The sequence below is a fragment of the Leptosomus discolor genome, unplaced genomic scaffold, assembly GCF_034619465.1.
Source record: "Leptosomus discolor isolate bLepDis1 unplaced genomic scaffold, bLepDis1.hap2 HAP2_SCAFFOLD_27, whole genome shotgun sequence".
NCBI classification, from domain to species: Eukaryota; Metazoa; Chordata; class Aves; order Leptosomiformes; family Leptosomidae; genus Leptosomus; species Leptosomus discolor.
In genome coordinates this window covers 2974876-3046964 of record NW_028237782.1, presented here as the reverse complement: position 1 = coordinate 3046964, position 72089 = coordinate 2974876, and positions in this window count along the sequence as shown.

Sequence of the window (72089 nt, the reverse complement as noted above, 5' to 3'; positions counted from 1 at the left end):
GCCCAAAATCTAGATGTAAAGCCCAACTTCTAGATCTAAAGCCCAAATTCTAGATCTAAAGCCCAACATATAGAGGTAAAGACCAATATCTAGAGGTAAAACCCAACATCTAGAGATAAAGCCAGATATCTAGAGGTAAAGCCCAACATCTAGAGGAAAAGCAAAATATATGGATTTCAAACCCAAATTCTAGAGTTCAATCCCAACATCTAGAGGTAAAGCCCAACTTCCAGAGTTAAAGTCCAAAATCTAGAGGTAAACACCAATACCTAGAGGTAGAGCCCAAAATCTAGAGATAAAGCCCAAAATCTAGAGATAAAGCCAGATATATAGAGTTAAAATCCACAATCTGGAGGTAAAGCCCAACATCTAGAGCTAAAGCCCCAAATCTAGATGTAAAGCCCAATTGCTAGATCTAAAACCAAATACTCTAGAGGTAAAGCCCAACATGTAGAGGTAAAGACTAAGATCTAGAGGTGAATTCCAATATCTAGTGTTAAAGCCCGACACCTACAGTTAAAGCCAAACATCTAGATGTACAACCCAACTTCTAGAGGTAAAGCCGAATATGTAGAGTTAAATCGCATCCTTTAGAGTAAAGCCCAAAATCTAGAGTTAAAGACCAACAGCTAGAGTTAAAGCCGAACGTCTTGAGGTAAAGCCCAAAGTCTAGAGTTAAAGCCCAACTTCTAGAGGTAAAGCCCAACTTCCAGAGTTAAAGTCCAAAATCTAGAGGTAAACACCAATACCTAGAGTTAGAGCCCAACATCTAGAGATATGCCAAATATATAGATTTAAAACCCAAAATCTAGAGATAAAGCCGAACACCTAAATGTAAAGCAAAACATCTAGATGTAATCCAAACATCTAGAGGTAAAGCCTAACATCTAGAGGTGAAGCACAACATATAGAGGTATAACCCAACATCTAGAGATAAAGACCAACATCTAAATGTAAAGCAAAATATCTAGATGTAAAACCCTACATCTAGAGGTAAAGTCCAATATCTAGACCTAAAGACCAACATCTAGAGGTAAAACCCAACATCTAGTGGTAAAGCCCAACGTCTGGAGGTAAAGCCCAGATTCTAGAGAGAAGCCAAAAATCCAGATGGAAAACCCAAAATCTAGAGGTAAAGCCCAACATCTACAGGTAAATCCAGATATCTAGGGGTAAAGCCCAACATCTAGAGGAAAAGCCAAATATATAGATATAAAACCCAAAATCTAGAGGTAAAGCCCAATATCTAGACGTAAAGCCCAAAATCTAGATGAAAAGCACAACTTCTAGATCTAAAGCCCAACATCCAGAGGTAAAGACCAACATCTAGAGGTAAATCCCAACATCTAGAGGTAAAGCCAGATATCTAGATGTAAAGCCCAACGTCTGGAGGTAAAGCCCATCATCTAGTCCTATAGCCCAATGTCTGCAGGTAAAGCCCAACTTACAGAGGTGAAGGCAAACATCTAGATGTAAAACCCCAAATCTAGAGGTAAAGCCCAACATCTAGAGGAAAAGCCAAATATATATATATTTAAAACCCAAAATCTAGAGGTAAAGACCATCATCTAGAGGTAAAGCCAGATATCTAGGGGTAAAGCCCAACATCTAGAGGAAAAGCCAAATATATAGATTTAAAACCCAAAATCTAGAGGTAAAGCCCAATATCTAGACGTAAAGGCCAAAATCTAGATGTAAAGACCAGCTTCTAGATCTAAAGCCCAAAATCTAGATGTAAAGCCCAAATTCTAGATCTAACACCCAAAATCTCGAGGTAAAGACCAATATCTAGAGGTAAAACCCAACATCTAGAGGTAAAGCCAGATATCTAGAGGTAAAGCCCAACATCTAGAGGAAAAGCAAAATATATAGATTTCAAACCCAAATTCTAGAGTTCAATCCCAACATCTAGAGGTAAATCCCAAAGTCTAGATGTAAAGCTCAACTTCCAGATTTAAAGTCAAAAATCTAAATGTAAATACCAATACCTAGAGGTAGAGCCCAAAATGTAGAGGTAAAGCCCAACATCTAGAGATAAAGCCAGATATATAGATTTAAAACCCAGAATCTAGAGGTAAAGCCCAATATCTAGACCTAAAGCCCAAAATCTAGATGTAAAGCCGAACTTCTAGATCTAAAGCCCAAAATCTAGATGTAAAGCCCAAATTCTAGATCTAACACCCAAAATCTAGAGGTAAAGACCAATATCTAGAGGTAAAACCCAACATCTAGAGGTAAAGCCAGATATCTAGAGGTAAAGCCCAACATCTAGAGGAAAAGCAAAATATATAGATTTCAAACCCAAATTCTAGAGTTCAATCCCAACATCTAGAGGTAAAGCCCAACTTCCAGAGTTAAAGTCCAAAATCTAGAGGTAAACACCAATACCTAAAGTTAGAGCCCAAAATCTAGAGATAAAGCCCAACATCTAGAGATAAAGCCAGATATATAGATTTAAAATCCAAAATCTGGAGGTAAAGCCCAACATCTAGAGCTAAAGCCCCAAATCTAGATGTAAAGCCCAATTGGTAGATCTAAAGCCAAATACTCTAGAGGTAAAGCCCAACATGTAGAGGTAAAGACTAAGATCTAGAGGTGAATTCCAATATCTAGTGTTAAAGGCCGACACCTACAGTTAAAGCCAAACATCTAGATGTAAAACCCAACTTCTAGAGGTAAAGCCGAATATCTAGAGTTAAAGCGCATCCTTTCGAGTAAAGCCCAAAATCTAGAGTTAAAGCCCAACATCTAGAGGGAAAGCCCAGAATCTAGATGTAAAGCCTAACATCTAGAGGTGAATTCCAAAATCAAGTGTTAAGGCCTGACATCTACAGTTAAATCCAACCATATAGATATAACCCCCAACTTCTAGAGGTAAGGCCCAAAATCTAGAGGTAAAGCCCAACAGCTAGAGTTAAAGACGAACGTCTTGAGGTAAAGCCCAAAGTCTAGAGTTAAAGCCCAACTTCTAGAGGTAAAGCCCAACATCTAGACGTAAAGCCAGATATCTGACGGTAAACCCAACATCTAGAGGAAAAGCCAAATATATAGATTTAAAACCCAAAATCTAGAGATAAAGCCGAACATCTAAATGTAAAGCAAAACATCTAGATGTAATCCAAACATCTAGAGGGAAAGCCTAACATCTAGAGGTGAAGCACAACATATAGAGGTATAACCCAACATCTAGAGATAAAGACCAACATCTAAATGTAAAGCAAAACATCTAGATGTAAACCCCTACATCTAGAGGTAAAGTCCAATATCTAGACCTAAAGACCAACATCTAGAGGTAAAACCCAACATCTAGTGGTAAAGCCCAAGGTCTGGAGGTAAAGCCCAGATTCTAGAGAGAAGCCAAAAATCCAGATGGAAAACCCAAAATCTAGAGGTAAAGCCCAACATCTACAGGTAAATCCAGATATCTAGGGGTAAAGCCCAACATCTAGAGGAAAAGCCAAATATATCGATATAAAACACAAAATCTAGAGGTAAAGCCCAATATCTAGACGTAAAGCCCAAAATCTAGATGAAAAGCCCAACTTCTAGATCTAAAGATCAACATCTAGAGGTAAAGACCAATAGCTAGAGGTAAATCCCAACATCTAGAGGTAAAGCCAGATATCTAGAGGTAAAGCCCAACGTCTGGAGGTAAAGCCCATCATCTAGTCCTACAGCCCAATGTCTGCAGGTAAAGCCCAACTTACAGAGGTGAAGGCAAACATCTAGATGTAAAACCCCAAATCTAGAGGTAAAGCCCAACATCTAGAGGAAAAGCCAAATATGTATATATTTAAAACCCAAAATCTAGAGGTAAAGCCCAACATCTAGAGGTAAAGCCAGATATCTAGGGTTAAAGGCCAACATCTAGAGGAAAAGCCAAATATATAGATTTAAAACCCAAAATCTAGAGGTAAAGCCCAATATCAAGACGTAAAGGCCAAAATCTAGATGTAAAGCCCAGCTTCTTGATCTAAAGCCCAAAATCTAGATGTAAAGCCCAAATTCTAGATCTAACGCCCAAAATCTAGAGATAAAGACCAATATCTAGAGGTAAAACCCAACATCTAGAGGTAAAGCCAGATATCTAGGGTTAAAGGCCAACATCTAGAGGAAAAGCCAAATATATAGATTTAAAACCCAAAATCTAGAGGTAAAGCCCAATATCAAGACGTAAAGGGCAAAATCTAGATGTAAAGCCCAGCTTCTTGATCTAAAGCCCAAAATCTAGATGTAAAGCCCAAATTCTAGATCTAACGCCCAAAATCTAGAGATAAAGACCAATATCTAGAGGTAAAACCCAACATCTAGAGGTAAAGCCAGATATCTAGAGGTAAAGCCCAACATCTAGAGGAAAAGCAAAATATATAGATTTCAAACCCAAATTCTAGAGTTCAATCCCAACATCTAGAGGTAAATCCCAAAGTCTAGATGTAAAGCTCAACTTCCAGATTTAAAGTCAAAAATCTAAATGTAAATACCAATACCTAGAGGTAGAGCCCAAAATGTAGAGGTAAAGCCCAAAATCTAGAGATAAAGCCAGATATATAGATCTAAACCCCAAAATCTAGAGGTGAAGCCCAATATCTAGACGTAAAGCCCAAAATCTAGATGTAAAGCCCAACTTCTAGATCTAAAGCCCAAAATATAGCTGTAAAGCCCAACTTCTAAATCTAAAGCCCAACATCTAGAGGTAAAGCCCAATATTTAGAGTTTAAGCGCATCATTTAGAGGTAAAGCCCAAAATCTAGATGTAAAGCCCAACTTCTAGAGGTAAAGCCCATCATCTAGTCCTACAGCCCAATGTCTGCAGGTAAAGCACATCTTACAGAGGTGAAGGCAAACATCTAGATGTAAAACCCAAAATCTAGAGGTAAAGCCCAACATCTAGAGGAAAAGCCAAATATATAGATTTAAAAAACAAAATCTAGAGGTAAAGCCCAATATCTAGACCTAAAGCCCAAAATCTAGATGTAAAGCCCAACTTCTAGATCTAAAGCCCAAAATCTAGGTGTAAAGCCCAAATTCTAGATCTAACACCCAAAATCTAGAGGTAAATACCAATATCTAGTGGTAAAACCCAACATCTAGAGGTAAAGCCAGATATCTAGAGGTAAAGCCCAACATCTAGAGGAAAAGCAAAATATATAGATTTCAAACCCAAATTCTAGAGTTCAATCCCAACATCTAGAGGTAAAGCCCAACTTCCAGAGTTAAAGTCCAAAAGCTAGAGGTAAACACCAATACCTAGAGTTAGAGCCCAAAATCTAGAGATAAAGCCCACATCTAGAGATAAAGCCAGATATATAGATTTAAAATCCAAAATCTGGAGGTAAAGCCCAACATCTAGAGCTAAAGCCCCAAATCTAGATGTAAAGCCCAATTGGTAGATCTAAAGCCAAATACTCTAGAGGTAAAGCCCAACATCTAGAGGAAAAGCCAAATATATAGATTTAAAACTCAAAATCTAGAGATAAAGCCGAACACCTAAATGTAAAGCAAAACATCTAGATGTAATCCAAACATCTAGAGGTAAAGCCTAACATCTAGAGGTGAAGCACAACATATAGAGGTATAACCCAACATCTAGAGATAAAGACCAACATCTAAATGTAAAGCAAAATATCTAGATGTAAAACCCTACATCTAGAGGTAAAGTCCAATATCTAGACCTAAAGACCAACATCTAGAGGTAAAACCCAACATCTAGTGGTAAAGCCCAACGTCTGGAGGTAAAGCCCAGATTCTAGAGAGAAGCCAAAAATCCAGATGGAAAACCCAAAATCTAGAGGTAAAGCCCAACATCTACAGGTAAATCCAGATATCTAGGGGTAAAGCCCAACATCTAGAGGAAAAGCCAAATATATAGATATAAAACCCAAAATCTAGAGGTAAAGCCCAATATCTAGACGTAAAGCCCAAAATCTAGATGAAAAGCACAACTTCTAGATCTAAAGCCCAACATCTAGAGGTAAAGACCAACATCTAGAGGTAAAACCCAACATCTAGAGGTAAAGCCAGATATCTAGAGGTAAAGCCCAATGTCTGGAGGTAAAGCCCATCATCTAGTCCTACAGCCCAATGCCTGCAGGTATAGCCCAACTTACAGAGGTGAAGGCAAACATCTAGATGTAAAACCCCAAATCTAGAGGTAAAGCCCAACATCTAGAGGAAAAGCCAAATATATATATATTTAAAACCCAAAATCTAAAGCTATAGCCCAACATCTAGAGGTAAAGCCAGATATCTAGGGGTAAAGGCCAACATCTAGAGGAAAAGCCAAATATATAGATTTAAAACCCAAAATCTAGAGGTAAAGCCCAATATCAAGACGTAAAGGCCAAAATCTAGATGTAAAGCCCAGCTTCTTGATCTAAAGCCCAAAATCTAGATGTAAAGCCCAAATTCTAGATCTAAAGCACAACATCTAGAGATAAAGACCAATATCTAGAGGTAAAACCCAACATCTAGAGGTAAAGCCAGATATCTAGAGGTAAAGCCCAACATCTAGAGGAAAAGCAAAATATATAGATTTCAAACCCAAATTCTAGAGTTCAATCCCAACATCTAGAGGTAAATCCCAAAGTCTAGATGTAAAGCTCAACTTCCAGATTTAAAGTCAAAAATCTAAATGTAAATACCAATACCTAGAGGTAGAGCCCAAAATGTAGAGGTAAAGCCCAACATCTAGAGATAAAGCCAGATATATAGATCTAAACCCCAAAATCTAGAGGTGAAGCCCAATATCTAGACGTAAAACCCAAAATCTAGATGTAAAGCCCAAATTCTAGATCTAAAGCCCAACATCTAGAGGTAAGGCCCAATATTTAGAGTTTAAGCTCATCATTTAGAGGTAAAGCCCAAAATCTAGAGTTAAAGCCCAACTTCTAGAGGTAAAGCCCATCATCTAGTCCTACAGCCAAATGTCTGCAGGTAAAGCCCAACTTACAGAGGTGAAGGCAAACATCTAGATGTAAAACCCAAAAACTAGAGGTAAAGACCAATATCTAGACGTAAAGCCCAAAATCTAGATGTAAAGACAGATATCTACAGGTAAAGCCCAACATCTAGAGGAAAAGCCAAATATATAGATTTAAAACCCAAAATCTAGAGGTGAAGCCCAATATCTAGACATAAAGCCCAAAATCTAGATGTAAAGCCCAAATTCTAGATCTAAAGCCCAAAATATAGATGTAAAGCCCAACTTCTAAATCTAAAGCCCAACATCTAGAGGTAAAGCCCAATATTTAGAGTTTAAGCTCATCATTTAGAGGTAAAGCCCAAAATCTAGATGTAAAGCCCAACTTCTAGAGGTAAAGCCCATCATCTAGTCCTAGAGCCCAATGTCTGCAGGTAAAGCCCAACTTACAGAGGTGAAGGCAAACATCTAGATGTAAAACCCAAAATCTAGAGGTAAAGCCCAATATCTAGACGTAAAGCCCAAAATCTAGATGTAAAGCCCAACTTCCAGATCTAAAGCCCAACTTCAAGATCTAAAGCCCAAATTCTAGATCTAACACCCAAAATCTAGAGGTAAAGACCAATATCTAGTGGTAAAACCCAACATCTAGAGGTAAAGCCAGATATCTAGAGGTAAAGCCCAACATCTAGAGGAAAAGCAAAATATATAGATTTCAAACCCAAATTCTAGAGTTCAATCCCAACATCTAGAGGTAAAGCCCAACTTCCAGAGTTAAAGTCCAAAATCTAGAGGTAAACACCAATACCTAGAGTTAGAGCCCAAAATCTAGAGATAAAGCCCACATCTAGAGATAAAGCCAGATATATAGATTTAAAATCCAAAATCTGGAGGTAAAGCCCAACATCTAGAGCTAAAGCCCCAAATCTAGATGTAAAGCCCAATTGGTAGATCTAAAGCCAAATACTCTAGAGGTAAAGCCCAACATCTAGACGTAAAGCCAGATATCTGACGGTAAAGCCCAACATCTAGAGGAAAAGCCAAATATATAGATTTAAAACTCAAAATCTAGAGATAAAGCCGAACACCTAAATGTAAAGCAAAACATCTAGATGTAATCCAAACATCTAGAGGTAAAGCCTAACATCTAGAGGTGAAGCACAACATATAGAGGTATAACCCAACATCTAGAGATAAAGACCAACATCTAAATGTAAAGCAAAATATCTAGATGTAAAACCCTACATCTAGAGGTTAAGTCCAATATCTAGACCTAAAGACCAACATCTAGAGGTAAAACCCAACATCTAGTGGTAAAGCCCAACGTCTGGAGGTAAAGCCCAGATTCTAGAGAGAAGCCAAAAATCCAGATGGAAAACCCAAAATCTAGAGGTAAAGCCCAACATCTACAGGTAAATCCAGATATCTAGGGGTAAAGCCCAACATCTAGAGGAAAAGCCAAAAATATAGATATAAAACCCAAAATCTAGAGGTAAAGCCCAATATCTAGACGTAAAGCCCAAAATCTAGATGAAAAGCACAACTTCTAGATCTAAAGCCCAACATCTAGAGGTAAAGACCAACATCTAGAGGTAAAACCCAACATCTAGAGGTAAAGCCAGATATCTAGAGGTAAAGCCCAATGTCTGGAGGTAAAGCCCATCATCTAGTCCTACAGCCCAATGCCTGCAGGTATAGCCCAACTTACAGAGGTGAAGGCAAACATCTAGATGTAAAACCCCAAATCTAGAGGTAAAGCCCAACATCTAGAGGAAAAGCCAAATATATATATATTTAAAACCCAAAATCTAAAGCTATAGCCCAACATCTAGAGGTAAAGCCAGATATCTAGGGGTAAAGGCCAACATCTAGAGGAAAAGCCAAATATATAGATTTAAAACCCAAAATCTAGAGGTAAAGCCCAATATCAAGACGTAAAGGCCAAAATCTAGATGTAAAGCCCAGCTTCTTGATCTAAAGCCCAAAATCTAGATGTAAAGCCCAAATTCTAGATCTAAAGCACAACATCTAGAGATAAAGACCAATATCTAGAGGTAAAACCCAACATCTAGAGGTAAAGCCAGATTTCTAGAGGTAAAGCCCAACATCTAGAGGAAAAGCAAAATATATAGATTTCAAACCCAAATTCTAGAGTTCAATCCCAACATCTAGAGGTAAATCCCAAAGTCTAGATGTAAAGCTCAACTTCCAGATTTAAAGTCAAAAATCTAAATGTAAATACCAATACCTAGAGGTAGAGCCCAAAATGTAGAGGTAAAGCCCAACATCTAGAGATAAAGCCAGATATATAGATCTAAACCCCAAAATCTAGAGGTGAAGCCCAATATCTAGACGTAAAGCCCAAAATCTAGATGTAAAGCCCAACTTCTAGATCTAAAGCCCAAAATATAGCTGTAAAGCCCAACTTCTAAATCTAAAGCCCAACATCTAGAGGTAAAGCCCAATATTTAGAGTTTAAGCGCATCATTTAGAGGTAAAGCCCAAAATCTAGATGTAAAGCCCAACTTCTAGAGGTAAAGCCCATCATCTAGTCCTACAGCCCAATGTCTGCAGGTAAAGCACATCTTACAGAGGTGAAGGCAAACATCTAGATGTAAAACCCAAAATCTAGAGGTAAAGCCCAACATCTAGAGGAAAAGCCAAATATATAGATTTAAAAAACAAAATCTAGAGGTAAAGCCCAATATCTAGACCTAAAGCCCAAAATCTAGATGTAAAGCCCAACTTCTAGATCTAAAGCCCAAAATCTAGGTGTAAAGCCCAAATTCTAGATCTAACACCCAAAATCTAGAGGTAAATACCAATATCTAGTGGTAAAACCCAACATCTAGAGGTAAAGCCAGATATCTAGAGGTAAAGCCCAACATCTAGAGGAAAAGCAAAATATATAGATTTCAAACCCAAATTCTAGAGTTCAATCCCAACATCTAGAGGTAAAGCCCAACTTCCAGAGTTAAAGTCCAAAAGCTAGAGGTAAACACCAATACCTAGAGTTAGAGCCCAAAATCTAGAGATAAAGCCCACATCTAGAGATAAAGCCAGATATATAGATTTAAAATCCAAAATCTGGAGGTAAAGCCCAACATCTAGAGGAAAAGCCAAATATATAGATTTAAAACTCAAAATCTAGAGATAAAGCCGAACACCTAAATGTAAAGCAAAACATCTAGATGTAATCCAAACATCTAGAGGTAAAGCCTAACATCTAGAGGTGAAGCACAACATATAGAGGTATAACCCAACATCTAGAGATAAAGACCAACATCTAAATGTAAAGCAAAATATCTAGATGTAAAACCCTACATCTAGAGGTAAAGTCCAATATCTAGACCTAAAGACCAACATCTAGAGGTAAAACCCAACATCTAGTGGTAAAGCCCAACGTCTGGAGGTAAAGCCCAGATTCTAGAGAGAAGCCAAAAATCCAGATGGAAAACCCAAAATCTAGAGGTAAAGCCCAACATCTACAGGTAAATCCAGATATCTAGGGGTAAAGCCCAACATCTAGAGGAAAAGCCAAATATATAGATATAAAACCCAAAATCTAGAGGTAAAGCCCAATATCTAGACGTAAAGCCCAAAATCTAGATGAAAAGCACAACTTCTAGATCTAAAGCCCAACATCTAGAGGTAAAGACCAACATCTAGAGGTAAAACCCAACATCTAGAGGTAAAGCCAGATATCTAGAGGTAAAGCCCAATGTCTGGAGGTAAAGCCCATCATCTAGTCCTACAGCCCAATGCCTGCAGGTATAGCCCAACTTACAGAGGTGAAGGCAAACATCTAGATGTAAAACCCCAAATCTAGAGGTAAAGCCCAACATCTAGAGGAAAAGCCAAATATATATATATTTAAAACCCAAAATCTAAAGCTATAGCCCAACATCTAGAGGTAAAGCCAGATATCTAGGGGTAAAGGCCAACATCTAGAGGAAAAGCCAAATATATAGATTTAAAACCCAAAATCTAGAGGTAAAGCCCAATATCAAGACGTAAAGGCCAAAATCTAGATGTAAAGCCCAGCTTCTTGATCTAAAGCCCAAAATCTAGATGTAAAGCCCAAATTCTAGATCTAAAGCACAACATCTAGAGATAAAGACCAATATCTAGAGGTAAAACCCAACATCTAGAGGTAAAGCCAGATATCTAGAGGTAAAGCCCAACATCTAGAGGAAAAGCAAAATATATAGATTTCAAACCCAAATTCTAGAGTTCAATCCCAACATCTAGAGGTAAATCCCAAAGTCTAGATGTAAAGCTCAACTTCCAGATTTAAAGTCAAAAATCTAAATGTAAATACCAATACCTAGAGGTAGAGCCCAAAATGTAGAGGTAAAGCCCAACATCTAGAGATAAAGCCAGATATATAGATCTAAACCCCAAAATCTAGAGGTGAAGCCCAATATCTAGACGTAAAACCCAAAATCTAGATGTAAAGCCCAAATTCTAGATCTAAAGCCCAACATCTAGAGGTAAGGCCCAATATTTAGAGTTTAAGCTCATCATTTAGAGGTAAAGCCCAAAATCTAGAGTTAAAGCCCAACTTCTAGAGGTAAAGCCCATCATCTAGTCCTACAGCCAAATGTCTGCAGGTAAAGCCCAACTTACAGAGGTGAAGGCAAACATCTAGATGTAAAACCCAAAAACTAGAGGTAAAGACCAATATCTAGACGTAAAGCCCAAAATCTAGATGTAAAGACAGATATCTACAGGTAAAGCCCAACATCTAGAGGAAAAGCCAAATATATAGATTTAAAACCCAAAATCTAGAGGTGAAGCCCAATATCTAGACATAAAGCCCAAAATCTAGATGTAAAGCCCAAATTCTAGATCTAAAGCCCAAAATATAGATGTAAAGCCCAACTTCTAAATCTAAAGCCCAACATCTAGAGGTAAAGCCCAATATTTAGAGTTTAAGCTCATCATTTAGAGGTAAAGCCCAAAATCTAGATGTAAAGCCCAACTTCTAGAGGTAAAGCCCATCATCTAGTCCTAGAGCCCAATGTCTGCAGGTAAAGCCCAACTTACAGAGGTGAAGGCAAACATCTAGATGTAAAACCCAAAATCTAGAGGTAAAGCCCAATATCTAGACGTAAAGCCCAAAATCTAGATGTAAAGCCCAACTTCCAGATCTAAAGCCCAACTTCAAGATCTAAAGCCCAAATTCTAGATCTAACACCCAAAATCTAGAGGTAAAGACCAATATCTAGTGGTAAAACCCAACATCTAGAGGTAAAGCCAGATATCTAGAGGTAAAGCCCAACATCTAGAGGAAAAGCAAAATATATAGATTTCAAACCCAAATTCTAGAGTTCAATCCCAACATCTAGAGGTAAAGCCCAACTTCCAGAGTTAAAGTCCAAAATCTAGAGGTAAACACCAATACCTAGAGTTAGAGCCCAAAATCTAGAGATAAAGCCCACATCTAGAGATAAAGCCAGATATATAGATTTAAAATCCAAAATCTGGAGGTAAAGCCCAACATCTAGAGCTAAAGCCCCAAATCTAGATGTAAAGCCCAATTGGTAGATCTAAAGCCAAATACTCTAGAGGTAAAGCCCAACATCTAGACGTAAAGCCAGATATCTGACGGTAAAGCCCAACATCTAGAGGAAAAGCCAAATATATAGATTTAAAACTCAAAATCTAGAGATAAAGCCGAACACCTAAATGTAAAGCAAAACATCTAGATGTAATCCAAACATCTAGAGGTAAAGCCTAACATCTAGAGGTGAAGCACAACATATAGAGGTATAACCCAACATCTAGAGATAAAGACCAACATCTAAATGTAAAGCAAAATATCTAGATGTAAAACCCTACATCTAGAGGTTAAGTCCAATATCTAGACCTAAAGACCAACATCTAGAGGTAAAACCCAACATCTAGTGGTAAAGCCCAACGTCTGGAGGTAAAGCCCAGATTCTAGAGAGAAGCCAAAAATCCAGATGGAAAACCCAAAATCTAGAGGTAAAGCCCAACATCTACAGGTAAATCCAGATATCTAGGGGTAAAGCCCAACATCTAGAGGAAAAGCCAAATATATAGATATAAAACCCAAAATCTAGAGGTAAAGCCCAATATCTAGACGTAAAGCCCAAAATCTAGATGAAAAGCACAACTTCTAGATCTAAAGCCCAACATCTAGAGGTAAAGACCAACATCTAGAGGTAAAACCCAACATCTAGAGGTAAAGCCAGATATCTAGAGGTAAAGCCCAATGTCTGGAGGTAAAGCCCATCATCTAGTCCTACAGCCCAATGCCTGCAGGTATAGCCCAACTTACAGAGGTGAAGGCAAACATCTAGATGTAAAACCCCAAATCTAGAGGTAAAGCCCAACATCTAGAGGAAAAGCCAAATATATATATATTTAAAACCCAAAATCTAAAGCTATAGCCCAACATCTAGAGGTAAAGCCAGATATCTAGGGGTAAAGGCCAACATCTAGAGGAAAAGCCAAATATATAGATTTAAAACCCAAAATCTAGAGGTAAAGCCCAATATCAAGACGTAAAGGCCAAAATCTAGATGTAAAGCCCAGCTTCTTGATCTAAAGCCCAAAATCTAGATGTAAAGCCCAAATTCTAGATCTAAAGCACAACATCTAGAGATAAAGACCAATATCTAGAGGTAAAACCCAACATCTAGAGGTAAAGCCAGATTTCTAGAGGTAAAGCCCAACATCTAGAGGAAAAGCAAAATATATAGATTTCAAACCCAAATTCTAGAGTTCAATCCCAACATCTAGAGGTAAATCCCAAAGTCTAGATGTAAAGCTCAACTTCCAGATTTAAAGTCAAAAATCTAAATGTAAATACCAATACCTAGAGGTAGAGCCCAAAATGTAGAGGTAAAGCCCAACATCTAGAGATAAAGCCAGATATATAGATCTAAACCCCAAAATCTAGAGGTGAAGCCCAATATCTAGACGTAAAGCCCAAAATCTAGATGTAAAGCCCAACTTCTAGATCTAAAGCCCAAAATATAGCTGTAAAGCCCAACTTCTAAATCTAAAGCCCAACATCTAGAGGTAAAGCCCAATATTTAGAGTTTAAGCGCATCATTTAGAGGTAAAGCCCAAAATCTAGATGTAAAGCCCAACTTCTAGAGGTAAAGCCCATCATCTAGTCCTACAGCCCAATGTCTGCAGGTAAAGCACATCTTACAGAGGTGAAGGCAAACATCTAGATGTAAAACCCAAAATCTAGAGGTAAAGCCCAACTTACAGAGGTGAAGGCAAACATCTAGATGTAAAACCCAAAATCTAGAGGTAAAGCCCAATATCTAGACGTAAAGCCCAAAATCTAGATGTAAAGCCCAACTTCCAGATCTAAAGCCCAACTTCAAGATCTAAAGCCCAAATTCTAGATCTAACACCCAAAATCTAGAGGTAAAGACCAATATCTAGTGGTAAAACCCAACATCTAGAGGTAAAGCCAGATATCTAGAGGTAAAGCCCAACATCTAGAGGAAAAGCAAAATATATAGATTTCAAACCCAAATTCTAGAGTTAAATCCCAACATCTAGAGGTAAAGCCCAACTTCCAGAGTTAAAGTCCAAAGTCTAGAGGTAAACACCAATACCTAGAGTTAGAGCCCAAAATCTAGAGATAAAGCCCAACATCTAGAGATAAAGCCAGATATATAGATTTAAAATCCACAATCTGGAGGTAAAGCCCAACATCTAGAGCTAAAGCCCCAAATCTAGATGTAAAGCCCAATTGCTAGATCTAAAGCCAAATACTCTAGAGGTAAAGCCTAACATGTAGAGGTAAAGACTAAGATCTAGAGGTGAATTCCAATATCTAGTGTTAAAGCCCGACACCTACAGTTAAAGCCAAACATCTAGATGTAAATCCCAACTTCTAGAGGTAAAGCCGAATATCTAGAGTTAAAGCGCATCCTTTAGAGTAAAGCCCAAAATCTAGAGTTAAAGCCCAACATCTAGAGGGAAAGCCCAGAATCTAGAGGTAAAGCCTAACATCTAGAGGTGAATTCCAAAATCAAGTGTTAAGGTCCGACATCTACAGTTAAAGCCAACCATATAGATGTAACCCCCAACTTCTAGAGGTAAGGCCCAAAATCTAGAGGTAAAGCCCAACATCTAGAGTTAAAGCCGAACGTCTTGAGGTAAAGCCCAAAGTCTAGAGGTAAAGCCCAACTTCTAGAGGTAAAGTCCAAAATCTAGAGGTAAAGCCCAAGACCTAGTGGTAGAGCCCAAAATCTAGAGGTAAAGCCCAATATCTAGACGTAAAGCCAGATATCTAGATGTAAATCCCAACTTCTAGATCTAAAGCCCAAAATATAGCTGTAAAGCCCAACTTCTAAATCTAAAGCCCAACATCTAGAGGTAAAGCCCAATATTTAGAGTTTAAGCGCATCATTTAGAGGTAAAGCCCAAAATCTAGATGTAAAGCCCAACTTCTAGAGGTAAAGCCCATCATCTAGTCCTACAGCCCAATGTCTGCAGGTAAAGCACATCTTACAGAGGTGAAGGCAAACATCTAGATGTAAAACCCAAAATCTAGAGGTAAAGCCCAACATCTAGAGGAAAAGCCAAATATATAGATTTAAAAAACAAAATCTAGAGGTAAAGCCCAATATCTAGACCTAAAGCCCAAAATCTAGATGTAAAGCCCAACTTCTAGATCTAAAGCCCAAAATCTAGGTGTAAAGCCCAAATTCTAGATCTAACACCCAAAATCTAGAGGTAAATACCAATATCTAGTGGTAAAACCCAACATCTAGAGGTAAAGCCAGATATCTAGAGGTAAAGCCCAACATCTAGAGGAAAAGCAAAATATATAGATTTCAAACCCAAATTCTAGAGTTCAATCCCAACATCTAGAGGTAAAGCCCAACTTCCAGAGTTAAAGTCCAAAAGCTAGAGGTAAACACCAATACCTAGAGTTAGAGCCCAAAATCTAGAGATAAAGCCCACATCTAGAGATAAAGCCAGATATATAGATTTAAAATCCAAAATCTGGAGGTAAAGCCCAACATCTAGAGCTAAAGCCCCAAATCTAGATGTAAAGCCCAATTGGTAGATCTAAAGCCAAATACTCTAGAGGTAAAGCCCAACATCTAGAGGAAAAGCCAAATATATAGATTTAAAACTCAAAATCTAGAGATAAAGCCGAACACCTAAATGTAAAGCAAAACATCTAGATGTAATCCAAACATCTAGAGGTAAAGCCTAACATCTAGAGGTGAAGCACAACATATAGAGGTATAACCCAACATCTAGAGATAAAGACCAACATCTAAATGTAAAGCAAAATATCTAGATGTAAAACCCTACATCTAGAGGTAAAGTCCAATATCTAGACCTAAAGACCAACATCTAGAGGTAAAACCCAACATCTAGTGGTAAAGCCCAACGTCTGGAGGTAAAGCCCAGATTCTAGAGAGAAGCCAAAAATCCAGATGGAAAACCCAAAATCTAGAGGTAAAGCCCAACATCTACAGGTAAATCCAGATATCTAGGGGTAAAGCCCAACATCTAGAGGAAAAGCCAAATATATAGATATAAAACCCAAAATCTAGAGGTAAAGCCCAATATCTAGACGTAAAGCCCAAAATCTAGATGAAAAGCACAACTTCTAGATCTAAAGCCCAACATCTAGAGGTAAAGACCAACATCTAGAGGTAAAACCCAACATCTAGAGGTAAAGCCAGATATCTAGAGGTAAAGCCCAATGTCTGGAGGTAAAGCCCATCATCTAGTCCTACAGCCCAATGCCTGCAGGTATAGCCCAACTTACAGAGGTGAAGGCAAACATCTAGATGTAAAACCCCAAATCTAGAGGTAAAGCCCAACATCTAGAGGAAAAGCCAAATATATATATATTTAAAACCCAAAATCTAAAGCTATAGCCCAACATCTAGAGGTAAAGCCAGATATCTAGGGGTAAAGGCCAACATCTAGAGGAAAAGCCAAATATATAGATTTAAAACCCAAAATCTAGAGGTAAAGCCCAATATCAAGACGTAAAGGCCAAAATCTAGATGTAAAGCCCAGCTTCTTGATCTAAAGCCCAAAATCTAGATGTAAAGCCCAAATTCTAGATCTAAAGCACAACATCTAGAGATAAAGACCAATATCTAGAGGTAAAACCCAACATCTAGAGGTAAAGCCAGATATCTAGAGGTAAAGCCCAACATCTAGAGGAAAAGCAAAATATATAGATTTCAAACCCAAATTCTAGAGTTCAATCCCAACATCTAGAGGTAAATCCCAAAGTCTAGATGTAAAGCTCAACTTCCAGATTTAAAGTCAAAAATCTAAATGTAAATACCAATACCTAGAGGTAGAGCCCAAAATGTAGAGGTAAAGCCCAACATCTAGAGATAAAGCCAGATATATAGATCTAAACCCCAAAATCTAGAGGTGAAGCCCAATATCTAGACGTAAAACCCAAAATCTAGATGTAAAGCCCAAATTCTAGATCTAAAGCCCAACATCTAGAGGTAAGGCCCAATATTTAGAGTTTAAGCTCATCATTTAGAGGTAAAGCCCAAAATCTAGAGTTAAAGCCCAACTTCTAGAGGTAAAGCCCATCATCTAGTCCTACAGCCAAATGTCTGCAGGTAAAGCCCAACTTACAGAGGTGAAGGCAAACATCTAGATGTAAAACCCAAAAACTAGAGGTAAAGACCAATATCTAGACGTAAAGCCCAAAATCTAGATGTAAAGACAGATATCTACAGGTAAAGCCCAACATCTAGAGGAAAAGCCAAATATATAGATTTAAAACCCAAAATCTAGAGGTGAAGCCCAATATCTAGACATAAAGCCCAAAATCTAGATGTAAAGCCCAAATTCTAGATCTAAAGCCCAAAATATAGATGTAAAGCCCAACTTCTAAATCTAAAGCCCAACATCTAGAGGTAAAGCCCAATATTTAGAGTTTAAGCTCATCATTTAGAGGTAAAGCCCAAAATCTAGATGTAAAGCCCAACTTCTAGAGGTAAAGCCCATCATCTAGTCCTAGAGCCCAATGTCTGCAGGTAAAGCCCAACTTACAGAGGTGAAGGCAAACATCTAGATGTAAAACCCAAAATCTAGAGGTAAAGCCCAATATCTAGACGTAAAGCCCAAAATCTAGATGTAAAGCCCAACTTCCAGATCTAAAGCCCAACTTCAAGATCTAAAGCCCAAATTCTAGATCTAACACCCAAAATCTAGAGGTAAAGACCAATATCTAGTGGTAAAACCCAACATCTAGAGGTAAAGCCAGATATCTAGAGGTAAAGCCCAACATCTAGAGGAAAAGCAAAATATATAGATTTCAAACCCAAATTCTAGAGTTCAATCCCAACATCTAGAGGTAAAGCCCAACTTCCAGAGTTAAAGTCCAAAATCTAGAGGTAAACACCAATACCTAGAGTTAGAGCCCAAAATCTAGAGATAAAGCCCACATCTAGAGATAAAGCCAGATATATAGATTTAAAATCCAAAATCTGGAGGTAAAGCCCAACATCTAGAGCTAAAGCCCCAAATCTAGATGTAAAGCCCAATTGCTAGATCTAAAGCCAAATACTCTAGAGGTAAAGCCCAACATCTAGACGTAAAGCCAGATATCTGACGGTAAAGCCCAACATCTAGAGGAAAAGCCAAATATATAGATTTAAAACTCAAAATCTAGAGATAAAGCCGAACACCTAAATGTAAAGCAAAACATCTAGATGTAATCCAAACATCTAGAGGTAAAGCCTAACATCTAGAGGTGAAGCACAACATATAGAGGTATAACCCAACATCTAGAGATAAAGACCAACATCTAAATGTAAAGCAAAATATCTAGATGTAAAACCCTACATCTAGAGGTTAAGTCCAATATCTAGACCTAAAGACCAACATCTAGAGGTAAAACCCAACATCTAGTGGTAAAGCCCAACGTCTGGAGGTAAAGCCCAGATTCTAGAGAGAAGCCAAAAATCCAGATGGAAAACCCAAAATCTAGAGGTAAAGCCCAACATCTACAGGTAAATCCAGATATCTAGGGGTAAAGCCCAACATCTAGAGGAAAAGCCAAAAATATAGATATAAAACCCAAAATCTAGAGGTAAAGCCCAATATCTAGACGTAAAGCCCAAAATCTAGATGAAAAGCACAACTTCTAGATCTAAAGCCCAACATCTAGAGGTAAAGACCAACATCTAGAGGTAAAACCCAACATCTAGAGGTAAAGCCAGATATCTAGAGGTAAAGCCCAATGTCTGGAGGTAAAGCCCATCATCTAGTCCTACAGCCCAATGCCTGCAGGTATAGCCCAACTTACAGAGGTGAAGGCAAACATCTAGATGTAAAACCCCAAATCTAGAGGTAAAGCCCAACATCTAGAGGAAAAGCCAAATATATATATATTTAAAACCCAAAATCTAAAGCTATAGCCCAACATCTAGAGGTAAAGCCAGATATCTAGGGGTAAAGGCCAACATCTAGAGGAAAAGCCAAATATATAGATTTAAAACCCAAAATCTAGAGGTAAAGCCCAATATCAAGACGTAAAGGCCAAAATCTAGATGTAAAGCCCAGCTTCTTGATCTAAAGCCCAAAATCTAGATGTAAAGCCCAAATTCTAGATCTAAAGCACAACATCTAGAGATAAAGACCAATATCTAGAGGTAAAACCCAACATCTAGAGGTAAAGCCAGATATCTAGAGGTAAAGCCCAACATCTAGAGGAAAAGCAAAATATATAGATTTCAAACCCAAATTCTAGAGTTCAATCCCAACATCTAGAGGTAAATCCCAAAGTCTAGATGTAAAGCTCAACTTCCAGATTTAAAGTCAAAAATCTAAATGTAAATACCAATACCTAGAGGTAGAGCCCAAAATGTAGAGGTAAAGCCCAACATCTAGAGATAAAGCCAGATATATAGATCTAAACCCCAAAATCTAGAGGTGAAGCCCAATATCTAGACGTAAAACCCAAAATCTAGATGTAAAGCCCAAATTCTAGATCTAAAGCCCAACATCTAGAGGTAAGGCCCAATATTTAGAGTTTAAGCTCATCATTTAGAGGTAAAGCCCAAAATCTAGAGTTAAAGCCCAACTTCTAGAGGTAAAGCCCATCATCTAGTCCTACAGCCAAATGTCTGCAGGTAAAGCCCAACTTACAGAGGTGAAGGCAAACATCTAGATGTAAAACCCAAAAACTAGAGGTAAAGACCAATATCTAGACGTAAAGCCCAAAATCTAGATGTAAAGACAGATATCTACAGGTAAAGCCCAACATCTAGAGGAAAAGCCAAATATATAGATTTAAAACCCAAAATCTAGAGGTGAAGCCCAATATCTAGACATAAAGCCCAAAATCTAGATGTAAAGCCCAAATTCTAGATCTAAAGCCCAAAATATAGATGTAAAGCCCAACTTCTAAATCTAAAGCCCAACATCTAGAGGTAAAGCCCAATATTTAGAGTTTAAGCTCATCATTTAGAGGTAAAGCCCAAAATCTAGATGTAAAGCCCAACTTCTAGAGGTAAAGCCCATCATCTAGTCCTAGAGCCCAATGTCTGCAGGTAAAGCCCAACTTACAGAGGTGAAGGCAAACATCTAGATGTAAAACCCAAAATCTAGAGGTAAAGCCCAATATCTAGACGTAAAGCCCAAAATCTAGATGTAAAGCCCAACTTCCAGATCTAAAGCCCAACTTCAAGATCTAAAGCCCAAATTCTAGATCTAACACCCAAAATCTAGAGGTAAAGACCAATATCTAGTGGTAAAACCCAACATCTAGAGGTAAAGCCAGATATCTAGAGGTAAAGCCCAACATCTAGAGGAAAAGCAAAATATATAGATTTCAAACCCAAATTCTAGAGTTCAATCCCAACATCTAGAGGTAAAGCCCAACTTCCAGAGTTAAAGTCCAAAATCTAGAGGTAAACACCAATACCTAGAGTTAGAGCCCAAAATCTAGAGATAAAGCCCACATCTAGAGATAAAGCCAGATATATAGATTTAAAATCCAAAATCTGGAGGTAAAGCCCAACATCTAGAGCTAAAGCCCCAAATCTAGATGTAAAGCCCAATTGGTAGATCTAAAGCCAAATACTCTAGAGGTAAAGCCCAACATCTAGACGTAAAGCCAGATATCTGACGGTAAAGCCCAACATCTAGAGGAAAAGCCAAATATATAGATTTAAAACTCAAAATCTAGAGATAAAGCCGAACACCTAAATGTAAAGCAAAACATCTAGATGTAATCCAAACATCTAGAGGTAAAGCCTAACATCTAGAGGTGAAGCACAACATATAGAGGTATAACCCAACATCTAGAGATAAAGACCAACATCTAAATGTAAAGCAAAATATCTAGATGTAAAACCCTACATCTAGAGGTTAAGTCCAATATCTAGACCTAAAGACCAACATCTAGAGGTAAAACCCAACATCTAGTGGTAAAGCCCAACGTCTGGAGGTAAAGCCCAGATTCTAGAGAGAAGCCAAAAATCCAGATGGAAAACCCAAAATCTAGAGGTAAAGCCCAACATCTACAGGTAAATCCAGATATCTAGGGGTAAAGCCCAACATCTAGAGGAAAAGCCAAAAATATAGATATAAAACCCAAAATCTAGAGGTAAAGCCCAATATCTAGACGTAAAGCCCAAAATCTAGATGAAAAGCACAACTTCTAGATCTAAAGCCCAACATCTAGAGGTAAAGACCAACATCTAGAGGTAAAACCCAACATCTAGAGGTAAAGCCAGATATCTAGAGGTAAAGCCCAATGTCTGGAGGTAAAGCCCATCATCTAGTCCTACAGCCCAATGCCTGCAGGTATAGCCCAACTTACAGAGGTGAAGGCAAACATCTAGATGTAAAACCCCAAATCTAGAGGTAAAGCCCAACATCTAGAGGAAAAGCCAAATATATATATATTTAAAACCCAAAATCTAAAGCTATAGCCCAACATCTAGAGGTAAAGCCAGATATCTAGGGGTAAAGGCCAACATCTAGAGGAAAAGCCAAATATATAGATTTAAAACCCAAAATCTAGAGGTAAAGCCCAATATCAAGACGTAAAGGCCAAAATCTAGATGTAAAGCCCAGCTTCTTGATCTAAAGCCCAAAATCTAGATGTAAAGCCCAAATTCTAGATCTAAAGCACAACATCTAGAGATAAAGACCAATATCTAGAGGTAAAACCCAACATCTAGAGGTAAAGCCAGATTTCTAGAGGTAAAGCCCAACATCTAGAGGAAAAGCAAAATATATAGACTTCAAACCCAAATTCTAGAGTTCAATCCCAACATCTAGAGGTAAATCCCAAAGTCTAGATGTAAAGCTCAACTTCCAGATTTAAAGTCAAAAATCTAAATGTAAATACCAATACCTAGAGGTAGAGCCCAAAATGTAGAGGTAAAGCCCAACATCTAGAGATAAAGCCAGATATATAGATCTAAACCCCAAAATCTAGAGGTGAAGCCCAATATCTAGACGTAAAGCCCAAAATCTAGATGTAAAGCCCAACTTCTAGATCTAAAGCCCAAAATATAGCTGTAAAGCCCAACTTCTAAATCTAAAGCCCAACATCTAGAGGTAAAGCCCAATATTTAGAGTTTAAGCGCATCATTTAGAGGTAAAGCCCAAAATCTAGATGTAAAGCCCAACTTCTAGAGGTAAAGCCCATCATCTAGTCCTACAGCCCAATGTCTGCAGGTAAAGCACATCTTACAGAGGTGAAGGCAAACATCTAGATGTAAAACCCAAAATCTAGAGGTAAAGCCCAACATCTAGAGGAAAAGCCAAATATATAGATTTAAAAAACAAAATCTAGAGGTAAAGCCCAATATCTAGACCTAAAGCCCAAAATCTAGATGTAAAGCCCAACTTCTAGATCTAAAGCCCAAAATCTAGGTGTAAAGCCCAAATTCTAGATCTAACACCCAAAATCTAGAGGTAAATACCAATATCTAGTGGTAAAACCCAACATCTAGAGGTAAAGCCAGATATCTAGAGGTAAAGCCCAACATCTAGAGGAAAAGCAAAATATATAGATTTCAAACCCAAATTCTAGAGTTCAATCCCAACATCTAGAGGTAAAGCCCAACTTCCAGAGTTAAAGTCCAAAAGCTAGAGGTAAACACCAATACCTAGAGTTAGAGCCCAAAATCTAGAGATAAAGCCCACATCTAGAGATAAAGCCAGATATATAGATTTAAAATCCAAAATCTGGAGGTAAAGCCCAACATCTAGAGGAAAAGCCAAATATATAGATTTAAAACTCAAAATCTAGAGATAAAGCCGAACACCTAAATGTAAAGCAAAACATCTAGATGTAATCCAAACATCTAGAGGTAAAGCCTAACATCTAGAGGTGAAGCACAACATATAGAGGTATAACCCAACATCTAGAGATAAAGACCAACATCTAAATGTAAAGCAAAATATCTAGATGTAAAACCCTACATCTAGAGGTAAAGTCCAATATCTAGACCTAAAGACCAACATCTAGAGGTAAAACCCAACATCTAGTGGTAAAGCCCAACGTCTGGAGGTAAAGCCCAGATTCTAGAGAGAAGCCAAAAATCCAGATGGAAAACCCAAAATCTAGAGGTAAAGCCCAACATCTACAGGTAAATCCAGATATCTAGGGGTAAAGCCCAACATCTAGAGGAAAAGCCAAATATATAGATATAAAACCCAAAATCTAGAGGTAAAGCCCAATATCTAGACGTAAAGCCCAAAATCTAGATGAAAAGCACAACTTCTAGATCTAAAGCCCAACATCTAGAGGTAAAGACCAACATCTAGAGGTAAAACCCAACATCTAGAGGTAAAGCCAGATATCTAGAGGTAAAGCCCAATGTCTGGAGGTAAAGCCCATCATCTAGTCCTACAGCCCAATGCCTGCAGGTATAGCCCAACTTACAGAGGTGAAGGCAAACATCTAGATGTAAAACCCCAAATCTAGAGGTAAAGCCCAACATCTAGAGGAAAAGCCAAATATATATATATTTAAAACCCAAAATCTAAAGCTATAGCCCAACATCTAGAGGTAAAGCCAGATATCTAGGGGTAAAGGCCAACATCTAGAGGAAAAGCCAAATATATAGATTTAAAACCCAAAATCTAGAGGTAAAGCCCAATATCAAGACGTAAAGGCCAAAATCTAGATGTAAAGCCCAGCTTCTTGATCTAAAGCCCAAAATCTAGATGTAAAGCCCAAATTCTAGATCTAAAGCACAACATCTAGAGATAAAGACCAATATCTAGAGGTAAAACCCAACATCTAGAGGTAAAGCCAGATATCTAGAGGTAAAGCCCAACATCTAGAGGAAAAGCAAAATATATAGATTTCAAACCCAAATTCTAGAGTTCAATCCCAACATCTAGAGGTAAATCCCAAAGTCTAGATGTAAAGCTCAACTTCCAGATTTAAAGTCAAAAATCTAAATGTAAATACCAATACCTAGAGGTAGAGCCCAAAATGTAGAGGTAAAGCCCAACATCTAGAGATAAAGCCAGATATATAGATCTAAACCCCAAAATCTAGAGGTGAAGCCCAATATCTAGACGTAAAACCCAAAATCTAGATGTAAAGCCCAAATTCTAGATCTAAAGCCCAACATCTAGAGGTAAGGCCCAATATTTAGAGTTTAAGCTCATCATTTAGAGGTAAAGCCCAAAATCTAGAGTTAAAGCCCAACTTCTAGAGGTAAAGCCCATCATCTAGTCCTACAGCCAAATGTCTGCAGGTAAAGCCCAACTTACAGAGGTGAAGGCAAACATCTAGATGTAAAACCCAAAAACTAGAGGTAAAGACCAATATCTAGACGTAAAGCCCAAAATCTAGATGTAAAGACAGATATCTACAGGTAAAGCCCAACATCTAGAGGAAAAGCCAAATATATAGATTTAAAACCCAAAATCTAGAGGTGAAGCCCAATATCTAGACATAAAGCCCAAAATCTAGATGTAAAGCCCAAATTCTAGATCTAAAGCCCAAAATATAGATGTAAAGCCCAACTTCTAAATCTAAAGCCCAACATCTAGAGGTAAAGCCCAATATTTAGAGTTTAAGCTCATCATTTAGAGGTAAAGCCCAAAATCTAGATGTAAAGCCCAACTTCTAGAGGTAAAGCCCATCATCTAGTCCTAGAGCCCAATGTCTGCAGGTAAAGCCCAACTTACAGAGGTGAAGGCAAACATCTAGATGTAAAACCCAAAATCTAGAGGTAAAGCCCAATATCTAGACGTAAAGCCCAAAATCTAGATGTAAAGCCCAACTTCCAGATCTAAAGCCCAACTTCAAGATCTAAAGCCCAAATTCTAGATCTAACACCCAAAATCTCGAGGTAAAGACCAATATCTAGTGGTAAAACCCAACATCTAGAGGTAAAGCCAGATATCTAGAGGTAAAGCCCAACATCTAGAGGAAAAGCAAAATATATAGATTTCAAACCCAAATTCTAGAGTTCAATCCCAACATCTAGAGGTAAAGCCCAACTTCCAGAGTTAAAGTCCAAAATCTAGAGGTAAACACCAATACCTAGAGTTAGAGCCCAAAATCTAGAGATAAAGCCCACATCTAGAGATAAAGCCAGATATATAGATTTAAAATCCAAAATCTGGAGGTAAAGCCCAACATCTAGAGCTAAAGCCCCAAATCTAGATGTAAAGCCCAATTGGTAGATCTAAAGCCAAATACTCTAGAGGTAAAGCCCAACATCTAGACGTAAAGCCAGATATCTGACGGTAAAGCCCAACATCTAGAGGAAAAGCCAAATATATAGATTTAAAACTCAAAATCTAGAGATAAAGCCGAACACCTAAATGTAAAGCAAAACATCTAGATGTAATCCAAACATCTAGAGGTAAAGCCTAACATCTAGAGGTGAAGCACAACATATAGAGGTATAACCCAACATCTAGAGATAAAGACCAACATCTAAATGTAAAGCAAAATATCTAGATGTAAAACCCTACATCTAGAGGTTAAGTCCAATATCTAGACCTAAAGACCAACATCTAGAGGTAAAACCCAACATCTAGTGGTAAAGCCCAACGTCTGGAGGTAAAGCCCAGATTCTAGAGAGAAGCCAAAAATCCAGATGGAAAACCCAAAATCTAGAGGTAAAGCCCAACATCTACAGGTAAATCCAGATATCTAGGGGTAAAGCCCAACATCTAGAGGAAAAGCCAAATATATAGATATAAAACCCAAAATCTAGAGGTAAAGCCCAATATCTAGACGTAAAGCCCAAAATCTAGATGAAAAGCACAACTTCTAGATCTAAAGCCCAACATCTAGAGGTAAAGACCAACATCTAGAGGTAAAACCCAACATCTAGAGGTAAAGCCAGATATCTAGAGGTAAAGCCCAATGTCTGGAGGTAAAGCCCATCATCTAGTCCTACAGCCCAATGCCTGCAGGTATAGCCCAACTTACAGAGGTGAAGGCAAACATCTAGATGTAAAACCCCAAATCTAGAGGTAAAGCCCAACATCTAGAGGAAAAGCCAAATATATATATATTTAAAACCCAAAATCTAAAGCTATAGCCCAACATCTAGAGGTAAAGCCAGATATCTAGGGGTAAAGGCCAACATCTAGAGGAAAAGCCAAATATATAGATTTAAAACCCAAAATCTAGAGGTAAAGCCCAATATCAAGACGTAAAGGCCAAAATCTAGATGTAAAGCCCAGCTTCTTGATCTAAAGCCCAAAATCTAGATGTAAAGCCCAAATTCTAGATCTAAAGCACAACATCTAGAGATAAAGACCAATATCTAGAGGTAAAACCCAACATCTAGAGGTAAAGCCAGATTTCTAGAGGTAAAGCCCAACATCTAGAGGAAAAGCAAAATATATAGATTTCAAACCCAAATTCTAGAGTTCAATCCCAACATCTAGAGGTAAATCCCAAAGTCTAGATGTAAAGCTCAACTTCCAGATTTAAAGTCAAAAATCTAAATGTAAATACCAATACCTAGAGGTAGAGCCCAAAATGTAGAGGTAAAGCCCAACATCTAGAGATAAAGCCAGATATATAGATCTAAACCCCAAAATCTAGAGGTGAAGCCCAATATCTAGACGTAAAGCCCAAAATCTAGATGTAAAGCCCAACTTCTAGATCTAAAGCCCAAAATATAGCTGTAAAGCCCAACTTCTAAATCTAAAGCCCAACATCTAGAGGTAAAGCCCAATATTTAGAGTTTAAGCGCATCATTTAGAGGTAAAGCCCAAAATCTAGATGTAAAGCCCAACTTCTAGAGGTAAAGCCCATCATCTAGTCCTACAGCCCAATGTCTGCAGGTAAAGCACATCTTACAGAGGTGAAGGCAAACATCTAGATGTAAAACCCAAAATCTAGAGGTAAAGCCCAACTTACAGAGGTGAAGGCAAACATCTAGATGTAAAACCCAAAATCTAGAGGTAAAGCCCAATATCTAGACGTAAAGCCCAAAATCTAGATGTAAAGCCCAACTTCCAGATCTAAAGCCCAACTTCAAGATCTAAAGCCCAAATTCTAGATCTAACACCCAAAATCTAGAGGTAAAGACCAATATCTAGTGGTAAAACCCAACATCTAGAGGTAAAGCCAGATATCTAGAGGTAAAGCCCAACATCTAGAGGAAAAGCAAAATATATAGATTTCAAACCCAAATTCTAGAGTTCAATCCCAACATCTAGAGGTAAAGCCCAACTTCCAGAGTTAAAGTCCAAAATCTAGAGGTAAACACCAATACCTAGAGTTAGAGCCCAAAATCTAGAGATAAAGCCCACATCTAGAGATAAAGCCAGATATATAGATTTAAAATCCAAAATCTGGAGGTAAAGCCCAACATCTAGAGCTAAAGCCCCAAATCTAGATGTAAAGCCCAATTGGTAGATCTAAAGCCAAATACTCTAGAGGTAAAGCCCAACATCTAGAGGAAAAGCCAAATATATAGATTTAAAACTCAAAATCTAGAGATAAAGCCGAACACCTAAATGTAAAGCAAAACATCTAGATGTAATCCAAACATCTAGAGGTAAAGCCTAACATCTAGAGGTGAAGCACAACATATAGAGGTATAACCCAACATCTAGAGATAAAGACCAACATCTAAATGTAAAGCAAAATATCTAGATGTAAAACCCTACATCTAGAGGTAAAGTCCAATATCTAGACCTAAAGACCAACATCTAGAGGTAAAACCCAACATCTAGTGGTAAAGCCCAACGTCTGGAGGTAAAGCCCAGATTCTAGAGAGAAGCCAAAAATCCAGATGGAAAACCCAAAATCTAGAGGTAAAGCCCAACATCTACAGGTAAATCCAGATATCTAGGGGTAAAGCCCAACATCTAGAGGAAAAGCCAAATATATAGATATAAAACCCAAAATCTAGAGGTAAAGCCCAATATCTAGACGTAAAGCCCAAAATCTAGATGAAAAGCACAACTTCTAGATCTAAAGCCCAACATCTAGAGGTAAAGACCAACATCTAGAGGTAAAACCCAACATCTAGAGGTAAAGCCAGATATCTAGAGGTAAAGCCCAATGTATGGAGGTAAAGCCCATCATCTAGTCCTACAGCCCAATGCCTGCAGGTATAGCCCAACTTACAGAGGTGAAGGCAAACATCTAGATGTAAAACCCCAAATCTAGAGGTAAAGCCCAACATCTAGAGGAAAAGCCAAATATATATATATTTAAAACCCAAAATCTAAAGGTATAGCCCAACATCTAGAGGTAAAGCCAGATATCTAGGGGTAAAGGCCAACATCTAGAGGAAAAGCCAAATATATAGATTTAAAACCCAAAATCTAGAGGTAAAGCCCAATATCAAGACGTAAAGGCCAAAATCTAGATGTAAAGCCCAGCTTCTTGATCTAAAGCCCAAAATCTAGATGTAAAGCCCAAATTCTAGATCTAAAGCACAACATCTAGAGATAAAGACCAATATCTAGAGGTAAAACCCAACATCTAGAGGTAAAGCCAGATATCTAGAGGTAAAGCCCAACATCTAGAGGAAAAGCAAAATATATAGATTTCAAACCCAAATTCTAGAGTTCAATCCCAACATCTAGAGGTAAATCCCAAAGTCTAGATGTAAAGCTCAACTTCCAGATTTAAAGTCAAAAATCTAAATGTAAATACCAATACCTAGAGGTAGAGCCCAAAATGTAGAGGTAAAGCCCAACATCTAGAGATAAAGCCAGATATATAGATCTAAACCCCAAAATCTAGAGGTGAAGCCCAATATCTAGACGTAAAACCCAAAATCTAGATGTAAAGCCCAAATTCTAGATCTAAAGCCCAACATCTAGAGGTAAGGCCCAATATTTAGAGTTTAAGCTCATCATTTAGAGGTAAAGCCCAAAATCTAGAGTTAAAGCCCAACTTCTAGAGGTAAAGCCCATCATCTAGTCCTACAGCCAAATGTCTGCAGGTAAAGCCCAACTTACAGAGGTGAAGGCAAACATCTAGATGTAAAACCCAAAAACTAGAGGTAAAGACCAATATCTAGACGTAAAGCCCAAAATCTAGATGTAAAGACAGATATCTACAGGTAAAGCCCAACATCTAGAGGAAAAGCCAAATATATAGATTTAAAACCCAAAATCTAGAGGTGAAGCCCAATATCTAGACATAAAGCCCAAAATCTAGATGTAAAGCCCAAATTCTAGATCTAAAGCCCAAAATATAGATGTAAAGCCCAACTTCTAAATCTAAAGCCCAACATCTAGAGGTAAAGCCCAATATTTAGAGTTTAAGCTCATCATTTAGAGGTAAAGCCCAAAATCTAGATGTAAAGCCCAACTTCTAGAGGTAAAGCCCATCATCTAGTCCTAGAGCCCAATGTCTGCAGGTAAAGCCCAACTTACAGAGGTGAAGGCAAACATCTAGATGTAAAACCCAAAATCTAGAGGTAAAGCCCAATATCTAGACGTAAAGCCCAAAATCTAGATGTAAAGCCCAACTTCCAGATCTAAAGCCCAACTTCAAGATCTAAAGCCCAAATTCTAGATCTAACACCCAAAATCTCGAGGTAAAGACCAATATCTAGTGGTAAAACCCAACATCTAGAGGTAAAGCCAGATATCTAGAGGTAAAGCCCAACATCTAGAGGAAAAGCAAAATATATAGATTTCAAACCCAAATTCTAGAGTTCAATCCCAACATCTAGAGGTAAAGCCCAACTTCCAGAGTTAAAGTCCAAAATCTAGAGGTAAACACCAATACCTAGAGTTAGAGCCCAAAATCTAGAGATAAAGCCCACATCTAGAGATAAAGCCAGATATATAGATTTAAAATCCAAAATCTGGAGGTAAAGCCCAACATCTAGAGCTAAAGCCCCAAATCTAGATGTAAAGCCCAATTGGTAGATCTAAAGCCAAATACTCTAGAGGTAAAGCCCAACATCTAGACGTAAAGCCAGATATCTGACGGTAAAGCCCAACATCTAGAGGAAAAGCCAAATATATAGATTTAAAACTCAAAATCTAGAGATAAAGCCGAACACCTAAATGTAAAGCAAAACATCTAGATGTAATCCAAACATCTAGAGGTAAAGCCTAACATCTAGAGGTGAAGCACAACATATAGAGGTATAACCCAACATCTAGAGATAAAGACCAACATCTAAATGTAAAGCAAAATATCTAGATGTAAAACCCTACATCTAGAGGTTAAGTCCAATATCTAGACCTAAAGACCAACATCTAGAGGTAAAACCCAACATCTAGTGGTAAAGCCCAACGTCTGGAGGTAAAGCCCAGATTCTAGAGAGAAGCCAAAAATCCAGATGGAAAACCCAAAATCTAGAGGTAAAGCCCAACATCTACAGGTAAATCCAGATATCTAGGGGTAAAGCCCAACATCTAGAGGAAAAGCCAAATATATAGATATAAAACCCAAAATCTAGAGGTAAAGCCCAATATCTAGACGTAAAGCCCAAAATCTAGATGAAAAGCACAACTTCTAGATCTAAAGCCCAACATCTAGAGGTAAAGACCAACATCTAGAGGTAAAACCCAACATCTAGAGGTAAAGCCAGATATCTAGAGGTAAAGCACAATGTCTGGAGGTAAAGCCCATCATCTAGTCCTACAGCCCAATGCCTGCAGGTATAGCCCAACTTACAGAGGTGAAGGCAAACATCTAGATGTAAAACCCCAAATCTAGAGGTAAAGCCCAACATCTAGAGGAAAAGCCAAATATATATATATTTAAAACCCAAAATCTAAAGCTATAGCCCAACATCTAGAGGTAAAGCCAGATATCTAGGGGTAAAGGCCAACATCTAGAGGAAAAGCCAAATATATAGATTTAAAACCCAAAATCTAGAGGTAAAGCCCAATATCAAGACGTAAAGGCCAAAATCTAGATGTAAAGCCCAGCTTCTTGATCTAAAGCCCAAAATCTAGATGTAAAGCCCAAATTCTAGATCTAAAGCACAACATCTAGAGATAAAGACCAATATCTAGAGGTAAAACCCAACATCTAGAGGTAAAGCCAGATTTCTAGAGGTAAAGCCCAACATCTAGAGGAAAAGCAAAATATATAGATTTCAAACCCAAATTCTAGAGTTCAATCCCAACATCTAGAGGTAAATCCCAAAGTCTAGATGTAAAGCTCAACTTCCAGATTTAAAGTCAAAAATCTAAATGTAAATACCAATACCTAGAGGTAGAGCCCAAAATGTAGAGGTAAAGCCCAACATCTAGAGATAAAGCCAGATATATAGATCTAAACCCCAAAATATAGAGGTGAAGCCCAATATCTAGACGTAAAACCCAAAATCTAGATGTAAAGCCCAAATTCTAGATCTAAAGCCCAACATCTAGAGGTAAGGCCCAATATTTAGAGTTTAAGCTCATCATTTAGAGGTAAAGCCCAAAATCTAGAGTTAAAGCCCAACTTCTAGAGGTAAAGCCCATCATCTAGTCCTACAGCCAAATGTCTGCAGGTAAAGCCCAACTTACAGAGGTGAAGGCAAACATCTAGATGTAAAACCCAAAAACTAGAGGTAAAGACCAATATCTAGACGTAAAGCCCAAAATCTAGATGTAAAGACAGATATCTACAGGTAAAGCCCAACATCTAGAGGAAAAGCCAAATATATAGATTTAAAACCCAAAATCTAGAGGTAAAGCCCAATATCTAGATGTAAAGCCCAAAATCTAGATGTAAAGCCCAACTTCCAGATCTAAAGCCCAACTTCTAGATCTAAAGCCCAAATTCTAGATCTAACACCCAAAATCTCGAGGTAAAGACCAATATCTAGTGGTAAAACCCAACATCTAGAGGTAAAGCCAGATATCTAGAGGTAAAGCCCAACATCTAGAGGAAAAGCAAAATATATAGATTTCAAACCCAAATTCTAGTGTTAAATCCCAACATCTAGAGGTAAAGCCCAACTTCCAGAGTTAAAGTCCAAAATCTAGAGGTAAACACCAATACCTAGAGTTAGAGCCCAAAATCTAGAGATAAAGCCCAACATCTAGAGATAAAGCCAGATATATAGGTTTAAAATCCAAATCTGGAGGTAAAGCCCAACATCTAGAGCTAAAGCCCCAAATCTAGATGTAAAGCCCAATTGCTAGATCTAAAGCCAAATACTCTAGAGGTAAAGCCCAACATGTAGAGGTAAAGACTAAGATCTAGAGGTGAATTCCAATATCTAGTGTTAAAGGCCGACACCTAGAGTTAAAGCCAAACATCTAGATGTAAAACCCAACTTCTAGAGGTAAAGCCCATCATCTAGTCCTACAGCACAATGTCTGCAGGTAAAGCCCAACTTACAGAGGTGAAGGCAAACATCTAGATGTAAACCACAAAATCTAGGGGTAAAGACCAATAACTAGACGTAAAGCCCAAAATCTAGATGTAAAGACAGATATCTACAGGTAAAGCCCAACATCTAGAGGAAAAGCCAAATATATAGATTTAAAACCCAAAATCTAGAGGTGAAGCCCAATATCTAGACGTAAAGCCCAAAATCTAGATGTAAAGCCCAAATTCTAGATCTAAAGCCCAAAATATAGATGTAAAGCCCAACTTCTAAATCTAAAGCCCAACATCTAGAGGTAAAGCCCAATATTTAGAGTTTAAGCTCATCATTTAGAGGTAAAGCCCAAAATCTAGATGTAAAGCCCAACTTCTAGAGGTAAAGCCCATCATCTAGTCCTACAGCCCAATGTCTGCAGGTAAAGCCCAACTTACAGAGGTGAAGGCAAACATCTAGATGTAAAACCCAAAATCTAGAGGTAAAGCCCAATATCTAGACGTAAAGCCCAAAATCTAGATGTAAAGCCCAACTTCCAGATCTAAAGCCCAACTTCAAGATCTAAAGCCCAAATTCTAGATCTAACACCCAAAATCTAGAGGTAAAGACCAATATCTAGTGGTAAAACCCAACATCTAGAGGTAAAGCCAGATATCTAGAGGTAAAGCCCAACATCTAGAGGAAAAGCAAAATATATAGATTTCAAACCCAAATTCTAGAGTTCAATCCCAACATCTAGAGGTAAAGCCCAACTTCCAGAGTTAAAGTCCAAAATCTAGAGGTAAACACCAATACCTAGAGTTAGAGCCCAAAATCTAGAGATAAAGCCCACATCTAGAGATAAAGCCAGATATATAGATTTAAAATCCAAAATCTGGAGGTAAAGCCCAACATCTAGAGCTAAAGCCCCAAATCTAGATGTAAAGCCCAATTGCTAGATCTAAAGCCAAATACTCTAGAGGTAAAGCCCAACATCTAGACGTAAAGCCAGATATCTGACGGTAAAGCCCAACATCTAGAGGAAAAGCCAAATATATAGATTTAAAACTCAAAATCTAGAGATAAAGCCGAACACCTAAATGTAAAGCAAAACATCTAGATGTAATCCAAACATCTAGAGGTAAAGCCTAACATCTAGAGGTGAAGCACAACATATAGAGGTATAACCCAACATCTAGAGATAAAGACCAACATCTAAATGTAAAGCAAAATATCTAGATGTAAACCCCTACATCTAGAGGTTAAGTCCAATATCTAGACCTAAAGACCAACATCTAGAGGTAAAACCCAACATCTAGTGGTAAAGCCCAACGTCTGGAGGTAAAGCCCAGATTCTAGAGAGAAGCCAAAAATCCAGATGGAAAACCCAAAATCTAGAGGTAAAGCCCAACATCTACAGGTAAATCCAGATATCTAGGGGTAAAGCCCAACATCTAGAGGAAAAGCCAAATATATAGATATAAAACCCAAAATCTAGAGGTAAAGCCCAATATCTAGACGTAAAGCCCAAAATCTAGATGAAAAGCACAACTTCTAGATCTAAAGCCCAACATCTAGAGGTAAAGACCAACATCTAGAGGTAAAACCCAACATCTAGAGGTAAAGCCAGATATCTAGAGGTAAAGCCCAATGTCTGGAGGTAAAGCCCATCATCTAGTCCTACAGCCCAATGCCTGCAGGTATAGCCCAACTTACAGAGGTGAAGGCAAACATCTAGATGTAAAACCCCAAATCTAGAGGTAAAGCCCAACATCTAGAGGAAAAGCCAAATATATATATATTTAAAACCCAAAATCTAAAGCTATAGCCCAACATCTAGAGGTAAAGCCAGATATCTAGGGGTAAAGGCCAACATCTAGAGGAAAAGCCAAATATATAGATTTAAAACCCAAAATCTAGAGGTAAAGCCCAATATCAAGACGTAAAGGCCAAAATCTAGATGTAAAGCCCAGCTTCTTGATCTAAAGCCCAAAATCTAGATGTAAAGCCCAAATTCTAGATCTAAAGCACAACATCTAGAGATAAAGACCAATATCTAGAGGTAAAACCCAACATCTAGAGGTAAAGCCAGATTTCTAGAGGTAAAGCCCAACATCTAGAGGAAAAGCAAAATATATAGATTTCAAACCCAAATTCTAGAGTTCAATCCCAACATCTAGAGGTAAATCCCAAAGTCTAGATGTAAAGCTCAACTTCCAGATTTAAAGTCAAAAATCTAAATGTAAATACCAATACCTAGAGGTAGAGCCCAAAATGTAGAGGTAAAGCCCAACATCTAGAGATAAAGCCAGATATATAGATCTAAACCCCAAAATATAGAGGTGAAGCCCAATATCTAGACGTAAAACCCAAAATCTAGATGTAAAGCCCAAATTCTAGATCTAAAGCCCAACATCTAGAGGTAAGGCCCAATATTTAGAGTTTAAGCTCATCATTTAGAGGTAAAGCCCAAAATCTAGAGTTAAAGCCCAACTTCTAGAGGTAAAGCCCATCATCTAGTCCTACAGCCAAATGTCTGCAGGTAAAGCCCAACTTACAGAGGTGAAGGCAAACATCTAGATGTAAAACCCAAAAACTAGAGGTAAAGACCAATATCTAGACGTAAAGCCCAAAATCTAGATGTAAAGACAGATATCTACAGGTAAAGCCCAACATCTAGAGGAAAAGCCAAATATATAGATTTAAAACCCAAAATCTAGAGGTAAAGCCCAATATCTAGATGTAAAGCCCAAAATCTAGATGTAAAGCCCAACTTCCAGATCTAAAGCCCAACTTCTAGATCTAAAGCCCAAATTCTAGATCTAACACCCAAAATCTCGAGGTAAAGACCAATATCTAGTGGTAAAACCCAACATCTAGAGGTAAAGCCAGATATCTAGAGGTAAAGCCCAACATCTAGAGGAAAAGCAAAATATATAGATTTCAAACCCAAATTCTAGTGTTAAATCCCAACATCTAGAGGTAAAGCCCAACTTCCAGAGTTAAAGTCCAAAATCTAGAGGTAAACACCAATACCTAGAGTTAGAGCCCAAAATCTAGAGATAAAGCCCAACATCTAGAGATAAAGCCAGATATATAGGTTTAAAATCCAAATCTGGAGGTAAAGCCCAACATCTAGAGCTAAAGCCCCAAATCTAGATGTAAAGCCCAATTGCTAGATCTAAAGCCAAATACTCTAGAGGTAAAGCCCAACATGTAGAGGTAAAGACTAAGATCTAGAGGTGAATTCCAATATCTAGTGTTAAAGGCCGACACCTAGAGTTAAAGCCAAACATCTAGATGTAAAACCCAACTTCTAGAGGTAAAGCCCATCATCTAGTCCTACAGCACAATGTCTGCAGGTAAAGCCCAACTTACAGAGGTGAAGGCAAACATCTAGATGTAAACCACAAAATCTAGGGGTAAAGACCAATAACTAGACGTAAAGCCCAAAATCTAGATGTAAAGACAGATATCTACAGGTAAAGCCCAACATCTAGAGGAAAAGCCAAATATATAGATTTAAAACCCAAAATCTAGAGGTGAAGCCCAATATCTAGACGTAAAGCCCAAAATCTAGATGTAAAGCCCAAATTCTAGATCTAAAGCCCAAAATATAGATGTAAAGCCCAACTTCTAAATCTAAAGCCCAACATCTAGAGGTAAAGCCCAATATTTAGAGTTTAAGCTCATCATTTAGAGGTAAAGCCCAAAATCTAGATGTAAAGCCCAACTTCTAGAGGTAAAGCCCATCATCTAGTCCTACAGCCCAATGTCTGCAGGTAAAGCCCAACTTACAGAGGTGAAGGCAAACATCTAGATGTAAAACCCAAAATCTAGAGGTAAAGCCCAATATCTAGACGTAAAGCCCAAAATCTAGATGTAAAGCCCAACTTCCAGATCTAAAGCCCAACTTCAAGATCTAAAGCCCAAATTCTAGATCTAACACCCAAAATCTAGAGGTAAAGACCAATATCTAGTGGTAAAACCCAACATCTAGAGGTAAAGCCAGATATCTAGAGGTAAAGCCCAACATCTAGAGGAAAAGCAAAATATATAGATTTCAAACCCAAATTCTAGAGTTCAATCCCAACATCTAGAGGTAAAGCCCAACTTCCAGAGTTAAAGTCCAAAATCTAGAGGTAAACACCAATACCTAGAGTTAGAGCCCAAAATCTAGAGATAAAGCCCACATCTAGAGATAAAGCCAGATATATAGATTTAAAATCCAAAATCTGGAGGTAAAGCCCAACATCTAGAGCTAAAGCCCCAAATCTAGATGTAAAGCCCAATTGCTAGATCTAAAGCCAAATACTCTAGAGGTAAAGCCCAACATCTAGACGTAAAGCCAGATATCTGACGGTAAAGCCCAACATCTAGAGGAAAAGCCAAATATATAGATTTAAAACTCAAAATCTAGAGATAAAGCCGAACACCTAAATGTAAAGCAAAACATCTAGATGTAATCCAAACATCTAGAGGTAAAGCCTAACATCTAGAGGTGAAGCACAACATATAGAGGTATAACCCAACATCTAGAGATAAAGACCAACATCTAAATGTAAAGCAAAATATCTAGATGTAAAACCCTACATCTAGAGGTAAAGTCCAATATCTAGACCTAAAGACCAACATCTAGAGGTAAAACCCAACATCTAGTGGTAAAGCCCAACGTCTGGAGGTAAAGCCCAGATTCTAGAGAGAAGCCAAAAATCCAGATGGAAAACCCAAAAACTAGAGGTAAAGCCCAACATCTACAGGTAAATCCAGATATCTAGGGGTAAAGCCCAACATCTAGAGGAAAAGCCAAATATATAGATATAAAACCCAAAATCTAGAGGTAAAGCCCAATATCTAGACGTAAAGCCCAAAATCTAGATGAAAAGCACAACTTCTAGATCTAAAGCCCAACATCTAGAGGTAAAGACCAACATCTAGAGGTAAAACCCAACATCTAGAGGTAAAGCCAGATATCTAGAGGTAAAGCCCAATGTCTGGAGGTAAAGCCCATCATCTAGTCCTACAGCCCAATGCCTGCAGGTATAGCCCAACTTACAGAGGTGAAGGCAAACATCTAGATGTAAAACCCCAAATCTAGAGGTAAAGCCCAACGTCTAGAGGAAAAGCCAAATATATATATATTTAAAACCCAAAATCTAGAGGTAAAGCCCAACATCTAGAGGTAAAGCCAGATATCTAGGGGTAAAGGCCAACATCTAGAGGAAAAGCCAAATATATAGATTTAAAACCCAAAATCTAGAGGTAAAGCCCAATATCAAGACGTAAAGGCCAAAATCTAGATGTAAAGCCCAGCTTCTTGATCTAAAGCCCAAAATCTAGATGTAAAGCCCAAATTCTAGATCTAAAGCACAACATCTAGAGATAAAGACCAATATCTAGAGGTAAAACCCAACATCTAGAGGTAAAGCCAGATATCTAGAGGTAAAGCCCAACATCTAGAGGAAAAGCAAAATATATAGATTTCAAACCCAAATTCTAGAGTTCAATCCCAACATCTAGAGGTAAATCCCAAAGTCTAGATGTAAAGCTCAACTTCCAGATTTAAAGTCAAAAATCTAAATGTAAATACCAATACCTAGAGGTAGAGCCCAAAATGTAGAGGTAAAGCCCAACATCTAGAGATAAAGCCAGATATATAGATCTAAACCCCAAAATCTAGAGGTGAAGCCCAATATCTAGACGTAAAACCCAAAATCTAGATGTAAAGCCCAAATTCTAGATCTAAAGCCCAACATCTAGAGGTAAGGCCCAATATTTAGAGTTTAAGCTCATCATTTAGAGGTAAAGCCCAAAATCTAGAGTTAAAGCCCAACTTCTAGAGGTAAAGCCCATCATCTAGTCCTACAGCCAAATGTCTGCAGGTAAAGCCCAACTTACAGAGGTGAAGGCAAACATCTAGATGTAAAACCCAAAAACTAGAGGTAAAGACCAATATCTAGACGTAAAGCCCAAAATCTAGATGTAAAGACAGATATCTACAGGTAAAGCCCAACATCTAGAGGAAAAGCCAAATATATAGATTTAAAACCCAAAATCTAGAGGTAAAGCCCAATATCTAGATGTAAAGCCCAAAATCTAGATGTAAAGCCCAACTTCCAGATCTAAAGCCCAACTTCTAGATCTAAAGCCCAAATTCTAGATCTAACACCCAAAATCTCGAGGTAAAGACCAATATCTAGTGGTAAAACCCAACATCTAGAGGTAAAGCCAGATATCTAGAGGTAAAGCCCAACATCTAGAGGAAAAGCAAAATATATAGATTTCAAACCCAAATTCTAGTGTTAAATCCCAACATCTAGAGGTAAAGCCCAACTTCCAGAGTTAAAGTCCAAAATCTAGAGGTAAACACCAATACCTAGAGTTAGAGCCCAAAATCTAGAGATAAAGCCCAACATCTAGAGATAAAGCCAGATATATAGGTTTAAAATCCAAAATCTGGAGGTAAAGCCCAACATCTAGAGCTAAAGCCCCAAATCTAGATGTAAAGCCCAATTGCTAGATCTAAAGCCAAATACTCTAGAGGTAAAGCCCAACATGTAGAGGTAAAGACTAAGATCTAGAGGTGAATTCCAATATCTAGTGTTAAAGGCCGACACCTAGAGTTAAAGCCAAACATCTAGATGTAAAACCCAACTTCTAGAGGTAAAGCCCATCATCTAGTCCTACAGCACAATGTCTGCAGGTAAAGCCCAACTTACAGAGGTGAAGGCAAACATCTAGATGTAAACCACAAAATCTAGGGGTAAAGACCAATAACTAGACGTAAAGCCCAAAATCTAGATGTAAAGACAGATATCTACAGGTAAAGCCCAACATCTAGAGGAAAAGCCAAATATATAGATTTAAAACCCAAAATCTAGAGGTGAAGCCCAATATCTAGACGTAAAGCCCAAAATCTAGATGTAAAGCCCAAATTCTAGATCTAAAGCCCAAAATATAGATGTAAAGCCCAACTTCTAAATCTAAAGCCCAACATCTAGAGGTAAAGCCCAATATTTAGAGTTTAAGCTCATCATTTAGAGGTAAAGCCCAAAATCTAGATGTAAAGCCCAACTTCTAGAGGTAAAGCCCATCATCTAGTCCTACAGCCCAATGTCTGCAGGTAAAGCCCAACTTACAGAGGTGAAGGCAAACATCTAGATGTAAAACCCAAAATCTAGAGGTAAAGCCCAATATCTAGACGTAAAGCCCAAAATCTAGATGTAAAGCCCAACTTCTAGATCTAAAGCCCAAAATCTAGATGTAAAGCCCAAATTCTAGATCTAACACCCAAAATCTAGAGGTAAAGACCAATATCTAGTGGTAAAACCCAACATCTAGGGGTAAAGCCAGATATCTAGAGGTAAAGCCCAACATCTAGAGGAAAAGCAAAATATATAGATTTCAAACCCAAATTCTAGAGTTCAATCCCAACATCTAGAGGTAAAGCCCAACTTCCAGAGTTAAAGTCCAAAATCTAGAGGTAAACACCAATACCTAGAGTTAGAGCCCAAAATCTAGAGATAAAGCCCACATCTAGAGATAAAGCCAGATATATAGATTTAAAATCCAAAATCTGGAGGTAAAGCCCAACATCTAGAGCTAAAGCCCCAAATCTAGATGTAAAGCCCAATTGCTAGATCTAAAGCCAAATACTCTAGAGGTAAAGCCCAACATCTAGACGTAAAGCCAGATATCTGACGGTAAAGCCCAACATCTAGAGGAAAAGCCAAATATATAGATTTAAAACTCAAAATCTAGAGATAAAGCCGAACACCTAAATGTAAAGCAAAACATCTAGATGTAATCCAAACATCTAGAGGTAAAGCCTAACATCTAGAGGTGAAGCACAACATATAGAGGTATAACCCAACATCTAGAGATAAAGACCAACATCTAAATGTAAAGCAAAATATCTAGATGTAAAACCCTACATCTAGAGGTAAAGTCCAATATCTAGACCTAAAGACCAACATCTAGAGGTAAAACCCAACATCTAGTGGTAAAGCGCCAACGTCTGGAGGTAAAGCCCAGATTCTAGAGAGAAGCCAAAAATCCAGATGGAAAACCCAAAATCTAGAGGTAAAGCCCAACATCTACAGGTAAATCCAGATATCTAGGGGTAAAGCCCAACATCTAGAGGAAAAGCCAAATATATAGATATAAAACACAAAATCTAGAGGTAAAGCCCAATATCTAGACATAAAGCCCAAAATTTAGATGAAAAGCACAACTTCTAGATCTAAAGATCAACATCTAGAGGTAAAGATCAATAGCTAGAGGTAAATCCCAACATCTAGAGGTAAAGCCAGATATCTAGAGGTAAAGCCCAACGTCTGGAGGTAAAGCCCATCATCTAGTCCTACAGCCCAATGTCTGCAGGTAAAGCTTAACTTACGGAGGTGAAGGCAAACATCTAGATGTAAAACCCCAAATCTAGAGGTAAAGCCCAACGTCTAGAGGAAAAGCCAAATATATATATATTTAAAACCCAAAATCTAGAGGTAAAGCCCAACATCTAGAGGAAAAGCCAAATATATAGATTTAAAACCCAAAATCTAGAGGTAAAGCCCAATATCTAGACGTAAAGCCCAAAATCTAGATGTAAAGCCCAAATTCTAGATCTAACACCCAAAATCTCGAGGTAAAGACCAACATCTAGAGGTAAAACCCAACATCTAGAGGTAAAGCCAGATATCTAGAGGTAAAGCCCAATGTCTGGAGGTAAAGCCCATCATCTAGTCCTACAGCCCAATGCCTGCAGGTATAGCCCAACTTACAGAGGTGAAGGCAAACATCTAGATGTAAAACCCCAAATCTAGAGGTAAAGCCCAACATCTAGAGGAAAAGCCAAATATATATATATTTAAAACCCAAAATCTAAAGCTATAGCCCAACATCTAGAGGTAAAGCCAGATATCTAGGGGTAAAGGCCAACATCTAGAGGAAAAGCCAAATATATAGATTTAAAACCCAAAATCTAGAGGTAAAGCCCAATATCAAGACGTAAAGGCCAAAATCTAGATGTAAAGCCCAGCTTCTTGATCTAAAGCCCAAAATCTAGATGTAAAGCCCAAATTCTAGATCTAAAGCACAACATCTAGAGATAAAGACCAATATCTAGAGGTAAAACCCAACATCTAGAGGTAAAGCCAGATTTCTAGAGGTAAAGCCCAACATCTAGAGGAAAAGCAAAATATATAGATTTCAAACCCAAATTCTAGAGTTCAATCCCAACATCTAGAGGTAAATCCCAAAGTCTAGATGTAAAGCTCAACTTCCAGATTTAAAGTCAAAAATCTAAATGTAAATACCAATACCTAGAGGTAGAGCCCAAAATGTAGAGGTAAAGCCCAACATCTAGAGATAAAGCCAGATATATAGATCTAAACCCCAAAATATAGAGGTGAAGCCCAATATCTAGACGTAAAACCCAAAATCTAGATGTAAAGCCCAAATTCTAGATCTAAAGCCCAACATCTAGAGGTAAGGCCCAATATTTAGAGTTTAAGCTCATCATTTAGAGGTAAAGCCCAAAATCTAGAGTTAAAGCCCAACTTCTAGAGGTAAAGCCCATCATCTAGTCCTACAGCCAAATGTCTGCAGGTAAAGCCCAACTTACAGAGGTGAAGGCAAACATCTAGATGTAAAACCCAAAAACTAGAGGTAAAGACCAATATCTAGACGTAAAGCCCAAAATCTAGATGTAAAGACAGATATCTACAGGTAAAGCCCAACATCTAGAGGAAAAGCCAAATATATAGATTTAAAACCCAAAATCTAGAGGTAAAGCCCAATATCTAGATGTAAAGCCCAAAATCTAGATGTAAAGCCCAACTTCCAGATCTAAAGCCCAACTTCTAGATCTAAAGCCCAACTTCTAGATCTAACACCCAAAATCTCGAGGTAAAGACCAATATCTAGTGGTAAAACCCAACATCTAGAGGTAAAGCCAGATATCTAGAGGTAAAGCCCAACATCTAGAGGAAAAGCAAAATATATAGATTTCAAACCCAAATTCTAGTGTTAAATCCCAACATCTAGAGGTAAAGCCCAACTTCCAGAGTTAAAGTCCAAAATCTAGAGGTAAACACCAATACCTAGAGTTAGAGCCCAAAATCTAGAGATAAAGCCCAACATCTAGAGATAAAGCCAGATATATAGGTTTAAAATCCAAATCTGGAGGTAAAGCCCAACATCTAGAGCTAAAGCCCCAAATCTAGATGTAAAGCCCAATTGCTAGATCTAAAGCCAAATACTCTAGAGGTAAAGCCCAACATGTAGAGGTAAAGACTAAGATCTAGAGGTGAATTCCAATATCTAGTGTTAAAGGCCGACACCTAGAGTTAAAGCCAAACATCTAGATGTAAAACCCAACTTCTAGAGGTAAAGCCCATCATCTAGTCCTACAGCACAATGTCTGCAGGTAAAGCCCAACTTACAGAGGTGAAGGCAAACATCTAGATGTAAACCACAAAATCTAGGGGTAAAGACCAATAACTAGACGTAAAGCCCAAAATCTAGATGTAAAGACAGATATCTACAGGTAAAGCCCAACATCTAGAGGAAAAGCCAAATATATAGATTTAAAACCCAAAATCTAGAGGTGAAGCCCAATATCTAGACGTAAAGCCCAAAATCTAGATGTAAAGCCCAAATTCTAGATCTAAAGCCCAAAATATAGATGTAAAGCCCAACTTCTAAATCTAAAGCCCAACATCTAGAGGTAAAGCCCAATATTTAGAGTTTAAGCTCATCATTTAGAGGTAAAGCCCAAAATCTAGATGTAAAGCCCAACTTCTAGAGGTAAAGCCCATCATCTAGTCCTACAGCCCAATGTCTGCAGGTAAAGCCCAACTTACAGAGGTGAAGGCAAACATCTAGATGTAAAACCCAAAATCTAGAGGTAAAGCCCAATATCTAGACGTAAAGCCCAAAATCTAGATGTAAAGCCCAACTTCCAGATCTAAAGCCCAACTTCAAGATCTAAAGCCCAAATTCTAGATCTAACACCCAAAATCTAGAGGTAAAGACCAATATCTAGTGGTAAAACCCAACATCTAGAGGTAAAGCCAGATATCTAGAGGTAAAGCCCAACATCTAGAGGAAAAGCAAAATATATAGATTTCAAACCCAAATTCTAGAGTTCAATCCCAACATCTAGAGGTAAAGCCCAACTTCCAGAGTTAAAGTCCAAAATCTAGAGGTAAACACCAATACCTAGAGTTAGAGCCCAAAATCTAGAGATAAAGCCCACATCTAGAGATAAAGCCAGATATATAGATTTAAAATCCAAAATCTGGAGGTAAAGCCCAACATCTAGAGCTAAAGCCCCAAATCTAGATGTAAAGCCCAATTGCTAGATCTAAAGCCAAATACTCTAGAGGTAAAGCCCAACATCTAGACGTAAAGCCAGATATCTGACGGTAAAGCCCAACATCTAGAGGAAAAGCCAAATATATAGATTTAAAACTCAAAATCTAGAGATAAAGCCGAACACCTAAATGTAAAGCAAAACATCTAGATGTAATCCAAACATCTAGAGGTAAAGCCTAACATCTAGAGGTGAAGCACAACATATAGAGGTATAACCCAACATCTAGAGATAAAGACCAACATCTAAATGTAAAGCAAAATATCTAGATGTAAACCCCTACATCTAGAGGTTAAGTCCAATATCTAGACCTAAAGACCAACATCTAGAGGTAAAACCCAACATCTAGTGGTAAAGCCCAACGTCTGGAGGTAAAGCCCAGATTCTAGAGAGAAGCCAAAAATCCAGATGGAAAACCCAAAATCTAGAGGTAAAGCCCAACATCTACAGGTAAATCCAGATATCTAGGGGTAAAGCCCAACATCTAGAGGAAAAGCCAAATATATAGATATAAAACCCAAAATCTAGAGGTAAAGCCCAATATCTAGACGTAAAGCCCAAAATCTAGATGAAAAGCACAACTTCTAGATCTAAAGCCCAACATCTAGAGGTAAAGACCAACATCTAGAGGTAAAACCCAACATCTAGAGGTAAAGCCAGATATCTAGAGGTAAAGCCCAATGTCTGGAGGTAAAGCCCATCATCTAGTCCTACAGCCCAATGCCTGCAGGTATAGCCCAACTTACAGAGGTGAAGGCAAACATCTAGATGTAAAACCCCAAATCTAGAGGTAAAGCCCAACATCTAGAGGAAAAGCCAAATATATATATATTTAAAACCCAAAATCTAAAGCTATAGCCCAACATCTAGAGGTAAAGCCAGATATCTAGGGGTAAAGGCCAACATCTAGAGGAAAAGCCAAATATATAGATTTAAAACCCAAAATCTAGAGGTAAAGCCCAATATCAAGACGTAAAGGCCAAAATCTAGATGTAAAGCCCAGCTTCTTGATCTAAAGCCCAAAATCTAGATGTAAAGCCCAAATTCTAGATCTAAAGCACAACATCTAGAGATAAAGACCAATATCTAGAGGTAAAACCCAACATCTAGAGGTAAAGCCAGATTTCTAGAGGTAAAGCCCAACATCTAGAGGAAAAGCAAAATATATAGATTTCAAACCCAAATTCTAGAGTTCAATCCCAACATCTAGAGGTAAATCCCAAAGTCTAGATGTAAAGCTCAACTTCCAGATTTAAAGTCAAAAATCTAAATGTAAATACCAATACCTAGAGGTAGAGCCCAAAATGTAGAGGTAAAGCCCAACATCTAGAGATAAAGCCAGATATATAGATCTAAACCCCAAAATCTAGAGGTGAAGCCCAATATCTAGACGTAAAACCCAAAATCTAGATGTAAAGCCCAAATTCTAGATCTAAAGCCCAACATCTAGAGGTAAGGCCCAATATTTAGAGTTTAAGCTCATCATTTAGAGGTAAAGCCCAAAATCTAGAGTTAAAGCCCAACTTCTAGAGGTAAAGCCCATCATCTAGTCCTACAGCCAAATGTCTGCAGGTAAAGCCCAACTTACAGAGGTGAAGGCAAACATCTAGATGTAAAACCCAAAAACTAGAGGTAAAGACCAATATCTAGACGTAAAGCCCAAAATCTAGATGTAAAGACAGATATCTACAGGTAAAGCCCAACATCTAGAGGAAAAGCCAAATATATAGATTTAAAACCCAAAATCTAGAGGTAAAGCCCAATATCTAGATGTAAAGCCCAAAATCTAGATGTAAAGCCCAACTTCCAGATCTAAAGCCCAACTTCTAGATCTAAAGCCCAAATTCTAGATCTAACACCCAAAATCTCGAGGTAAAGACCAATATCTAGTGGTAAAACCCAACATCTAGAGGTAAAGCCAGATATCTAGAGGTAAAGCCCAACATCTAGAGGAAAAGCAAAATATATAGATTTCAAACCCAAATTCTAGTGTTAAATCCCAACATCTAGAGGTAAAGCCCAACTTCCAGAGTTAAAGTCCAAAATCTAGAGGTAAACACCAATACCTAGAGTTAGAGCCCAAAATCTAGAGATAAAGCCCAACATCTAGAGATAAAGCCAGATATATAGGTTTAAAATCCAAATCTGGAGGTAAAGCCCAACATCTAGAGCTAAAGCCCCAAATCTAGATGTAAAGCCCAATTGCTAGATCTAAAGCCAAATACTCTAGAGGTAAAGCCCAACATGTAGAGGTAAAGACTAAGATCTAGAGGTGAATTCCAATATCTAGTGTTAAAGGCCGACACCTAGAGTTAAAGCCAAACATCTAGATGTAAAACCCAACTTCTAGAGGTAAAGCCCATCATCTAGTCCTACAGCACAATGTCTGCAGGTAAAGCCCAACTTACAGAGGTGAAGGCAAACATCTAGATGTAAACCACAAAATCTAGGGGTAAAGACCAATAACTAGACGTAAAGCCCAAAATCTAGATGTAAAGACAGATATCTACAGGTAAAGCCCAACATCTAGAGGAAAAGCCAAATATATAGATTTAAAACCCAAAATCTAGAGGTGAAGCCCAATATCTAGACGTAAAGCCCAAAATCTAGATGTAAAGCCCAAATTCTAGATCTAAAGCCCAAAATATAGATGTAAAGCCCAACTTCTAAATCTAAAGCCCAACATCTAGAGGTAAAGCCCAATATTTAGAGTTTAAGCTCATCATTTAGAGGTAAAGCCCAAAATCTAGATGTAAAGCCCAACTTCTAGAGGTAAAGCCCATCATCTAGTCCTACAGCCCAATGTCTGCAGGTAAAGCCCAACTTACAGAGGTGAAGGCAAACATCTAGATGTAAAACCCAAAATCTAGAGGTAAAGCCCAATATCTAGACGTAAAGCCCAAAATCTAGATGTAAAGCCCAACTTCCAGATCTAAAGCCCAACTTCAAGATCTAAAGCCCAAATTCTAGATCTAACACCCAAAATCTAGAGGTAAAGACCAATATCTAGTGGTAAAACCCAACATCTAGAGGTAAAGCCAGATATCTAGAGGTAAAGCCCAACATCTAGAGGAAAAGCAAAATATATAGATTTCAAACCCAAATTCTAGAGTTCAATCCCAACATCTAGAGGTAAAGCCCAACTTCCAGAGTTAAAGTCCAAAATCTAGAGGTAAACACCAATACCTAGAGTTAGAGCCCAAAATCTAGAGATAAAGCCCACATCTAGAGATAAAGCCAGATATATAGATTTAAAATCCAAAATCTGGAGGTAAAGCCCAACATCTAGAGCTAAAGCCCCAAATCTAGATGTAAAGCCCAATTGCTAGATCTAAAGCCAAATACTCTAGAGGTAAAGCCCAACATCTAGACGTAAAGCCAGATATCTGACGGTAAAGCCCAACATCTAGAGGAAAAGCCAAATATATAGATTTAAAACTCAAAATCTAGAGATAAAGCCGAACACCTAAATGTAAAGCAAAACATCTAGATGTAATCCAAACATCTAGAGGTAAAGCCTAACATCTAGAGGTGAAGCACAACATATAGAGGTATAACCCAACATCTAGAGATAAAGACCAACATCTAAATGTAAAGCAAAATATCTAGATGTAAAACCCTACATCTAGAGGTAAAGTCCAATATCTAGACCTAAAGACCAACATCTAGAGGTAAAACCCAACATCTAGTGGTAAAGCCCAACGTCTGGAGGTAAAGCCCAGATTCTAGAGAGAAGCCAAAAATCCAGATGGAAAACCCAAAAACTAGAGGTAAAGCCCAACATCTACAGGTAAATCCAGATATCTAGGGGTAAAGCCCAACATCTAGAGGAAAAGCCAAATATATAGATATAAAACCCAAAATCTAGAGGTAAAGCCCAATATCTAGACGTAAAGCCCAAAATCTAGATGAAAAGCACAACTTCTAGATCTAAAGCCCAACATCTAGAGGTAAAGACCAACATCTAGAGGTAAAACCCAACATCTAGAGGTAAAGCCAGATATCTAGAGGTAAAGCCCAATGTCTGGAGGTAAAGCCCATCATCTAGTCCTACAGCCCAATGCCTGCAGGTATAGCCCAACTTACAGAGGTGAAGGCAAACATCTAGATGTAAAACCCCAAATCTAGAGGTAAAGCCCAACGTCTAGAGGAAAAGCCAAATATATATATATTTAAAACCCAAAATCTAGAGGTAAAGCCCAACATCTAGAGGTAAAGCCAGATATCTAGGGGTAAAGGCCAACATCTAGAGGAAAAGCCAAATATATAGATTTAAAACCCAAAATCTAGAGGTAAAGCCCAATATCAAGACGTAAAGGCCAAAATCTAGATGTAAAGCCCAGCTTCTTGATCTAAAGCCCAAAATCTAGATGTAAAGCCCAAATTCTAGATCTAAAGCACAACATCTAGAGATAAAGACCAATATCTAGAGGTAAAACCCAACATCTAGAGGTAAAGCCAGATATCTAGAGGTAAAGCCCAACATCTAGAGGAAAAGCAAAATATATAGATTTCAAACCCAAATTCTAGAGTTCAATCCCAACATCTAGAGGTAAATCCCAAAGTCTAGATGTAAAGCTCAACTTCCAGATTTAAAGTCAAAAATCTAAATGTAAATACCAATACCTAGAGGTAGAGCCCAAAATGTAGAGGTAAAGCCCAACATCTAGAGATAAAGCCAGATATATAGATCTAAACCCCAAAATCTAGAGGTGAAGCCCAATATCTAGACGTAAAACCCAAAATCTAGATGTAAAGCCCAAATTCTAGATCTAAAGCCCAACATCTAGAGGTAAGGCCCAATATTTAGAGTTTAAGCTCATCATTTAGAGGTAAAGCCCAAAATCTAGAGTTAAAGCCCAACTTCTAGAGGTAAAGCCCATCATCTAGTCCTACAGCCAAATGTCTGCAGGTAAAGCCCAACTTACAGAGGTGAAGGCAAACATCTAGATGTAAAACCCAAAAACTAGAGGTAAAGACCAATATCTAGACGTAAAGCCCAAAATCTAGATGTAAAGACAGATATCTACAGGTAAAGCCCAACATCTAGAGGAAAAGCCAAATATATAGATTTAAAACCCAAAATCTAGAGGTAAAGCCCAATATCTAGATGTAAAGCCCAAAATCTAGATGTAAAGCCCAACTTCCAGATCTAAAGCCCAACTTCTAGATCTAAAGCCCAACTTCTAGATCTAACACCCAAAATCTCGAGGTAAAGACCAATATCTAGTGGTAAAACCCAACATCTAGAGGTAAAGCCAGATATCTAGAGGTAAAGCCCAACATCTAGAGGAAAAGCAAAATATATAGATTTCAAACCCAAATTCTAGTGTTAAATCCCAACATCTAGAGGTAAAGCCCAACTTCCAGAGTTAAAGTCCAAAATCTAGAGGTAAACACCAATACCTAGAGTTAGAGCCCAAAATCTAGAGATAAAGCCCAACATCTAGAGATAAAGCCAGATATATAGGTTTAAAATCCAAAATCTGGAGGTAAAGCCCAACATCTAGAGCTAAAGCCCCAAATCTAGATGTAAAGCCCAATTGCTAGATCTAAAGCCAAATACTCTAGAGGTAAAGCCCAACATGTAGAGGTAAAGACTAAGATCTAGAGGTGAATTCCAATATCTAGTGTTAAAGGCCGACACCTAGAGTTAAAGCCAAACATCTAGATGTAAAACCCAACTTCTAGAGGTAAAGCCCATCATCTAGTCCTACAGCACAATGTCTGCAGGTAAAGCCCAACTTACAGAGGTGAAGGCAAACATCTAGATGTAAACCACAAAATCTAGGGGTAAAGACCAATAACTAGACGTAAAGCCCAAAATCTAGATGTAAAGACAGATATCTACAGGTAAAGCCCAACATCTAGAGGAAAAGCCAAATATATAGATTTAAAACCCAAAATCTAGAGGTGAAGCCCAATATCTAGACGTAAAGCCCAAAATCTAGATGTAAAGCCCAAATTCTAGATCTAAAGCCCAAAATATAGATGTAAAGCCCAACTTCTAAATCTAAAGCCCAACATCTAGAGGTAAAGCCCAATATTTAGAGTTTAAGCTCATCATTTAGAGGTAAAGCCCAAAATCTAGATGTAAAGCCCAACTTCTAGAGGTAAAGCCCATCATCTAGTCCTACAGCCCAATGTCTGCAGGTAAAGCCCAACTTACAGAGGTGAAGGCAAACATCTAGATGTAAAACCCAAAATCTAGAGGTAAAGCCCAATATCTAGACGTAAAGCCCAAAATCTAGATGTAAAGCCCAACTTCTAGATCTAAAGCCCAAAATCTAGATGTAAAGCCCAAATTCTAGATCTAACACCCAAAATCTAGAGGTAAAGACCAATATCTAGTGGTAAAACCCAACATCTAGGGGTAAAGCCAGATATCTAGAGGTAAAGCCCAACATCTAGAGGAAAAGCAAAATATATAGATTTCAAACCCAAATTCTAGAGTTCAATCCCAACATCTAGAGGTAAAGCCCAACTTCCAGAGTTAAAGTCCAAAATCTAGAGGTAAACACCAATACCTAGAGTTAGAGCCCAAAATCTAGAGATAAAGCCCACATCTAGAGATAAAGCCAGATATATAGATTTAAAATCCAAAATCTGGAGGTAAAGCCCAACATCTAGAGCTAAAGCCCCAAATCTAGATGTAAAGCCCAATTGCTAGATCTAAAGCCAAATACTCTAGAGGTAAAGCCCAACATCTAGACGTAAAGCCAGATATCTGACGGTAAAGCCCAACATCTAGAGGAAAAGCCAAATATATAGATTTAAAACTCAAAATCTAGAGATAAAGCCGAACACCTAAATGTAAAGCAAAACATCTAGATGTAATCCAAACATCTAGAGGTAAAGCCTAACATCTAGAGGTGAAGCACAACATATAGAGGTATAACCCAACATCTAGAGATAAAGACCAACATCTAAATGTAAAGCAAAATATCTAGATGTAAAACCCTACATCTAGAGGTAAAGTCCAATATCTAGACCTAAAGACCAACATCTAGAGGTAAAACCCAACATCTAGTGGTAAAGCGCCAACGTCTGGAGGTAAAGCCCAGATTCTAGAGAGAAGCCAAAAATCCAGATGGAAAACCCAAAATCTAGAGGTAAAGCCCAACATCTACAGGTAAATCCAGATATCTAGGGGTAAAGCCCAACATCTAGAGGAAAAGCCAAATATATAGATATAAAACACAAAATCTAGAGGTAAAGCCCAATATCTAGACATAAAGCCCAAAATTTAGATGAAAAGCACAACTTCTAGATCTAAAGATCAACATCTAGAGGTAAAGATCAATAGCTAGAGGTAAATCCCAACATCTAGAGGTAAAGCCAGATATCTAGAGGTAAAGCCCAACGTCTGGAGGTAAAGCCCATCATCTAGTCCTACAGCCCAATGTCTGCAGGTAAAGCTTAACTTACGGAGGTGAAGGCAAACATCTAGATGTAAAACCCCAAATCTAGAGGTAAAGCCCAACGTCTAGAGGAAAAGCCAAATATATATATATTTAAAACCCAAAATCTAGAGGTAAAGCCCAACATCTAGAGGAAAAGCCAAATATATAGATTTAAAACCCAAAATCTAGAGGTAAAGCCCAATATCTAGACGTAAAGCCCAAAATCTAGATGTAAAGCCCAAATTCTAGATCTAACACCCAAAATCTCGAGGTAAAGACCAACATCTAGAGGTAAAACCCAACATCTAGAGGTAAAGCCAGATATCTAGAGGTAAAGCCCAATGTCTGGAGGTAAAGCCCATCATCTAGTCCTACAGCCCAATGCCTGCAGGTATAGCCCAACTTACAGAGGTGAAGGCAAACATCTAGATGTAAAACCCCAAATCTAGAGGTAAAGCCCAACATCTAGAGGAAAAGCCAAATATATATATATTTAAAACCCAAAATCTAAAGCTATAGCCCAACATCTAGAGGTAAAGCCAGATATCTAGGGGTAAAGGCCAACATCTAGAGGAAAAGCCAAATATATAGATTTAAAACCCAAAATCTAGAGGTAAAGCCCAATATCAAGACGTAAAGGCCAAAATCTAGATGTAAAGCCCAGCTTCTTGATCTAAAGCCCAAAATCTAGATGTAAAGCCCAAATTCTAGATCTAAAGCACAACATCTAGAGATAAAGACCAATATCTAGAGGTAAAACCCAACATCTAGAGGTAAAGCCAGATTTCTAGAGGTAAAGCCCAACATCTAGAGGAAAAGCAAAATATATAGATTTCAAACCCAAATTCTAGAGTTCAATCCCAACATCTAGAGGTAAATCCCAAAGTCTAGATGTAAAGCTCAACTTCCAGATTTAAAGTCAAAAATCTAAATGTAAATACCAATACCTAGAGGTAGAGCCCAAAATGTAGAGGTAAAGCCCAACATCTAGAGATAAAGCCAGATATATAGATCTAAACCCCAAAATATAGAGGTGAAGCCCAATATCTAGACGTAAAACCCAAAATCTAGATGTAAAGCCCAAATTCTAGATCTAAAGCCCAACATCTAGAGGTAAGGCCCAATATTTAGAGTTTAAGCTCATCATTTAGAGGTAAAGCCCAAAATCTAGAGTTAAAGCCCAACTTCTAGAGGTAAAGCCCATCATCTAGTCCTACAGCCAAATGTCTGCAGGTAAAGCCCAACTTACAGAGGTGAAGGCAAACATCTAGATGTAAAACCCAAAAACTAGAGGTAAAGACCAATATCTAGACGTAAAGCCCAAAATCTAGATGTAAAGACAGATATCTACAGGTAAAGCCCAACATCTAGAGGAAAAGCCAAATATATAGATTTAAAACCCAAAATCTAGAGGTAAAGCCCAATATCTAGATGTAAAGCCCAAAATCTAGATGTAAAGCCCAACTTCCAGATCTAAAGCCCAACTTCTAGATCTAAAGCCCAAATTCTAGATCTAACACCCAAAATCTCGAGGTAAAGACCAATATCTAGTGGTAAAACCCAACATCTAGAGGTAAAGCCAGATATCTAGAGGTAAAGCCCAACATCTAGAGGAAAAGCAAAATATATAGATTTCAAACCCAAATTCTAGTGTTAAATCCCAACATCTAGAGGTAAAGCCCAACTTCCAGAGTTAAAGTCCAAAATCTAGAGGTAAACACCAATACCTAGAGTTAGAGCCCAAAATCTAGAGATAAAGCCCAACATCTAGAGATAAAGCCAGATATATAGGTTTAAAATCCAAATCTGGAGGTAAAGCCCAACATCTAGAGCTAAAGCCCCAAATCTAGATGTAAAGCCCAATTGCTAGATCTAAAGCCAAATACTCTAGAGGTAAAGCCCAACATGTAGAGGTAAAGACTAAGATCTAGAGGTGAATTCCAATATCTAGTGTTAAAGGCCGACACCTAGAGTTAAAGCCAAACATCTAGATGTAAAACCCAACTTCTAGAGGTAAAGCCCATCATCTAGTCCTACAGCACAATGTCTGCAGGTAAAGCCCAACTTACAGAGGTGAAGGCAAACATCTAGATGTAAACCACAAAATCTAGGGGTAAAGACCAATAACTAGACGTAAAGCCCAAAATCTAGATGTAAAGACAGATATCTACAGGTAAAGCCCAACATCTAGAGGAAAAGCCAAATATATAGATTTAAAACCCAAAATCTAGAGGTGAAGCCCAATATCTAGACGTAAAGCCCAAAATCTAGATGTAAAGCCCAAATTCTAGATCTAAAGCCCAAAATATAGATGTAAAGCCCAACTTCTAAATCTAAAGCCCAACATCTAGAGGTAAAGCCCAATATTTAGAGTTTAAGCTCATCATTTAGAGGTAAAGCCCAAAATCTAGATGTAAAGCCCAACTTCTAGAGGTAAAGCCCATCATCTAGTCCTACAGCCCAATGTCTGCAGGTAAAGCCCAACTTACAGAGGTGAAGGCAAACATCTAGATGTAAAACCCAAAATCTAGAGGTAAAGCCCAATATCTAGACGTAAAGCCCAAAATCTAGATGTAAAGCCCAACTTCCAGATCTAAAGCCCAACTTCAAGATCTAAAGCCCAAATTCTAGATCTAACACCCAAAATCTAGAGGTAAAGACCAATATCTAGTGGTAAAACCCAACATCTAGAGGTAAAGCCAGATATCTAGAGGTAAAGCCCAACATCTAGAGGAAAAGCAAAATATATAGATTTCAAACCCAAATTCTAGAGTTCAATCCCAACATCTAGAGGTAAAGCCCAACTTCCAGAGTTAAAGTCCAAAATCTAGAGGTAAACACCAATACCTAGAGTTAGAGCCCAAAATCTAGAGATAAAGCCCACATCTAGAGATAAAGCCAGATATATAGATTTAAAATCCAAAATCTGGAGGTAAAGCCCAACATCTAGAGCTAAAGCCCCAAATCTAGATGTAAAGCCCAATTGCTAGATCTAAAGCCAAATACTCTAGAGGTAAAGCCCAACATCTAGACGTAAAGCCAGATATCTGACGGTAAAGCCCAACATCTAGAGGAAAAGCCAAATATATAGATTTAAAACTCAAAATCTAGAGATAAAGCCGAACACCTAAATGTAAAGCAAAACATCTAGATGTAATCCAAACATCTAGAGGTAAAGCCTAACATCTAGAGGTGAAGCACAACATATAGAGGTATAACCCAACATCTAGAGATAAAGACCAACATCTAAATGTAAAGCAAAATATCTAGATGTAAAACCCTACATCTAGAGGTAAAGTCCAATATCTAGACCTAAAGACCAACATCTAGAGGTAAAACCCAACATCTAGTGGTAAAGCCCAACGTCTGGAGGTAAAGCCCAGATTCTAGAGAGAAGCCAAAAATCCAGATGGAAAACCCAAAAACTAGAGGTAAAGCCCAACATCTACAGGTAAATCCAGATATCTAGGGGTAAAGCCCAACATCTAGAGGAAAAGCCAAATATATAGATATAAAACCCAAAATCTAGAGGTAAAGCCCAATATCTAGACGTAAAGCCCAAAATCTAGATGAAAAGCACAACTTCTAGATCTAAAGCCCAACATCTAGAGGTAAAGACCAACATCTAGAGGTAAAACCCAACATCTAGAGGTAAAGCCAGATATCTAGAGGTAAAGCCCAATGTCTGGAGGTAAAGCCCATCATCTAGTCCTACAGCCCAATGCCTGCAGGTATAGCCCAACTTACAGAGGTGAAGGCAAACATCTAGATGTAAAACCCCAAATCTAGAGGTAAAGCCCAACATCTAGAGGAAAAGCCAAATATATATATATTTAAAACCCAAAATCTAGAGGTAAAGCCCAACATCTAGAGGTAAAGCCAGATATCTAGGGGTAAAGGCCAACATCTAGAGGAAAAGCCAAATATATAGATTTAAAACCCAAAATCTAGAGGTAAAGCCCAATATCAAGACGTAAAGGCCAAAATCTAGATGTAAAGCCCAGCTTCTTGATCTAAAGCCCAAAATCTAGATGTAAAGCCCAAATTCTAGATCTAAAGCACAACATCTAGAGATAAAGACCAATATCTAGAGGTAAAACCCAACATCTAGAGGTAAAGCCAGATATCTAGAGGTAAAGCCCAACATCTAGAGGAAAAGCAAAATATATAGATTTCAAACCCAAATTCTAGAGTTCAATCCCAACATCTAGAGGTAAATCCCAAAGTCTAGATGTAAAGCTCAACTTCCAGATTTAAAGTCAAAAATCTAAATGTAAATACCAATACCTAGAGGTAGAGCCCAAAATGTAGAGGTAAAGCCCAACATCTAGAGATAAAGCCAGATATATAGATCTAAACCCCAAAATCTAGAGGTGAAGCCCAATATCTAGACGTAAAACCCAAAATCTAGATGTAAAGCCCAAATTCTAGATCTAAAGCCCAACATCTAGAGGTAAGGCCCAATATTTAGAGTTTAAGCTCATCATTTAGAGGTAAAGCCCAAAATCTAGAGTTAAAGCCCAACTTCTAGAGGTAAAGCCCATCATCTAGTCCTACAGCCAAATGTCTGCAGGTAAAGCCCAACTTACAGAGGTGAAGGCAAACATCTAGATGTAAAACCCAAAAACTAGAGGTAAAGACCAATATCTAGACGTAAAGCCCAAAATCTAGATGTAAAGACAGATATCTACAGGTAAAGCCCAACATCTAGAGGAAAAGCCAAATATATAGATTTAAAACCCAAAATCTAGAGGTAAAGCCCAATATCTAGATGTAAAGCCCAAAATCTAGATGTAAAGCCCAACTTCCAGATCTAAAGCCCAACTTCTAGATCTAAAGCCCAACTTCTAGATCTAACACCCAAAATCTCGAGGTAAAGACCAATATCTAGTGGTAAAACCCAACATCTAGAGGTAAAGCCAGATATCTAGAGGTAAAGCCCAACATCTAGAGGAAAAGCAAAATATATAGATTTCAAACCCAAATTCTAGTGTTAAATCCCAACATCTAGAGGTAAAGCCCAACTTCCAGAGTTAAAGTCCAAAATCTAGAGGTAAACACCAATACCTAGAGTTAGAGCCCAAAATCTAGAGATAAAGCCCAACATCTAGAGATAAAGCCAGATATATAGGTTTAAAATCCAAAATCTGGAGGTAAAGCCCAACATCTAGAGCTAAAGCCCCAAATCTAGATGTAAAGCCCAATTGCTAGATCTAAAGCCAAATACTCTAGAGGTAAAGCCCAACATGTAGAGGTAAAGACTAAGATCTAGAGGTGAATTCCAATATCTAGTGTTAAAGGCCGACACCTAGAGTTAAAGCCAAACATCTAGATGTAAAACCCAACTTCTAGAGGTAAAGCCCATCATCTAGTCCTACAGCACAATGTCTGCAGGTAAAGCCCAACTTACAGAGGTGAAGGCAAACATCTAGATGTAAACCACAAAATCTAGGGGTAAAGACCAATAACTAGACGTAAAGCCCAAAATCTAGATGTAAAGACAGATATCTACAGGTAAAGCCCAACATCTAGAGGAAAAGCCAAATATATAGATTTAAAACCCAAAATCTAGAGGTGAAGCCCAATATCTAGACGTAAAGCCCAAAATCTAGATGTAAAGCCCAAATTCTAGATCTAAAGCCCAAAATATAGATGTAAAGCCCAACTTCTAAATCTAAAGCCCAACATCTAGAGGTAAAGCCCAATATTTAGAGTTTAAGCTCATCATTTAGAGGTAAAGCCCAAAATCTAGATGTAAAGCCCAACTTCTAGAGGTAAAGCCCATCATCTAGTCCTACAGCCCAATGTCTGCAGGTAAAGCCCAACTTACAGAGGTGAAGGCAAACATCTAGATGTAAAACCCAAAATCTAGAGGTAAAGCCCAATATCTAGACGTAAAGCCCAAAATCTAGATGTAAAGCCCAACTTCTAGATCTAAAGCCCAAAATCTAGATGTAAAGCCCAAATTCTAGATCTAACACCCAAAATCTAGAGGTAAAGACCAATATCTAGTGGTAAAACCCAACATCTAGGGGTAAAGCCAGATATCTAGAGGTAAAGCCCAACATCTAGAGGAAAAGCAAAATATATAGATTTCAAACCCAAATTCTAGAGTTCAATCCCAACATCTAGAGGTAAAGCCCAACTTCCAGAGTTAAAGTCCAAAATCTAGAGGTAAACACCAATACCTAGAGTTAGAGCCCAAAATCTAGAGATAAAGCCCACATCTAGAGATAAAGCCAGATATATAGATTTAAAATCCAAAATCTGGAGGTAAAGCCCAACATCTAGACCTAAAGCCCCAAATCTAGATGTAAAGCCCAATTGCTAGATCTAAAGCCAAATACTCTAGAGGTAAAGCCCAACATCTAGACGTAAAGCCAGATATCTGACGGTAAAGCCCAACATCTAGAGGAAAAGCCAAATATATAGATTTCAAACCCAAATTCTAGAGTTAAATCCCAACATCTAGAGGTAAATCCCAAAGTCTAGATGTAAAGCCCAACTTCCAGAGTTAAAGTCCAAAATCTAGAGGTAAACACCAATACCGAGAGTTAGAGACCAAAATCTAGAGATAAAGCCCAACATCTAGAGATAAAGCCAGATATAGAGATTTAAAATCCAAAATCTGGAGGTAAAGCCCAACATCTAGAGCTAAAGCCCCAAATCTAGATGTAAAGCCCAATTGCTAGATCTAAAGCCAAATACTCTAGAGGTAAAGCCCAACATGTAGAGGTAAAGACTAAGATCTAGAGGTGAATTCCAATATCTAGTGTTAAAGTCTGACATCTACAGGTAAAGCCAAACATCTAGATGTAAAACCCAACTTCTAGAGGTAAAGCCGAATATCTAGAGTTAAAGTGCATCCTTTCGAGTAAGGCCCAAAATCTAGAGTTAAAGCCCAACATCTAGAGGGAAAGCCCAGAATCTAGATGTAAAGCCTAACATCTAGAGGTGAATTCCAAAATCAAGTGTTAAGGCCTGACATCTACAGTTAAATCCAACCATATAGATATAACCCCCAACTTCTAGAGGTAAGGCCCAAAATCTAGAGGTAAAGCCCAACAGCTAGAGTTAAAGCCGAACGTCTTGAGGTAAAGCGCAAAGTCTAGAGTTAAAGCCCAACTTCTAGAGGTAAAGCCCAACATCTAGACGTAAAGCCAGATATCTGACGGTAAACCCAACATCTAGAGGAAAAGCCAAATATATAGATTTAAAACCCAAAATCTAGAGATAAAGCCGAACATCTAAATGTAAAGCAAAACATCTAGATGTAATCCAAACATCTAGAGGTAAAGCCTAACATCTAGAGGTGAAGCACAACATATAGAGGTATAACCCAACATCTAGAGATAGAGACCAACATCTAAATGTAAAGCAAAACATCTAGATGTAGAACCCTACATCTAGAGGTAAAGTCCAATATCTAGACCTAAAGACCAACATCTAGAGGTAAAACCCAACATCTAGTGGTAAAGCCCAACGTCTGGAGGTAAAGCCCAGATTCTAGAGAGAAGCCAAAAATCCAGATGGAAAACCCAAAATCTAGAGGTAAAGCCCAACATCTACAGGTAAATCCAGATATCTAGGGGTAAAGCCCAGCAACTAGAGGAAAAGCCAAATATATAGATATAAACCCCAAAATCCAGAGGTAAAGCCCAATATGTAGACGTAAAGCCCAAAATCTAGATGAAAAGCAAAACTTCTAGATCTAAAGCCCAACATCTAGAGGTAAATACCAATAGCTAGAGGTAAAACCCAACATCTAGAGGTAAAGCCAGATATCTAGAGGTAAAGCCCAACGTCTGGAGGTAAAGCCCATCATCTAGTCCTACAGCCCAATGTCTGCAGGTAAAGCCCAACTTACAGAGGTGAAGGCAAACATCTAGATGTAAAACCCAAAATCTAGAGGTAAAGCCCAACATCTAGAGGAAAAGCCAAATATATAGATTTAAAACCCAAAATCTAGAGGTAAAGCCCAATATCTAGACCTAAAGCCCAAAATCTAGATGTAAAGCCCAAATTCTAGATCTAACACCCAAAATCTCGAGGTAAAGACCAATATCTAGACGTAAAACCTAACATCTAGAGGTAAAGCCAGATAACTAGAGGTAAAGCCCAACATCTAGAGGAAAAGCAAAATATATAGATTTCAAACCCAAATTCTAGAGTTAAATCCCAACATCTAGAGGTAAAGCCCAACTTCCAGAGTTAAAGTCCAAAATCTAGAGGTAAACACCAATACCTAGAGTTAGAGCCCAAAATCTAGAGATAAAGCCCAACATCTAGAGATAAAGCCAGATATATAGATTTAAAATCCAAAATCTGGAGGTAAAGCCAAACATCTAGAGCTAAAGCCCCAAATCTAGATGTAAAGCCCAATTGCTAGATCTAAAGCCAAATACTCTAGAGGTAAAGCCCAACATGTAGAGGTAAAGACTAAGATCTAGAGGTGAATTCCAATATCTAGTGTTAAAGCCTGACACCTACAGTTAAAGCCAAACATCTAGATGTAAAACCCAACTTCTAGAGGTAAAGCCGAATATCTAGAGTTAAAGCGCATCCTTTCGAGTAAAGCCCAAAATCTAGAGTTAAAGCCCAACATCTAGAGGGAAAGCCCAGAATCTAGATGTAAAGCCTAACATCTAGAAGTGAATTCCAAAATCAAGTGTTAAGGCCTGACATCTACAGTTAAATCCAACCATATAGATATAACCCCCAACTTCTAGAGGTAAGGCCCAAAATCTAGAGGTAAAGCCCAACAGCTAGAGTTAAAGCCGAACGTCTTGAGGTAAAGCCCAAAGTCTAGAGTTAAAGCCCAACTTCTAGAGGTAAAGCCCAACATCTAGAGGTAAAGCCAGATATCTGACGGTAAAGCCCAACATCTAGAGGAAAAGCCAAATATATGGATTTAAAACCCAAAATCTAGAGATAAAGCTGAACATCTAAATGTAAAGCAAAACATCTAGATGTAATCCAAACATCTAGAGGTAAAGCCTAACATCTAGAGGTGAAGCACAACATATAGAGGTATAACACAACATCTAGAGATAAAGACCAACATCTAAATGTAAAGCAAAACATCTAGATGTAAACCCCTACATCTAGAGGTAAAGTCCAATATCTAGACCTAAAGACCAACATCTAGAGGTAAAACCCAACATCTAGTGGTAAAGCCCAACGTCTGGAGGTAAAGGCCAGATTCTAGAGAGAAGCCAAAAATCCAGATGTAAGAACCAAAATCTAGAGGTAAAGCCCAACATCTACAGGTAAATCCAGATATCTAGGGGTAAAGCCCAACATCTAGAGGAAAAGCCAAATATATAGATTTAAAGACCAAAATCTGGATGTAAAGCTCAACTTCTAGATCTAAAGCCCAACATCTAGATGTAAACCCAAATTCTAGATCTAACGCCCAAAATCTAGAGATAAAGACCAATATCTAGAGGTAAAACCCAACATCTAGAGGTAAAGCCAGATATCTAGAGGTAAAGTCCAACATCTAGAGGAAAAGAAAAATATATAGATTTCAAACCCAAATTCTACAGTTAAATCCCAACATCTAGGGGTAAACCCCAACTTCCAGAGTTAAAGTCCAAAATCTAGAGGTAAACACCAATACCTAGAGTTAGAGCCCAAAATCTAGAGATATGCCAAATATATAGATTTAAAACCCAAAATCTAGAGATAAAGCCGAACATCTAAATGTAAAGCAAAACATCTAGATGTAATCCAAACATCTAGAGGTAAAGCCTAACATCTAGAGGTGAAGCACAACATATAGAGGTATAACCCAACATCTAGAGATAAAGACCAACATCTAAATATAAAGCAAAACATCTAGATGTAAAACCCTACATCTAGAGGTAAAGTCCAATATCCAGACCTAAAGACAAAGATCTAGAGGTAAAAACCAACATCTAGTGGTAAAGCCCAACGTCTGGAGGTAAAGCCCAGATTCTAGAGAGAAGCCAAAAATCCAGATGGAAAACCCAAAATCTAGAGGTAAAGCCCAACATCTACAGATAAATCCAGATATCTAGGGGTAAAGCCCAACATCTAGAGGAAAAGCCAATTATATAGATTTAAAGCCCAAAATCTAGATGTAAAGCCCAGCTTCTAGATCTAAAGCCCAACATCTAGATGTAAAGCCCAAATTCTAGATCTAACGCCCAAAATCTGGATATAAAGACCAAAATCTAGAGGTAAAACCCAACATCTAGAGGTAAAGCCAGATATCTAGAGGTAAAGCCCAAAATCTAGAGGAAAAGAAAAAAATATAGATTTCAAACTCAAAATCTAGAGGTAAAGCCCAACATCTACAGGTAAATCCAGATATCTAGGGGTAAAGCCCAACATCTAGAGGAAAAGCCAAATATATAGATATAAAACCCAAAATCTAGAGGTAAAGCCCAATATCTAGACGTAAAGCCCAAAATCTAGATGAAAAGCACAACTTCTAGGTCTAACGCCCAAAATCTAGAGATAAAGACCAATATCTAGAGGTAAATCCCAACATCTAGAGGTAAAGCCAGATATCTAGAGGTAAAGACCAACGTCTCGAGGTAAAGCCCATCACCTAGTCCTACAGCCCAATGTCTGCAGGTAAAGCCCAACTTACAGACGTGAAGGCAAACATCTAGATGTAAAACCCAAAATCAAGAGGTAAAGACCAATATCTAGACGTAAAGCCCAAAATCCGGATGTAAAGTCCAACTTCTAGATCTAAAGCCCAAAATATAGATGTAAAGCCCAACTTCTAAATCTAAAGCCCAACATCTAGAGGTAAAGCCCAATATTTAGAGTTTAAGCGCACCATTTGGAGGTAAAGCCCAAAATCTAGATGTAAAGCCCAACTTCTAGAGGTAAAGCCCATCATCTAGTCCTACAGCCCAATGTCTGCAGGTAAAGCCCAACTGACAGAGGTGAAGGCAAACATCTAGATGTAAAACCCAAAATCTAGAGGTAAAGCCCAACATCTAGAGGAAAAGCCAAATATATAGATTTAAAACCCAAAATCTAGAGGTAAAGCCCAATATCTAGACCTAAAGCCCAAAATCTAGATGTAAAGCCCAAATTCTAGATCTAACACCCAAAATCTCGAGGTAAAGACCAATATCTAGACGTAAAACCCAACATCTAGAGGTAAAGCCAGATATCTAGAGGTAAAGCCCAACATCTAGAGGAAAAGCAAAATATATAGATTTCAAACCCAAATTCTAGAGTTAAATCCCAACATCTAGGGGTAAACCCCAACTTCCAGAGTTAAAGTCCAAAATCTAGAGGTAAATACCAATACCTAGAGGTAAAGCCCAACATCTAGAGGAAAAGCCAAATATATAGATTTAAAACCCAAAATCTAGAGATAAAGCCGAACATCTAAATGTAAAGCAAAACATCTAGATGTAATCCAAACATCTAGAGGTAAAGCCTAACATCTAGAGGTGAAGCACAACATATAGAGGTATAACCCAACATCTAGAGATAAAGACCAACATCTAAATGTAAAGCAAAACATCTAGATGTAAAACCCTACATCTAGAGGTAAAGTCCAATATCTAGACCTTAAGACCAACATCTAGAGGTAAAACCCAACATCTAGTGGTAAAGCCCAACGTCTGGAGGTAAAGCCCAGATTCTAGAGCGAAGCCAAAAATCCAGATGGAAAACCCAAAATCTAGAGGTAAAGCCCAACATCTACAGGTAAATCCAGATACCTAGGGGTAAAGCCCAACATCTAGAGGAAAAGCCAAATATATAGATATAAAACCCAAAATCTAGAGGTAAAGCCCAATATCTAGACGTAAAGCCCAAAGTCTAGATGTAAAGCCCAACTTCTAGATCTAAAGCCCAAAATCTAGATGTAAAGCCCAAATTCTAGATCTAACGCCCAAAATCTAGAGTTAAAGACAAATATCTAGAAGTAAAACCCAACATCTAGAGGTAAAGCAGATATCTAGAGGTAAAGCCCAACATCTAGAGGAAAAGCCAAATATATAGATTTAAAACCCAAAATCTAGAGATAAAGCTGAACATCTAAATGTAAAGCAAAACATCTAGATGTAATCCAAACATCTAGAGGTAAAGCCTAACAACTAGAGGTGAAGCACAACATATAGAGGTATAACCCAACATCTAGAGATAAAGACCAACATCTAAATGTAAAGCAAAACATCTAGATGTAAACCCCTACATCTAGAGGTAAAGTCCAATATCTAGACCTAAAGACCAACATCTAGAGGTAAAACCCAACATCTAGTGGTAAAGCCCAACGTCTGGAGGTAAAGGCCAGATTCTAGAGAGAAGCCAAAAATCCAGATGTAAGAACCAAAATCTAGAGGTAAAGCCCAACATCTACAGGTAAATCCAGATATCTAGGGGTAAAGCCCAACATCTAGAGGAAAAGCCAAATATATAGATTTAAAGACCAAAATCTGGATGTAAAGCTCAACTTCTAGATCTAAAGCCCAACATCTAGATGTAAACCCAAATTCTAGATCTAACGCCCAAAATCTAGAGATAAAGACCAATATCTAGAGGTAAAACCCAACATCTAGAGGTAAAGCCAGATATCTAGAGGTAAAGTCCAACATCTAGAGGAAAAGAAAAATATATAGATTTCAAACCCAAATTCTACAGTTAAATCCCAACATCTAGGGGTAAACCCCAACTTCCAGAGTTAAAGTCCAAAATCTAGAGGTAAACACCAATACCTAGAGTTAGAGCCCAAAATCTAGAGATATGCCAAATATATAGATTTAAAACCCAAAATCTAGAGATAAAGCCGAACATCTAAATGTAAAGCAAAACATCTAGATGTAATCCAAACATCTAGAGGTAAAGCCTAACATCTAGAGGTGAAGCACAACATATAGAGGTATAACCCAACATCTAGAGATAAAGACCAACATCTAAATATAAAGCAAAACATCTAGATGTAAAACCCTACATCTAGAGGTAAAGTCCAATATCCAGACCTAAAGACAAAGATCTAGAGGTAAAAACCAACATCTAGTGGTAAAGCCCAACGTCTGGAGGTAAAGCCCAGATTCTAGAGAGAAGCCAAAAATCCAGATGGAAAACCCAAAATCTAGAGGTAAAGCCCAACATCTACAGATAAATCCAGATATCTAGGGGTAAAGCCCAACATCTAGAGGAAAAGCCAATTATATAGATTTAAAGCCCAAAATCTAGATGTAAAGCCCAGCTTCTAGATCTAAAGCCCAACATCTAGATGTAAAGCCCAAATTCTAGATCTAACGCCCAAAATCTGGATATAAAGACCAAAATCTAGAGGTAAAACCCAACATCTAGAGGTAAAGCCAGATATCTAGAGGTAAAGCCCAAAATCTAGAGGAAAAGAAAAAAATATAGATTTCAAACTCAAATTCTAGAGTTAAATCCCAACATCTAGGGGTAAATCCAGATATCTAGGGGTAAAGCCCAACATCTAGAGGAAAAGCCAAATATATAGATATAAAACCCAAAATCTAGAGGTAAAGCCCAATATCTAGACGTAAAGCCCAAAATCTAGATGAAAAGCACAACTTCTAGGTCTAACGCCCAAAATCTAGAGATAAAGACCAATATCTAGAGGTAAATCCCAACATCTAGAGGTAAAGCCAGATATCTAGAGGTAAAGACCAACGTCTCGAGGTAAAGCCCATCACCTAGTCCTACAGCCCAATGTCTGCAGGTAAAGCCCAACTTACAGACGTGAAGGCAAACATCTAGATGTAAAACCCAAAATCAAGAGGTAAAGACCAATATCTAGACGTAAAGCCCAAAATCCGGATGTAAAGTCCAACTTCTAGATCTAAAGCCCAAAATATAGATGTAAAGCCCAACTTCTAAATCTAAAGCCCAACATCTAGAGGTAAAGCCCAATATTTAGAGTTTAAGCGCACCATTTGGAGGTAAAGCCCAAAATCTAGATGTAAAGCCCAACTTCTAGAGGTAAAGCCCATCATCTAGTCCTACAGCCCAATGTCTGCAGGTAAAGCCCAACTGACAGAGGTGAAGGCAAACATCTAGATGTAAAACCCAAAATCTAGAGGTAAAGCCCAACATCTAGAGGAAAAGCCAAATATATAGATTTAAAACCCAAAATCTAGAGGTAAAGCCCAATATCTAGACCTAAAGCCCAAAATCTAGATGTAAAGCCCAAATTCTAGATCTAACACCCAAAATCTCGAGGTAAAGACCAATATCTAGACGTAAAACCCAACATCTAGAGGTAAAGCCAGATATCTAGAGGTAAAGCCCAACATCTAGAGGAAAAGCAAAATATATAGATTTCAAACCCAAATTCTAGAGTTAAATCCCAACATCTAGGGGTAAACCCCAACTTCCAGAGTTAAAGTCCAAAATCTAGAGGTAAATACCAATACCTAGAGGTAAAGCCCAACATCTAGAGGAAAAGCCAAATATATAGATTTAAAACCCAAAATCTAGAGATAAAGCCGAACATCTAAATGTAAAGCAAAACATCTAGATGTAATCCAAACATCTAGAGGTAAAGCCTAACATCTAGAGGTGAAGCACAACATATAGAGGTATAACCCAACATCTAGAGATAAAGACCAACATCTAAATGTAAAGCAAAACATCTAGATGTAAAACCCTACATCTAGAGGTAAAGTCCAATATCTAGACCTTAAGACCAACATCTAGAGGTAAAACCCAACATCTAGTGGTAAAGCCCAACGTCTGGAGGTAAAGCCCAGATTCTAGAGCGAAGCCAAAAATCCAGATGGAAAACCCAAAATCTAGAGGTAAAGCCCAACATCTACAGGTAAATCCAGATACCTAGGGGTAAAGCCCAACATCTAGAGGAAAAGCCAAATATATAGATATAAAACCCAAAATCTAGAGGTAAAGCCCAATATCTAGACGTAAAGCCCAAAGTCTAGATGTAAAGCCCAACTTCTAGATCTAAAGCCCAAAATCTAGATGTAAAGCCCAAATTCTAGATCTAACGCCCAAAATCTAGAGTTAAAGACAAATATCTAGAAGTAAAACCCAACATCTAGAGGTAAAGCAGATATCTAGAGGTAAAGCCCAACATCTAGAGGAAAAGCCAAATATATAGATTTAAAACCCAAAATCTAGAGATAAAGCTGAACATCTAAATGTAAAGCAAAACATCTAGATGTAATCCAAACATCTAGAGGTAAAGCCTAACATCTAGAGGTGAAGCACAACATATAGAGGTATAACACAACATCTAGAGATAAAGACCAACATCTAAATGTAAAGCAAAACATCTAGATGTAAACCCCTACATCTAGAGGTAAAGTCCAATATCTAGACCTAAAGACCAACATCTAGAGGTAAAACCCAACATCTAGTGGTAAAGCCCAACGTCTGGAGGTAAAGGCCAGATTCTAGAGAGAAGCCAAAAATCCAGATGTAAGAACCAAAATCTAGAGGTAAAGCCCAACATCTACAGGTAAATCCAGATATCTAGGGGTAAAGCCCAACATCTAGAGGAAAAGCCAAATATATAGATTTAAAGACCAAAATCTGGATGTAAAGCTCAACTTCTAGATCTAAAGCCCAACATCTAGATGTAAACCCAAATTCTAGATCTAACGCCCAAAATCTAGAGATAAAGACCAATATCTAGAGGTAAAACCCAACATCTAGAGGTAAAGCCAGATATCTAGAGGTAAAGTCCAACATCTAGAGGAAAAGAAAAATATATAGATTTCAAACCCAAATTCTACAGTTAAATCCCAACATCTAGGGGTAAACCCCAACTTCCAGAGTTAAAGTCCAAAATCTAGAGGTAAACACCAATACCTAGAGTTAGAGCCCAAAATCTAGAGATATGCCAAATATATAGATTTAAAACCCAAAATCTAGAGATAAAGCCGAACATCTAAATGTAAAGCAAAACATCTAGATGTAATCCAAACATCTAGAGGTAAAGCCTAACATCTAGAGGTGAAGCACAACATATAGAGGTATAACCCAACATCTAGAGATAAAGACCAACATCTAAATATAAAGCAAAACATCTAGATGTAAAACCCTACATCTAGAGGTAAAGTCCAATATCCAGACCTAAAGACAAAGATCTAGAGGTAAAAACCAACATCTAGTGGTAAAGCCCAACGTCTGGAGGTAAAGCCCAGATTCTAGAGAGAAGCCAAAAATCCAGATGGAAAACCCAAAATCTAGAGGTAAAGCCCAACATCTACAGATAAATCCAGATATCTAGGGGTAAAGCCCAACATCTAGAGGAAAAGCCAATTATATAGATTTAAAGCCCAAAATCTAGATGTAAAGCCCAGCTTCTAGATCTAAAGCCCAACATCTAGATGTAAAGCCCAAATTCTAGATCTAACGCCCAAAATCTGGATATAAAGACCAAAATCTAGAGGTAAAACCCAACATCTAGAGGTAAAGCCAGATATCTAGAGGTAAAGCCCAAAATCTAGAGGAAAAGAAAAAAATATAGATTTCAAACTCAAATTCTAGAGTTAAATCCCAACATCTAGGGGTAAACCCCAACTTCCAGAGTTAAAGTCCAAAATCTAGAGGTAAACACCAATACCTAGAGTTAGAACCCAAAATCTAGAGATATGCCAAATATATAGATTTAAAACCCAAAATCTAGAGATAAAGCCGAACACCTAAATGTAAAGCAAAACATCTAGATGTAATCCAAACATCTAGAGGTAAAGCCTAAAACTAGAGGTGAAGCACAACATATAGAGGTATAACCCAACATCTAAAGATAAAGACCAACATCCAAATGTAAAGCAAAATATCTAGATGTAAAACCCTACATCTAGAGGTAAAGTCCAATATCTAGACCTAAAGACCAACATCTAGAGGTAAAACCCAACATCTAGCGGTAAAGCCCAACGTCTGGAGGTAAAGCCCAGATTCTAGAGAGAAGTCAAAAATCCAGATGGAAAACCCAAAATCTAGAGGTAAAGCCCAACATCTACAGGTAAATCCAGATACCTAGGGGTAAAGCCCAACATCTAGAGGAAAAGCCAAATATATAGATATAAAACCCAAAATCTAGAGGTAAAGCCCAATATCTAGACGTAAAGCCCAAAATCTAGATGAAAAGCACAACTTCTAGGTCTAACGCCCAAAATCTAGAGATAAAGACCAATATCTAGAGGTAAATCCCAACATCTAGAGGTAAAGCCAGATATCTAGAGGTAAAGACCAACGTCTCGAGGTAAAGCCCATCACCTAGTCCTACAGCCCAATGTCTGCAGGTAAAGCCCAACTTACAGACGTGAAGGCAAACATCTAGATGTAAAACCCAAAATCAAGAGGTAAAGACCAATATCTAGACGTAAAGCCCAAAATCTAGATGTAAAGTCCAACTTCTAGATCTAAAGCCCAAAATATAGATGTAAAGCCCAACTTCTAAATCTAAAGCCCAACATCTAGAGGTAAAGCCCAATATTTAGAGTTTAAGCGCACCATTTGGAGGTAAAGCCCAAAATCTAGATGTAAAGCCCAACTTCTAGAGGTAAAGCCCATCATCTAGTCCTACAGCCCAATGTCTGCAGGTAAAGCCCAACTGACAGAGGTGAAGGCAAACATCTAGATGTAAAACCCAAAATCTAGAGGTAAAGCCCAACATCTAGAGGAAAAGCCAAATATATAGATTTAAAACCCAAAATCTAGAGGTAAAGCCCAATATCTAGACCTAAAGCCCAAAATCTAGATGTAAAGCCCAACTTCTAGATCTAAAGCCCAAAATCTAGATGTAAAGCCCAAATTCTAGATCTAACACCCAAAATCTAGAGGTAAAGACCAATATCTAGAGGTAAAACCCAACATCTAGAGGTAAAGCCAGATATCTAGAGGTAAAGCCCAACATCTAGAGGAAAAGCAAAATATATAGATTTCAAATCCAAATTCTAGAGTTCAATCCCAACATCTAGAGGTAAAGCCCAACTTCCAGAGTTAAAGTCCAAAATCTAGAGGTAAACACCAATACCTAAAGTTAGAGCCCAAAATCTAGAGATAAAGCCCAACATCTAGAGACAAAGCCAGATATATAGATTTAAAATCCAAAATCTGGAGGTAAAGCCCAACATCTAGAGCTAAAGCCCCAAATCTAGATGTAAAGCCCAATTGCTAGATCTAAAGCCAAATAACCTAGAGGTAAAGCCCAACATATAGAGGTAAAGACTAAGATCTAGAGGTGAATTCCAATATCTAGTGTTAAAGCCCGACACCTACAGTTAAAGCCAAACATCTAGATGTAAAACCCAACTTCTAGAGGTAAAGCCGAATATCTAGAGTTAAAGCGCATCCTTTAGAGTAAAGCCCAAAATCTAGAGTTAAAGCCCAACATCTAGAGGGAGAGCCCAGAATCTAGATGTAAAGCCTAACATCTAGAGGTGAATTCCAAAATCAAATGTTAAGGCCTGACATCTACAGTTAAATCCAACCATATAGATATAACCCCCAACTTCTAGAGGTAAGGCCCAAAATCTAGAGGTAAAGCCCAACAGCTAGAGTTAAAGCCGAACGTCTTGAGGTAAAGCCCAAAGTCTAGAGTTAAAGCCCAACTTCTAGAGGTAAAGCCCAACATCTAGAGGTAAAGCCAGATATCTGACGGTAAAGCCCAACATCTAGAGGAAAAGCCAAATATATAGATTTAAAACCCAAAATCTAGAGATAAAGCCGAACATCTGAATGTAAAGCAAAACATCTAGATGTAATCCAAACATCTAGAGGTAAAGCCTAACATCTAGAGGTGAAGCACAACATATAGAGGTATAACCCAACATCTAGAGATAAAGACCAACATCTAAATGTAAAGCAAAACATCTAGATGTAAAACCCTACATCTAGAGGTAAAGTCCAATATCTAGACCTAAAGACCAACATCTAGAGGTAAAACCCAACATCTAGTGGTAAAGCCCAACGTCTGGAGGTAAAGCCCAGATTCTAGAGAGAAGCCAAAAATCCAGATGGAAAACCCAAAATCTAGAGGTAAAGCCCAACATCTACAGGTAAATCCAGATATCTAGGGGTAAAGCCCAACATCTAGAGGAAAAGCCAAATATATAGATATAAACCCCAAAATCTAGAGGTAAAGCCCTACATCTAGAGGAAAAGCCAAATATATATATATTTAAAACTCAAAATCTAGAGGTAAAGCCCAACATCTAGAGGTAAAGCCAGATATCTAGGGGTAAAGCCCAACATCTAGAGGAAAAGCCAAATATATAGATTTAAAACCCAAAATCTAGAGGTAAAGCCCAATATCAAGACGTAAAGGCCAAAATCTAGATGTAAAGCCCAACTTCGTGATCTAAAGCCCAAAATATAGATGTAAAGCCCAACTTCTAAACCTAAAGCCCAACATCTAGAGGTAAGGCCCAATATTTAGAGTTTAAGCGCATCATTTAGAGGTAAAGCCCAAAATCTAGATGTAAAGCCAGGCTTCTAGATCTAAAGCCCAAAATCTAGATGTAAAGCCCAAATTCTAGATCTAACACCCAAAATCTAGAGGTAAAGCCCAATATCTAGACGTAAAGCCCAAAATCTAGATGAAAAGCACAACTTCTAGATCTAAAGCCCAACATCTAGAGGTAAAGACCAGTAGCTAGAGGTAAAACCCAACATCTAGAGGTAAAGCCAGATATCTAGAGGTAAAGCCCAACGTCTGGAGGTAAAGCCCATCATCCAGTCCTACAGACCAATGTCTGCAGGTAAAGCCCAACTTACAGAGGTGAAGGCAAACATCTAGATGTAAAACCCCAAGTCTAGAGGTAAAGCCCAACATCTAGAGGAAAAGCCAAATATATAGATTTAAAACCCAAAATCTAGAGGTAAAGCCCAATATCAAGACGTAAATGACAAAATCTAGATGTAAAGCCCAACTTCTTGATCTAAAGCCCAAAATCTAGATGTAAAGCCCAAATTCTAGATCAATAGCCCAAAATCTAGAGATAAAGACCAATATCTAGAGGTAAATCCCAACATCTAGAGGTAAAGCCAGATATCTAGAGGTAAAGCCCAACATCTAGAGGAAAAGCAAAATATATAGATTTCAAAACCAAATTCTAGAGTTCAATCGCAACATCTAGAGGTAAATCCCAAAGTGTAGATGTAAAGCTCAACTTCCAGATTTAAAGTCAAAAATCTAAATGTAAATACCAATACCTAGAGGTAGAGCCCAAAATGTAGAGGTAAAGCCCAACATCTAGAGATAAAGCCAGATATATAGATCTAAACCCCAAAATCTAGAGGTGAAGCCCAATATCTAGACGTAAATCCCAAAATCTAGATGTAAAGCCCAACTTCAAAACCTAAAGCCCAACATCTAGAGGTAAAGCCCAATATTTAGAGTTTAAGCGCATCATTTAGAGGTAAAGCCCAAAATCTAGATGTAAAGCCCAACTTCTAGAGGTAAAGCCCATCATCTAGTCCTACAGCCCAATGTCTCCAGGTAAAGCCCAACTTACAGAGGTGAAGGCAAACATCTAGATCTAAAGCCCAAAATCTAGATCTAAAGCCCAAAATCTAGATGTAAAGCCCAACTTCTAGATCTAAAGCCCAACTTCTAAATCTAAAGCCCAACATCTAGAGGTAAAGCCCAATATTTAGAATTTAAGCGCATCATTTAGAGGTAAAGCCCAAAATCTAGATGTAAAGCCCAACTTCTAGAG